This window comes from Lycium barbarum, chromosome 4 (assembly GCF_019175385.1).
Source record: "Lycium barbarum isolate Lr01 chromosome 4, ASM1917538v2, whole genome shotgun sequence".
Classification (NCBI taxonomy): Eukaryota; Viridiplantae; Streptophyta; class Magnoliopsida; order Solanales; family Solanaceae; genus Lycium; species Lycium barbarum.
Window position 1 is genome coordinate 122,579,740 of NC_083340.1, and position 72,089 is coordinate 122,651,828.

At 36.1% G+C, this 72,089-nt stretch overlaps 1 protein-coding gene, 2 long non-coding RNA genes and 1 other non-coding gene across 23 annotated transcripts; 1 reads left to right on the plus strand and 3 right to left on the minus strand.

Annotated features, from left to right (window-relative positions):
* Positions 1-2,659: 2,659 nt before the first annotated feature.
* LOC132636331 (uncharacterized) lies at positions 2,660-11,297 on the plus strand. 7 transcript variants are annotated; one of them, XR_009581186.1, is made up of 4 exons: positions 2,660-3,778; positions 4,451-4,498; positions 5,521-7,112; positions 10,004-11,297. It is a non-coding gene; the product is annotated as an uncharacterized LOC132636331 (long non-coding RNA). The 7 variants fall into 7 exon arrangements; XR_009581187.1 differs by having other exon boundaries at positions 2,716-3,889; positions 4,451-7,112; XR_009581184.1 differs by having other exon boundaries at positions 2,717-3,778; positions 4,451-7,112.
* A 3,463-nt stretch (positions 11,298-14,760) lies between these two features.
* LOC132636332 (uncharacterized) lies at positions 14,761-27,057 on the minus strand. 14 transcript variants are annotated; one of them, XR_009581203.1, is made up of 6 exons: positions 23,073-24,946; positions 19,898-19,980; positions 18,320-18,392; positions 16,337-17,618; positions 15,490-15,999; positions 14,761-15,386 (listed from the first exon to the last, which is right to left on the minus strand). It is a non-coding gene; the product is annotated as an uncharacterized LOC132636332 (long non-coding RNA). The 14 variants fall into 14 exon arrangements; XR_009581193.1 differs by lacking the exon at positions 19,898-19,980 and adding an exon at positions 26,601-27,057 and having other exon boundaries at positions 16,337-18,392; positions 23,073-23,225; XR_009581192.1 differs by lacking the exon at positions 19,898-19,980 and adding an exon at positions 26,601-27,057 and having other exon boundaries at positions 16,337-18,392; positions 23,073-23,231.
* TRNAT-AGU (transfer RNA threonine (anticodon AGU)) lies at positions 19,222-19,295 on the minus strand. Its single transcript has one exon. It is a non-coding gene; the product is annotated as a tRNA-Thr (tRNA).
* A 5,390-nt stretch (positions 27,058-32,447) lies between the features above and the next one.
* On the minus strand, positions 32,448-43,473 carry LOC132636333 (uncharacterized). The gene is made up of 9 exons (XM_060353149.1): positions 43,281-43,473; positions 38,113-38,184; positions 36,887-36,976; positions 36,313-36,355; positions 33,958-34,064; positions 33,545-33,640; positions 33,111-33,301; positions 32,933-33,002; positions 32,448-32,782 (listed from the first exon to the last, which is right to left on the minus strand). Exons 1-9 carry the CDS (start codon positions 43,356-43,358, stop codon positions 32,678-32,680), a joined length of 852 nt encoding a protein of 283 aa, XP_060209132.1. The 5' UTR covers positions 43,359-43,473; the 3' UTR covers positions 32,448-32,677.
* Positions 43,474-72,089: the final 28,616 nt, after the last annotated feature.

Here is a 72,089-nt window from a genome sequence, read left to right on the forward strand (position 1 = left end):
GGGGGCCATAATGGGTACCCGGAGCTAACTATCGAGCACCACTCATTATGCTAGTCATCGTACTCAACCTGAACATATATAATCTCTAAGGCAATATATGAATATACATAGGTCCTCTCGGCTGCAAAATGATATAAAAGAATATGCAATGTAGTCATCATGGGACATCTGCTACCCACACATACGTATCTATGAGCCTCTACCAGAGTACTAGACATAAGAACGGGACAGGACCCCGTCATGCCCATATGTATATACACAAAATAATGCATCAAAATGGCACCTCCGGAATAATGAAGTGCTCCTGTAAATCTGCTGATAAACTTCTATGAATCTGGGCCGCCTCCTTGTCTACCTGTGGGCATGAACACAGCGTCCAAAAAGAAAGGACGTTAGTACGAAAAGTGTACTGAGTATGTAAGACATGAATAGTAATAGCATATCAAAGGAAAAAGGGAACATCAATGGGGAAACAATCTGTAACTGAATGTCACTTAAGACTGAATAATGCATGCTAACTTACATTATAAGCATCATCATATCAAGTATGCATATATAAGCTGCCCGACCATATAGGTGCGGTGTGATCATTATAAGCCCGCGTCCAGGGTAAACATCTCATGCCGCCCATTAGTGGTGTCTGCCCGGCAATATAGGCACGGTGTAATCTCATCATCATATACTTATCATAAAGCATGCATGAAAACTCAAGGATAATCTATAACTCTATCGGGGTGACGTAAGGTCGAGAATCCCCGATTCCATTATGGAGTAATCATAATCATACTGCCTCACCTTGAAGGAACTAGCATTATAAGGTGAGTATAACAACAATGAATATCGTCAAGGAATCATTAACTTCATAAGAATATCACATCATAAGCTTTAGAATCTCTGGACTTAGACTCATCATCATCCTTATCATACTCGTAACATATCTCTTATCTTTATCTCACGAGAAGCTCTTTATAAACATAGACTCATAGTTTCCGAAATGTAAAAAAGTCATGGAAAGATAAAGGGAATCATGTCATAGGAATCATGTCTTAGAAAAGAAGGGACTAGCCTCACATACCTTTACGCCTTTCTAATTCGCCGACTATACGCTTCCTTCCAAGTTCATAACTCTACCTTCAAAGGAATTTGTACTAGAATTAGATAATCGAAAACATGCTCAAGCTAAAGCTAACGAAAATTGGGCAGCATTTCCTCTGTTTCTACGACTTCCCCCATATGATATAATAGCTTCCAAACATCAATAACAACATCACAATATCATAATCAACAATCTTCATCAACCATACATTATTCAATTCTCTGAACTCCATTTCAAATCGTCCATAATTAAAATTATCACACAACATCGTATTCGTTCTCTTATCATACTTCCTTAACGTCATTTGTATCGTTTACAACAAGATTTTACTCATAATACATCAAGAGTTATGATTCATGTCAACTACTATTCAAGAATACCACTATTTTCACATTTGAGCTCCATATTCTATTTTCTTCCATAATCCGAGTCTTTCAAACCCCTCAATATCCTAAATAACATGAAATGATCATAAAACTTACCTTTGATTATGTAGAAATGAGATTTAGATGGAAATGGTCCACTTGAAGAAAACCCTAGCTTTCATTCCGAAGAGATTCCTTGCTCTCATCAACTCTAGCTAGCATTCTTGCAATTGATTCTACTACTTTTTGGTGTTTGATCTTTTATTTCACCTTAGATTTGTCTTGGTATATTTGGAAGAAGGTTCTAGGACTTTTGAGAGTGTGGAAGAAGTGGGAAATGAGAAATAAGGAGAAGGGACGTGCATATATGGAAAAAGAAAATCTGACCCGACCCGAAATCTACGGCCTATTATACGGATCGTACAAATTATACGGTTCGTATAAAGGACCGTACATTTCCTCCAGAATCTCATCCTCATCTGGGAGAGTTCTACGGACTGATATACGGGCCGTATGAATTATACGGTCCGTATAAAGGACCGTACAATCCACAATTTCCCGAAACTTGTCCTCATCGTTTCGTTTGACCTCCGATTCTTATGGAACCTTCTTAGCACTTGTTTAACACTTCATTAAAAACCTAAGGGGCATCTTCACTCTTCTTCACAACATTATTAAATTGTCATTAGCTCGGTACTTCGCAAACCCTTTTCCAAAACACAACGTATACTTCGCCTTCCTTAACGAGCTTTCTTCTCTTGCTTCAAACGTCTTTGAAATCTTAATGGGAACCGTTAAGTACTACTTCTTGCTTATAGAAACGTCATATACTTCTCACCCTGCGTTAGTCTATCTACCATACGACGACATGAAGTTTTCCGAGGTGTAACATGCTATATGTGATTGGGACTTAATTTACTTTTGATGAGGAAAAGCTTAGGAAAATTCTTAATGTGCCTACTGATGGTCTGAAAACTATTAAGGGGAGTGTTGTTTCGCCTGAGTTCATGAACCTTTGTTACATCTCGCGTTTTCACAAGTTGGAAAGCGTCCGAGTTCAATGACATTAGTAACGGAATAAGTTTGATGAATTTTGAAACTGTTATATATGGTCTTGATATGATATTTTCTTTTAAGTAAACCCCTTTTAGTAAATATTTGACGAACATGATTTCTAGATGTATTAGTTTTTGTGAAATACGTGTATGTCTTAAGTTGATATGATATTTCATTAAAAAAAAAATTGGAAGCTTATGTATTTCAAAGAAATATTAAAATATTAGTGTATGAGATTATATCTTATGATTTTACTTTTTATATTAAAATAATTGGAGGGGTGGCATATTATCCACGTTACCACATGGATTTTGGACATGTATTAGACATTACCTATTCATTCTTTATAATTAAGAAATTTGGCCAGCAATAATCTTTTTCTGATGAGTTTCCATCTGACTCCATAACATTTCGTATTTTTGGATTAGGAAATTGAATCGTCCAATAGGAGAAAATTTACCCGAGCCGGAGAATTCGATCATATTCAAGGATAAAAATCGAGAGCTCGGTGTACAAAAAGTTTGAGGTCCCGAAATAATTTAGGTCTTAACAAGTGTGACCATGGGGATTGAGAATAATATTTTGTGTGTACCAAAAGGGACTATGGGCTAGTGCTAGATGTTATATCTCGTATTTTTGTACGATTGGATTATTCGTAAATAAGTTTAAGGACAAGATTAATCTTGAGATATGAGACGAGGATTTTTAATCCCGATTTATTATTGCTCGGCTTACTAATTAATTGCAAATAGTGTGGGAACATTAGCGAAGTGGGAAATTAACTAACCATGATTAGATTATTAAATGGGGATTAGAAATTAATTAAGATTAATTAAGTGTATTAAATGGACTCCATTATAACACGACCAAATCTGATTGGTCCATACCATAGTGAGACATGTGTCAGTTGGTGGCTTAAGTAGTAAGCTCTAGATATAATATAAATGAGAATGGTACATAAGAAATTCTTGAAGTGGGTTCTACCTAATTTTTGTCTTATATATATTTGGATAACTTTGGACTAGGGGCAGCCACGTTTTCCTCCTATTTAGCTTAGTTGTCCTACTAGCTAATATACCACTATAGGGATATATAACAATATTAGGCTTACAAAGTGTGCTATATATATCTGTAGGGTAGTTCTATATATCTACACGTAAAGATTAAAATACTATAATCTTAGGAAATTGGTAGGGAGTTCATAGATAGCTGCTGCTATGATTTTATGATCGTGGTTCTGTGCAAAACGATTGGATTCAAGGTATAGATTCCCAACACAACAAGTTCGTTGTTTTAACTTAGAGTTCGTTAAATCCGGGCTTTATTTAAAGGAAAGTAAAGTGGAAGAAGATTATTTTTTTTTCCATATTAGGTAAGAACTATTCTCTCCTCGGTATATTTTTTTTAGCAAATTTATTAAGGTAAGGTTTAATGTTCTCCTACATATTTTAGAAGATGATTAGTCTTTGTATGAACTAGTGGATGTGTAAGAGATTGCAAGAGTTGTGTATGTTGATATGGAAGTGGAGTTTGAGCCGTATGAGGCTAATTTAAACTAGCTATGGTAAATTAAGTTTAATTAGTGGTATGGTTGTTGTTATCATGGATTATATGGCGAAAGGATTAGAAAGTTAAAGTTGAAATTTTGTTGATATGAATATGTTGTTGTTTTCGTTGAATTGAAGGAATTGAAGATATGATTGTATCCATATGTTGTTGTTGGTATGTCTGTGTCAACAGGAGAGCAATTGGAAATTTGGGATAGGCGAATGTATAGGGGAAGTGCTGCCGGATTTTCGCTAGATTTTTAGATAATAGAAAACCCTAAACGAGGATATATAAAACTAAAATATAGGTTCAATAAGAAATGGGTTATAGAATTGTGGACTAGAAAATATAGTTACTAACTATAACGTTACTTTTATATAAATAGGCTAAAAGGGCGACGAGGCGAAAAGGATTCATGAATAGTCGCTGACAGGTATGTAAAGCCTACCTTTCTTTCTTTTGGCATGACCTTTATGAAACGAACAAATAACACATATGTATGCTTTTAAAGAAAATCCTATTCTTAAAGCCACTAGGATGACCAATATCTTTGACTTCCATAAGCCATTCCATATGGTTTGATACGTACTTATGATGTCCGAAGTTCTATTTGATATGTTTCCGAATGTTGTTCGAAAAATATTTGATATGGCTAAAGTCTTGGATATATATTTTGATACGTACATATGACTCTAAAGGCTCCATTCGATTTGATCCATAAGGATATTTGAAAGTTCCCTAATATGATTGTTACTTGAATTTCCAAAAAGAGCTTCTGAAACGTTTTTAGAACGTTCTGTACTTCAAAAGTTCGTAACTTTCGTATACTAATTCTGATTGACCCGAAACTGATTTCTGAGCCTTCGGATGCCGTAAATATATTGTCCATCGAGTTTTGGAATTTATTTAATTATATGCATTTAGTTTCTCACTACTCCACTCGTGGATGCCCTCAATGCTGCTTTCACTGAGCCCGGGCCAGGATATGTTATCACGCGTATTCCACTGCATTGTTCGCCGTGCCTCGATGTGAGGGGGCAGGTATACATGTACATGGGTTGTGGAGTATGTTGTGCCATGTACACACATTCTGATGTATGATAATATGATAAGATATGGCCATCGAATATGTTTGATATGTGCACATTCTGATATGATATGATATGTTACGGAGCTATTCCCTACTCTGGAGTATGCTGTGTTGTGGCGCCAGTGACGGGGTGGCGACCACGTTCTGTTCACCGAGTCCCATAATGGGGGTCGGATATGGCATATGCTCTGACATGTATTATCTCTGTTCTGTGAGTAAGCATTTTGACATTCCGGTTATTGTACTTATATTTTGTACCCTCTGTTCAGATTATGATTCTGTTTATTGTACTTTATGCTTTACATACTCGGTACATATTCCGTACTGACCCCCTTTCTTCGGGGGCTGCGTTTCATGCCACGCAGGTACAGACGACTGATTTACCGATCCGCTCGCTTAGGATTCTATTCTGCTGTCTTGGAGTGCTCGGTTGTTCGGAGCCTACGTCTTGGTACAGTCTTTTGCCATTGTACATATGTATGTGGTTCAGGGGTATGACGGGGCCCTGTCCCATCTTGTGATTCGGTTGCTATTTGTAGAGGTCTGTAGACATACATGTGGGTTGTGTATATGTTTTGGGTTGATATGATTTGTGATAGCCTTATCGGCTTCCACGCGCTAAATCTGCTTAGCTGTGATAATTAGTAACGCCAATCGACTCTTACATATATATATATATATATATATATATATATATATATATATATTCTGCTAATATGCTGGTTTGGGTTATTGGGTACGTTCGAGTGTCCAACACGGACACTAGTCGCGGCCTACGGGGTTGGGTCGTGACAAAAGTGGTATCAGAGCGGTTTGTCCTCGGAATATCTACAGGCCGTGTCTAGTAGAGTCTTGTTTATCGGTGTGTTGTGCACCACATCTATAAACAGGAGGCTACAGGACATTTAGGGTGTTATCTTTCTTTGGTTCTTAGATCGTGCGATAGAGCCCAGCCATAAGAAATGAAATTTCTTTCTACTAACCCTTAATTTCAGCTGGAGAACGGTATCGACAGAAGAAAGTGGCTGATGATATTGGAAGCTACACTGTACACAGGTAAGAAACGGTGCGAAAAGGGAATGTTGGATAAGGTAAGAATATTGAGATATGATTGAAATATAAGGTTGAAGAATGAAAGATAAGGTAGATAGGAAGGTATAACAGGACGGATCGTTAAGGGTAAGTTCTGACACCTTTATACTTTTTACTTGAAATTGGGAGCCCTGTGTGGCTATGATATGATACGATATATGCGTATATATGTTGGCCATGTGAGGCATTGTTGGTATTTCCTGCATGCAGGTTTTGAGATAGTAAGAAATACAGAGGAAACTCTGTCAAAATTTTTCTAGAAATTAATTAAGACTGTGAGATAAATATCATTTGGACAAATGCCCCGCAAGTTATCGACATGTGACAGCCAATATACATATACACGCGCATAAGTTAAAAAAAAAAAAAAAAAAAAAAGGGTACAAGAACATTTGTTCCTTAGCAATGTCCCGTGAAGAAGTAAAACATGGGTAGTTTTTATTTATTACAAATTGTGGGCCATCCCACATGGTCTTCATTGACCATTTCCGTACTTTAAATATTTAAAGGAAATTTTTTTTTGCCTTGGAAAGTTGAGAATGCTGCTGGGGACAACAAGGTTGGAAATTGATTACTAAAGCATGCCATGTTTCCACGTTTTGGTCTTATCACTGTGGAATTTTTATATTTTAAGTGGGTCCAAGATGAATAAGTCATTATTGGTGATTATATAAACCTTTTTCTTATCCTTTACATGGAAAATCTGCAAAAACAATCTGTGGCTTCTCACATTTGTTTTTTCCCGTTAAGAGCTCCAAGAACAAATTCTAATGCTATCAAAGAATACAAACCAAAATCTTCAAGTAAACCAGAGATCTGTTGGAAATGAATTAATATTGAAGCAGAATAATTCTTGGTATATGAGGTAAGAATTCTCCTTTACTAGATATATTTAAATTCATCCAAGTCATAGTTAAATTATGAGATAGGAACTACGAAATTAATTACGGGGGTGAATGATTATGATTGGATTATTATGGGAGAGAAAGGAATTAAATAAAAAAATTTAGTGGACAAATGGTATGTTAACATGCACACCACGTATCCATGATTAGGGATAGCAAATTAACACCTTTCATGACATTTTGTTGGTGGCATGTTGAAGACAAATGATATATGTATATATGTTAAAGTGAAGAGTGGGCTCACGGTCCCTAATTAAAAAGTTGTGCTTGAAATCATTCCTTTCAAAATGGATAATTCTCTTAAGAACGTATGGAGCAGCAAAATATATAAAAAGCAGCTATATACTTCATTTTTAAAGGCATGAAAAATGTACAAGTTACGTTGAAGCAACACAATACAGCAAGCGACCTCGATCCCTCGCTGACTACTTGATTTTGGCGTCGCTTTCCTCCGGTTGATAGAAAATCAGAGATTTCTTTGAAGTGAAGTTAGATGGAAGAAAGGAAGTGGGAAAACGTTGCAAACCATGTCAGACTTAATATCATTATTGAGAAAGAAAAAGGATAGACGAGTCCGAGTTTCAAGAAGGATCATATCAAGAAAGTGATTCACTTATATCTTTTGAAAGGATATTCCTAAGGAATCAAGGAAGTATTGCAACCAAAAGTCATTACTAAGAAAGAAACTCGTTTTCAACTATTCAAAAGGAATGTTATTAATAGATGTCAAGTGGAGAATGACATTAGGCTAAGTAAAGAGAGGCACACCATGATAGATAAGTTTGAGTTACAATTGATTTGTTATGAGATCACCATAACCAGTATGCTTATACACGACTAGTTTAACATTCGAGGACGAATGTTCTAAAGGGGGAAAGGATGTTACATCTCGCGTTTTCACAAGTTGGAAAGCGTCCGAGTTCAATGACATTAGTAACGGAATAAGTTTGATGAATTTTGAAACTGTTATATATGGTCTTGATATGATATTTTCTTTTAAGTAAACCCCTTTTAGTAAATATTTGACGAACATGATTTCTAGATGTATTAGTTTTTGTGAAATACGTGTATGTCTTAAGTTGATATGATATTTCATTAAAAAAAAAATTGGAAGCTTATGTATTTCAAAGAAATATTAAAATATTAGTGTATGAGATTATATCTTATGATTTTACTTTTTATATTAAAATAATTGGAGGGGTGGCATATTATCCACGTTACCACATGGATTTTGGACATGTATTAGACATTACCTATTCATTCTTTATAATTAAGAAATTTGGCCAGCAATAATCTTTTTCTGATGAGTTTCCATCTGACTCCATAACATTTCGTATTTTTGGATTAGGAAATTGAATCGTCCAATAGGAGAAAATTTACCCGAGCCGGAGAATTCGATCATATTCAAGGATAAAAATCGAGAGCTCGGTGTACAAAAAGTTTGAGGTCCCGAAATAATTTAGGTCTTAACAAGTGTGACCATGGGGATTGAGAATAATATTTTGTGTGTACCAAAAGGGACTATGGGCTAGTGCTAGATGTTATATCTCGTATTTTTGTACGATTGGATTATTCGTAAATAAGTTTAAGGACAAGATTAATCTTGAGATATGAGACGAGGATTTTTAATCCCGATTTATTATTGCTCGGCTTACTAATTAATTGCAAATAGTGTGGGAACATTAGCGAAGTGGGAAATTAACTAACCATGATTAGATTATTAAATGGGGATTAGAAATTAATTAAGATTAATTAAGTGTATTAAATGGACTCCATTATAACACGACCAAATCTGATTGGTCCATACCATAGTGAGACATGTGTCAGTTGGTGGCTTAAGTAGTAAGCTCTAGATATAATATAAATGAGAATGGTACATAAGAAATTCTTGAAGTGGGTTCTACCTAATTTTTGTCTTATATATATTTGGATAACTTTGGACTAGGGGCAGCCACGTTTTCCTCCTATTTAGCTTAGTTGTCCTACTAGCTAATATACCACTATAGGGATATATAACAATATTAGGCTTACAAAGTGTGCTATATATATCTGTAGGGTAGTTCTATATATCTACACGTAAAGATTAAAATACTATAATCTTAGGAAATTGGTAGGGAGTTCATAGATAGCTGCTGCTATGATTTTATGATCGTGGTTCTGTGCAAAACGATTGGATTCAAGGTATAGATCCCAACACAACAAGTTCGTTGTTTTAACTTAGAGTTCGTTAAATCCGGGCTTTATTTAAAGGAAAGTAAAGTGGAAGAAGATTATTTTTTTTTCCATATTAGGTAAGAACTATTCTCTCCTCGGTATATTTTTTTTAGCAAATTTATTAAGGTAAGGTTTAATGTTCTCCTACATATTTTAGAAGATGATTAGTCTTTGTATGAATTAGTGGATGTGTAAGAGATTGCAAGAGTTGTGTATGTTGATATGGAAGTGGAGTTTGAGCCGTATGAGGCTAATTTAAACTAGCTATGGTAAATTAAGTTTAATTAGTGGTATGGTTGTTGTTATCATGGATTATATGGCGAAAGGATTAGAAAGTTAAAGTTGAAATTTTGTTGATATGAATATGTTGTTGTTTTCGTTGAATTGAAGGAATTGAAGATATGATTGTATCCATATGTTGTTGTTGGTATGTCTGTGTCAACAGGAGAGCAATTGGAAATTTGGGATAGGCGAATGTATAGGGGAAGTGCTGCCGGATTTTCGCTAGATTTTTAGATAATAGAAAACCCTAAACGAGGATATATAAACTAAAATATAGGTTCAATAAGAAATGGGTTATAGAATTGTGGACTAGAAAATATAGTTACTAACTATAACGTTACTTTTATATAAATAGGCTAAAAGGGCGACGAGGCGAAAAGGATTCATGAATAGTCGCTGACAGGTATGTAAAGCCTACCTTTCTTTCTTTTGGCATGACCTTTATGAAACGAACAAATAACACATATGTATGCTTTTAAAGAAAATCCTATTCTTAAAGCCACTAGGATGACCAATATCTTTGACTTCCATAAGCCATTCCATATGGTTTGATACGTACTTATGATGTCCGAAGTTCTATTTGATATGTTTCCGAATGTTGTTCGAAAAATATTTGATATGGCTAAAGTCTTGGATATATATTTTGATACGTACATATGACTCTAAAGGCTCCATTCGATTTGATCCATAAGGATATTTGAAAGTTCCCTAATATGATTGTTACTTGAATTTCCAAAAAGAGCTTCTGAAACGTTTTTAGAACGTTCTGTACTTCAAAAGTTCGTAACTTTCGTATACTAATTCTGATTGACCCGAAACTGATTTCTGAGCCTTCGGATGCCGTAAATATATTGTCCATCGAGTTTTGGAATTTATTTAATTATATGCATTTAGTTTCTCACTACTCCACTCGTGGATGCCCTCAATGCTGCTTTCACTGAGCCCGGGCCAGGATATGTTATCACGCGTATTCCACTGCATTGTTCGCCGTGCCTCGATGTGAGGGGGCAGGTATACATGTACATGGGTTGTGGAGTATGTTGTGCCATGTACACACATTCTGATATATGATAATATGATAAGATATGGCCATCGAATATGTTTGATATGTGCACATTCTGATATGATATGATATGTTACGGAGCTATTCCCTACTCTGGAGTATGCTGTGTTGTGGCGCCAGTGACGGGGTGGCGACCACGTTCTGTTCACCGAGTCCCATAATGGGGGTCGGATATGGCATATGCTCTGACATGTATTATCTCTGTTCTGTGAGTAAGCATTTTGACATTCCGGTTATTGTACTTATATTTTGTACCCTCTGTTCAGATTATGATTCTGTTTATTGTACTTTATGCTTTACATACTCGGTACATATTCCGTACTGACCCCCTTTCTTCGGGGGCTGCGTTTCATGCCACGCAGGTACAGACGACTGATTTACCGATCCGCTCGCTTAGGATTCTATTCTGCTGTCTTGGAGTGCTCGGTTGTTCGGAGCCTACGTCTTGGTACAGTCTTTTGCCATTGTACATATGTATGTGGTTCAGGGGTATGACGGGGCCCTGTCCCGTCTTGTGATTCGGTTGCTATTTGTAGAGGTCTGTAGACATACATGTGGGTTGTGTATATGTTTTGGGTTGATATGATTTGTGATAGCCTTATCGGCTTCCACGCGCTAAATCTGCTTAGCTGTGATAATTAGTAACGCCAATCGACTCTTACATATATATATATATATATATATATATATATTCTGCTAATATGCTGGTTTGGGTTATTGGGTACGTTCGAGTGTCCAACACGGACACTAGTCGCGGCCTACGGGGTTGGGTCGTGACAACCTTATTTTAAATCAAGAACGCACTGTGTCTGGTGCAAGGATTTTTAAGAAGAAACTTAAGCCTAAATATCAGTTTTTGTTTGAGTTGGTCAACTAAGTGTTGCTTCAGTGAAAACATTCTTGATTTGGTCCTCATTGAGACCTTGGAAAATTTCACTCTGATCAGCTTGCCAGCTCTTATGATAGATCATATCCTAAAGGTTGTCACTATAAGGATGGTAGACATAGGCTGCCCTATGGTTTCTTCCTAACAAAAGTGGTTGCATACTTTGATGTCAAAGTGGGAAAAGTAGCAATGGGAACCAGAAAACAAATGTTTACCTTGAGTACTTTGGAGGACTGTGAGTCTGAGCCTAAGAAGGGAGGAATTGACAGCAACTCAACAATTTCGAGCTTAATTAAGGCCCAAGAAAAGGCAACTGCAAAGATTCACAGGTTGCAGGCCGAAAATGCCATTTTAAAATCTGAACTGAAGCAGCTTGCCGGGAGAGCAAGGGAACCAGGTTCCAGTGGTCCTTTGGAGGAGGCCAATTCTCAACTAAAGGCTGAAAATAACTAGCTGAAGCAAAAGGTAGAGGAACTGCGGGAGAAACTATTTCATGACTAGAGGACTGCAAATGAGAGGATGGACAAGCTCCTCAAAGCTCTGGCTTCTTAAGCTCTTCCCTATTAAGCCCTTCATCTATGTAGTCCCCATGTCCTTAAGTCTTCTCAATCCCTTTGAATTTCTGCCCTTTTGAATCCTGTCTCTTAATGACGTTGGTACTTTTAGTTGTTTGATTATTACATTATGTACTGTTAAAACTACTAAGTTATTTTCCTGTGATCAATATTAGGCATCTTCTCCGTTTTTGTGCACTGTTATTTAACTTGTTTGTTCCTATTATTGCTTATGTTATGTTTCCCCAGTGGCCATGAGTTAATGTTGTTGAACTTCTTTTTGTTTGTGCTACTCTTTAAACTATTTTCAATGATATCAAAAGGGGGAAGTTATTCAAGGGGTTAATTGATAGGGTCAGGTTCATTGATACATGTTGTTGTTGTTGTTAACATGTTGCTGTGTTGGAAGATAGGATTCTCAAGGGGAACAAGTAGGAATCTGGTTCTCGAGAGGGGATATCAATTGTGGGTTTGTCATCATCAAAAAAGCGGAAATTGATAAGTTATGCTATTTCGCGTTTTGATGATTTGCCAAACATACCCGAGGAACCAGATAGGGACCAGATACGATCAGGTCCCCTAGCCGTTGCAGGGTCAACTCTGCAGTTGTAAAGCTGCTGCACTATACCGACTGGCAGTAGTGCAGCAGCACAGCTGCAGTTTGCTAGAGGCCAAAACTACATGAAATATCTCTTTCATATAATCCCACATGCTCCCCTATATAAACAACATGTTACAAGTGTAACCCTAACACTTTGCAAATCTAAAAATCATATATTCCAAGTGCTAGCCGCTGCTGCTCTCTAGGTGCTCCTAAGAACAAAGCTTCGACAAACACAAGGACCAGATCCCAATCATTAAAGATGTCTTAAGTCCTTAGGTTTGTTGACTCTTGTATTTTGGTCTTTATTTGTATTCTACACTACTTTCAAGAAGTGTCATAGTAGGACGGATTGTCAACCTTTTCTCAGTTGTTTACTTGGCTAGAGTTAGTCAAAGTGTGTTCTTTGCAATGGAGATATTGTAAAGGTCTTACAATAAGGTTGATGTAAGGGGGAAGGGATTAAGAGTTTAATTCCTAGATTACAATTGGTTGTAATCTGAAGTTGCTTATTTATAGTGAAGCTTGGGAAATCCTACTCCGGTAGATCGTGGTTTTTAATTCCTTGAGCAAGGAGTTTCCACGTAAATATCTTGTGTTATTTACTTTTGTTTTTACTCAAGGGAACAGATAGAGAACCTGGTTCTCTATACTGTTCGGTGGACTCATACATTCTATCAGTATGTTATGGCCCTAGCAGAGAGCTTTGGGGCTGATTATGATGATCTAATGGATGAAATCAAAAGGGTGAAACAAACTGGTAGTGTGAAGGAATACCAGGCCATATTTTTAGAGAAATCTGACAAGAGTAACTCTATCTCAAGATTGCAAGAAGCTTATCAAATTGACAAGCTAAAGCTAACAGGCAGTTCACTCCTAGATATGTGAATCAAAAATTTCAAAACAAACCTATTTTGCAAGAAATAATGAGAAAAGGTTCAAGATTTGTGCTATTTCTGTAACGAAAAATATGTGCCAGGGCACAAATGCAAGAATCTGAAGCAACTGTACCTAGTGGAATTTGAGGAACCAAATCATATCAATCCAATCCAAGGAGGAGGAGTAAGAGAATGGTGAACAAGAAGTGCAAGGAGTGGAGCAAAACAAACCTTTGGAGCAGATCTTAAAGTGACTGATTATCACTCAAGGAAGCCTTTGAACATTCTAGTTGATACTGGCAACCTTCGTAATTTCATAGATCCTGATCTAGTGAAAGCTTTGGGATGCCCTACTAAGTCGACTGTACCTCAAATGGTTACTGCGGCAAATGGTAATATGATTAAGGTGTGCACTAGCACAATTCTACATGGTTGCTACAAGGAGCTGAATTTTCTGCAGGGTTCCTACTATTACCCTTAGGATCTTGTAGGGTGGTTTTGGGAGTACAATGGTTATTGACTTTGGGCAACATTAAGATGAACTTCAACAAGTTGACTATGGAGTTCTGATATAAAGGGAGAAAACATTTACTCAGAGGTGCAGGAAAACAAATTACCACTGCTGGTGCTGCAAAAATGGAGAAACGCTCAGGTAATCAATCTCACTTATGCATGATTCAAGTAATTCCTACCATGTGTACTGAGTTGCATGCTTTGGAGACCAAGGAACAGAACACTACAGATCCTAGAATACTGGAAATTATCCAAAGGGTTTTAAGAGTTGTTCACTGAACCAACTCAATCGGCACCATCTAGAGGCTCTTTATAGTAAAATACTCGGCTTGACCCGAAAATGCGCTGGCAACAACAGACAAAAAGGGAACCATGTAGTTGTTGTGTTCGCCCCCTTCTTAGTGTATAAAGCACAACAATGTTTTAGCTAATTTCTCTATGTGAATCAATTTATTAACCGAAATATCGCTAAATAAAAGAAAACAACCAGTCAGCTGCATACAACATAGAATTTGATTGCCCTTTCGTTATATTTGCAAGAAACAAATGAATTAAAACCCTCCCTTTGTTTCTAATCAAACGACAGAGTCAGCCGCTTTAGGCTAAACTTTGAACAATTAAAATTAAAAGAGATTCAATTGTTGACAAATTATAGGAAAATGCCGGCAGCACAGTTTGAATCACTGTGCTACAATGTGTCCACCACAAAGAATTATATGAACCTGCAGACTGGTGAATAAATTATATACATCTTGCTCGAAAAAAGTTTGCAAGTTGGGCATCCTCAAATCACACTATAAATGTCCAAAACAGATTCTAGCAATCGGATCAAAAGTGATATATTCTTAGCAAGCACCTTAAAACCCCTTCACCAAACTGCTTGTAGAGGACTCACAATGAAAGAGATGCATTCTTAGCAAGCACCTAAGACTGCCGGGACAACACAATCAAGATTTAATGATCGTCTCAACTTAGTTCATCAACATATGATCAAATCATCCTGCCTGTAGCCACCTCCTCGTTGTAGGGTCCTCCTGTTGAGCATAAGGAAAAAGAACCCATCCTGGATAGAAAAAACAAGGGTCTATAATAACCAGGAGGAATGCTTCATATTCTTGATTGGGAGAAAACTACAAGCTAAGAGAAAAAGATGGAGCACTTCTATTGAAAATGTACATATACGAAGACAACTACTGAAGGTGTAAGCATATCCAGGAGACCACTTCTTAGTGCATCATATGCCCTGACATTACACCATGCACATCACTACATCAGCATTAGCTCAATGAGACCTGATATTTTATACATAACAAAGCTGAAGGATATTTGAAGTTCAGAAGTCTCACCTTGGATTATCTGACAATCGAAGATAGCACCTAATTATGTGCTTCAGTAACCAAGATGAAGGCTGTTCAGCAAGTGCACCAACAATATTCCCCAAAACTCGGCCTACTGCAAAAAACCTTTCTGCTGTGGCACATTTGTAATCCAAACCCACGTCATCTAGAAGTATTTTTGGCACAATGAAAGCTGCAACCTGTCTGCATGACTCTTAACACACTAAGTGAGGAGTAACTGGAAATAATCAAACAGGACGTAGAATAAAAAAGGTATCTATCACGAAGAATTTATAATTGTGCTGCATAAGTTGTCTTTTCTTTTGGTATCTGAAGAATATGATGAATATTATGATCCTATGACCAACTTAAAATTCACTTACAACAAGAAGAAAAAAGAAGGGATTTGAGGAAGCACTCAACCGTTTTTGACAGTTCACTGCCCATCTCCATTGTGCGCAGGCACGGGGGAATTATTTCTGTTGGTAGTAGAAAACTGATAGCTTCCGTATCGTCTACCTGCAAAGAAATCGCAGTATCTTTTTTCCACAGTAAGTCATCGAAAATGGATAGCACAAATGCTACCAGATGCATATGATGAATATTGCACTTCAACACATGAAATTTCATTAAGCGGATCTATAAAATGTAATTGCCACGTGTTTATATTGCATATTTGGACAATATCTGTAGGTACCATAAATAGCATCTTCAGATTCTCGAATTGTACTTATCATGGTTTGCTTCTCATGCTTTCAGTGATTCCCAATACATATATTGTAATATGACATTAATGAATCTTGAAAAAAATACAGAAAGAAGAGAAGATATGTGCGAAATACAGTATAAATATTACCTTCACAAGGGCACCAATGAAACCTAAGCTGGTAAGCCTCAGATAATCAAAAGGTCTTGATTTGCTTGTTGTATTTAGAAAAGGGTACAAGTACAAAGAAATATGAGCTGCAGTTTAGAACATTTCATCAGATTAGAAGAAAGTAAAAACACACCCAAATCAGAAGTCCTACTTTATCATCATACTAAAGTTGTTGAAACATGCATCGTAGAGTAGAATTTTTTGTTGAAGTATTTTGTGAAATCAAGAGAAAGTAGAAATCATGATCTTTCACCAAAATAGTCCATTGAGTGTCACAATTCAACCAACATGCATCACCTTTCACAAGTATAATCCTCCAAGTATGTAAGAGTTCAGCACTTTGCGTCTCAAACCTGACGGATTAAGGAACTTAACAATCTGCAGCTTCATATACCCGCATGACTAACCTCATTAAATCCCGACAATCCTAACTTTCTCCAATCTGGGATCCCTAAATTGAGGAGAAATTACAAAACCTGACCAGCACGTAGTTGAAACTAAAAGATAAGAAATTGCAACAGAGGAGGTTCCTTTGCGCCACTGCTCCACCTGAGAAGTTCCAGTTTATACAGCTGTGTATATGCCTTATTTAATCTACTTCACTGAAATCACGAGTGTTCAACTCAGCCGAGAGAAGTGCAATCGATTCTTTGTTGGTTGTTGATTTGGCAGACGTTGATACATAAATTAATCATAATAACTTAAAACCACCATTAGTAAACGAGTCTAGTCCATGTTACCAATACTTTCATGTTCATATCCAATTTTCACTTTGCAGGAAAAAGATAAAGATAACGAAATTGAGCCTTGCTTCAAGCCTTCAAGGCTTCAATGTAGAGTTTGCTTATCCTCCGAGAGCACAGAGACAAAAGCAGATAGATGAGAACTAAGACTTTATCCAAATTTTATATTAGATGAATTTGATTTTCATTTCTAAGCAATTCAAGCAAAAGCAACTAAACCCCACTAAATATCAGTTTTAAAAAACTACACTTACTAAGAATACAGAGACCAAGATTAAGCCATTTCACCTCTAAAGCACCCTTCTGGCATTAATGGCAAACAAGTTGGTGACCCGCCAAGTATATCTCTGCAGCCTCGTGTGCCACCACAGAAGTGCTCTCGGATCTAACATCACCCTTGAAGCCCTGCACTACTTTTCTGACCAGCCTGTGTGTGGGAAGCTTCCAGATCAGAAGCTCAGTGTTATTCTAGTACTTACAGATCTCCCTGGGGCTACCATAGCGAAGCGACAGGTCTTCTTCACTCCTCCGGTGTAGGAAGAAATTACCCAAGTTAAGGTCACCAGTAGCGGCTATTTTTCCTCAATTATAAGTTTAACACAAGAAATGTAGGATTTCTTCCCTAAATAAAAACCCATTTGTTTAAGTAAATGCTCCAATGGACATGAGGCCACAAGCATATAAGTTGTCTTCTTCTTTTATGTATCATTCTGGATGTTGGGAGTGGCAAGAAAGAAAGGTGTCTATTGCTTGATCTCCGGTTAAAAGATCAACCGAAGTACAGAATGACAATGTTTTTGATTTGATGTTTGAACTACAAAATAGAAATTTTCCCATAAAGATATCTAGACAAAACTGACATCAAATTGATTCTATGTTAGGTGTTATGACATTTGTTCTGCATAAGAATTATAGTGATGACAATTCCAAAAGCACATGTATGAAAATATTTGGCAGTTGAAAGTAATCAAAGATACGCAACATGTTCCAAGTGATAATAGAAATCGAAAGAAATTTGGTCTTAACAAGAAATGCAAAAGCTACAATACATAGGATTTGAACAATATGCAACAGTCAACTGGATTAATGTGAGCCCACAAGCACACTGTTCCTTTCTCCCTCTTGATAGATAAAAACCCCAAATAGATGGAAGTATGCATGAGCATCTGGCAGATGGGATAAAATTTGAAGAATTAGAATGAAACACTTCAAAGATTACCTGTAAGAGGCGCAGCGGTAGTACCAAATGAGTTTCATAGTAGTGGGACTAAGTCCTGGAATAATTCCCTCTTCTGGAAAAGGAAAACAAAATTAACTATTCTATTTTTGGTGGGAGGGGGTAAATCAGACAGAAAAAAGCAAAAGACTATGCAGTACAAAACATAAAAAATTTCCACACATTGTACACAAATATATGTTGATGGGTGAAGAGAGGTGAGAAAATAAATAAGAGTCACTGGGAAGACACTAAAATAATCCGCTGTTAATATTGGAGGAAAGAGGAAATTAGTGATTATTCTCAACCATCATATCAGTTGCAGCCAAAGAAGACTGGAGTGTAAAGTCAAGCTCTAATGTGATTCAGTTTGCTTGACAAAGAAGAATGCTGTGGAGTTGGGAATGCTTGAACGTACATCTGCAGTCACTAACTACAAGTATGATGGAAGAAATCACATGGTGATTCCACGAAGAAACGGGTTCAACAACAACAATATACCCAGTGTAATCCCACAGGCCACAGGTGGAGTCAGGGGAGGGTAGAGTATACACAAACCTTACCCCTACCTCGTGGAGGTAGAGAGGCTGTTTTCAAAAGGACCTCGGTTCAAGTAACGCATATCAAAGCAGTTTAAACAAAAATACAGAAACAACAAATAATAGAGAAATCATTACATATCATTCAGAAAAAGAGACAGTAACAACAACAAAATAATGCGATAACCGAAGAAAAGAAACAACATGTAGTAACAGAAATCGAAGGACAAGAAAAGGATTCAGCAATCCAATATTCCCCAATTTGCTCATGGAAAACTGTAATATTTCCATGTCTGACGCAGGAAAACGTACAAAGGGAAGGTTTTAATTTATTTATTTTTTCATAAGGAAAATTAAGTTTAGAGATGCTCTTGTTGAGAGTCGAACTCAAGACCTCCCGCTTACTAAACGGGTGCTCTAACCAACGGAGCTACAAGAGCTTTTTGCAGGAAAGGTTTTAATTTATGTAGCTGGTGCTATCTATGCTAAGAAAATTCTAAAACTGTGAATCATTTATTCTTACATTGCAAATGTGTTCGGTATATTTGGTGCATGTTCCTGAACCTATATGGAATTCGGTGGGTAATGCCAGGCAACTTAAACCAAGCATTATGCAGCTGGCAGTGCCAGAAGATAAGGAAGAAACAGAAGCTGATATGGAAGACCGTCACTTTATGCATTCTGCGGACTGTTTGGTTAGAGAGAAACAGTAGATGCTTTGACGGAAAGGAGGAAAATGTTGCTTTTTGTAATATACAGATGTATCCAATATCTAAAAATATGGTGTAAGCCTTCTTCTATTAGTGATGTTGTATTTGTAAAACTCGGTACATCTTGGTATTGAAGTTTCTTCTAATAAAAAAATTACCATTTCTTACTAAAATGACTTATCAAAAAAAAAAATACCATTTCTTACTTGTCAACAAAAAATTCCAATTATTACCTTTCCTTTCTCGCTGAATCAACTCTCCTCAACGGATAGAAAATACAAGTAAGCTAACATGACAACTCATTGCTATTAAAGGCTCGCTAAGAACTTGACCTCGTGCATCTTAGGCACTTCATAGGAGGCATTTCCGTGTCGGCATCAAGGCGCTACAGCATGCATCTCATCGCCTATGCACCCTATATCATCGGAAGAGGCGCTAAATAATAAATATAGCTGGCAATACAATATATTAATTTTTAATGGAACTTTATGATCGGATTTGTCATTGTTTAGGAGTAGGAAATTAGAAATATAGTATAAGAAAAATAGACATGGTTTTTTACCTTGATTTACATGAATTTTCTTTCGCAATGTAGATTTTTCAATCCTTGTTCACATAATTTGTTGAAGAAATGGATCTTAGGCCTAACTCAACCCCAAAAGCTAGCTCATGAGGGAAGGATTGCCCAAGACCTTATAAGGAGACCACTAATCCCTTTTTCATCCAATGTGGGACTCTTCAACATCCCACCTCATGCCCAGGGCTAAACATTTAGAGCGTGGGCAATTAATATAGGGGCCCAACATCGGTAAGCAAAAATTAGGATAGGTCCTGCTCTGATGCCATGTTAAAGAAATGGATTTTGAGCTTAACTCAACTCTAATAGCTAGCTCATGAGAAAGAATTACCCAAGACCATATAAGGAGACAACCCATCCATTCTTTATCCAATGTGGGACTCTACAACATAATTAGCGTAGCTGTTAATTTTATTTTTTTTAATTGGTAACATGAATTATTGTATGTGTTTATAGTCATTTGTTTTTAGAGTACATATATAAAAAAAATTAATCTTTTCCTTATTTGTGCCTTTCAATACTAAAACTCATCATTTAATTGCTCTTTTCTCTTAAAGCCATGACATACCTTGGCACTTCCTATGCCCTTGACAAGAATGCAACTATTCTAATTGTTGCATGCTATAACTTCTATATTGCTTATGTATCACTTAAGAATGAGTACAATAAAGTAATTGCTAAATAATCATCCGTAGACTAAATTGATTATAACTTCAAACAGTTTCTCTTTTGCCTTTACCTTAGTTATCAGACAGTACCAAGTAAAAGTGACTTCCACTTTATAGATAGTTGTTCTCAATTCAGTATTCTCTAAAACATAGTATACTAGAAAACAAAATTCACATCTATAAGGAAAAATAATAATCAAATCATACCTTACAGACATGATCTCAAGAAGGTGTTTCCTATACAGGTTTTATATCTTTTTTTTCCATATGTGGGGATTGGAAGCTACGAATGATTGAAAAAGGAAGCTACAAAGAAGGTTTTTCCTATATATGTTTTGATATCATTTGTTTTCCATTTTTTGGGGATTGGAAACTACGAATGATTGGAAAAGGAAGCTAGCGAGGAAGGTGGCTGCCTCTCGCAAAGTTGGAAGGCAGTTCTTTAATAGTTCAATTATACAATAACCTATTATTTGGAAATAGACTAAAGACAAATTACCAATAACAATCTCATAAATGTACACATGCAAATTTCTTGATATACATAAAACAGGTAGCATACCTAACAATTAATATATGTTCCTATCACAAAAGCAACAGATAAACCCCAAAGATGATAATTCATCTAGGGAAGGTAGTTAAACACTAACGTGATCTAGAGTTTTGAACAACCAAAACAGGTAATTAGCTTTAGACTCCACGTGATTAAAAGAGTATGGCAAAGACGCAAAGTAGTTAACTGTATATCAAGCTAATGTTTCAATCAACCAATAGGAGATTTTTGGAACCCAATTTCGAGAGCATGGCTACAGTCGAAGGAGCTACAAGTGTTACCAAGGAATCCAAATTCTTCAAACATTCTACAAGATGATTAAGCATCTGTGCAGTTCAACTACAACATATACAGACAAAAAAAAAAAAAAAAAAACCTTAAACAGTCTTCTTCACTTACCACAAATGGATTGAATATTTCGCTTGAAGTAATGCCCAAGCCAATTTATTAACAAACCACTGTCAAGTTCTTCACAAATGATTCGAATTCTTTTTTCACAATATTTGAAATACTTTTGAGAATAAATTTTAGATAATTAACACTAAGTACAAAAGTATCTCTTCTACCACACAATTAAAACTTGTGTTTAACTTTTTATATTTCTACTCTCAAAAATCTCCTTTAATTTAAAGCACCGAGTTTGTTGAACAAGTGGAGGATGGAAAAACAACTTAGAAGAAGGTAAGGTCTGCTATTCAACAATTTCTAATACAAGTCACCTTTTATTTATTTACTTATTTATTGTTTCTTTTCCATCTTCCTTTCATAAATACTAAGATTTCTCCTAACTTCTCCATTTGATCAGAGTCGTACTTCTCAATTAGGGAACCCAGTTCGGACACTGGAGTGGCCCAAAAAAAGGTGGTAGAGCATGACGCTTTAAATACTTTTAGTATTATAGCAATCAATGAAACCGGTAGAGAAATTATTAGACTCGACAACATGAATTTAATGGTCAAACGGCTGTGTTGCAAGAGCTCTAAATAATGAAAAGTTTGATGAGTTTCAGCAAAGTAGTAATGAAATGGTAGAAAACAGGGCAGCATGAACACCACATTCAAAGGCAGAGATTTGGTTTTTTATCTTTGCCTTAACTGCGGTCAGTTATCCAGGGCAATGGGGAGATCGATGATGATGTCACACATCGTATTGGAGCAGGATGGATGAAGTGGAGACTCGCTTCTGGTGTTTTGTGTGATAAGAATGTGCCGGCAAGACTTAAAGGCAAGTTCTATAGAGTGGTGGTTAGACCGACTATGCTGTATGGGGTGGAGTGCAAAAATGATTTCTTCTTTTGGCATATATATGTATATCAATTGTTGAATCCCTTGACAAAAGAATTCATTTTTGAATCCCCTCATTTGAATTCCTGGCTCCGCCACTTAGGAAAATAGATGTCTAGAAGCACTTTTGGAGAAATATGTCGAAGACTGAAACTAACAAGATCGGTGACTACTAACACATAACCCCAATTTCATTGAAACTGGATTATTGTTCAAGTGAGTTTGTAATGAGCAAATATTATATTATATATGAATGAAAAAGGGATTTTATAAAGAACATTATATTAAGCCCTACACAATTCCTAGACTTCTAAATTCTGCACAATTACTTCTCTAGATACAGAAAAAATTCATGAAGAAAAAGATCAGAATTCAGCAAGCACAATCTACAATAAATCTAAACATCCAAAGGAGATAGCAACTAACCACCCAGAGAGCCTTCAGATCAAAGCCACAATCGACATATACAGCGGCTGCCACTGACTCCACAATGTCAGCAAGAACCTTTGGCGCCTTCATTGCTCCTCCATGGAACTCCACCTGCTCCTCCTGTCCTACCATTATCACAAATTCCTCCACCTATAGCTAAATTTTTTAAGTCCCTCAATTCACTATTCCCAAGGAATCACCATAATCAATTCAGGGTAAACTAATAATTGGTCGACAAAGTTGAAACTGATCTTGCCATAGACAAATACAAAAGTAAACTAACCCCACAAAGCATTTTCCCCAAATCAGCATCTTATATATAAACTTATATCACTTCTCCTCACTCTAATTAGTGTTCCTTAAGCTTAATTGTTTTTATTTGGTTCAAATAACTGGTAAGGTTAATTTGTTTTCAAGTACAAATACAGTCAAATCTCTCTATAACAATCATCCTCTATAACAATATTTCACTATAACGGTCAAGTTTGTTTGGAATAAATTTTTTCATATTAGGTTATGATATATGTTCTCTATAGCAGTCAAAAATTATCGGCGCCGTTATAGAGAGGTTTTATTGTACATGGTGCTGAATAAGGTGCCATTTGGACATGTGATTTCAGATCATAATTTCAAGCTTTGATACCACATCTGTGTCTGTTCATCACATTTTGAATAAAACTTCAACTTCAACTTGAAATTCTTATTTCAAATCCCAAATTCGCCTTAAAGGTAGAATATCAACTTCAAATTTGTGACTTCAAACTTAATAAAATTTTAAAATTTGCCCATAATGATAGATTTTGCAAAAAAAAGGACCTATCTGTAGTACAAAAAGTAATTACCCAACTCCTACATTGCCCAGCCACTTTCCCCTTACACCAAACACGCCCAAAAATTAGTTGGTGCTACTGCAAGGAATCCCTTGTTAATCGTTAATTTAAGCGTTTTTTTCATATTGCATAGGAGTTGGGAAAGTTTTAATACTTTTACAAATTATGAGTTTTCATGGTTATGAGGAAAATTAAAATTTGATTTCAAGTTTTGTTTGCAAAACTTATGACTAAACACAATTGCAACTTCAAATTAACCTTCACCTAAATAAATAATTTCAAATCATGATTTCAATTTGTCTACTAAATATTCTCAAAATGTTCCTTTTCATCGAGGGCAGTGGTATCGTGACGGGCATATTTATAAAGACAGTGCCAAACGACGATCCTAGCATGTTTCTCAGTGCTAGAGTTCCGTAAATATTTGACGGAAACTTAGGACCTGTTTGGCCATGGGAATTATTCACTTTTTTTCCGAAATAATTTTTCACTTTATTTCAAAATCAGTGGGGTCATGAAAATTTTAAATCCAACTTCAAGTTGAATTCTAAATATGAAAAATAGCTTATAACCTGTTCTCCAACTCCACCTTCATAATTCCAAACAAAGTGCTCGCTTTTCTCCTTTGCAACAGAATATAATCAAACGACACTCTATCTTCAACTCCGAATTCATAAATTCCAAAGAAACTTATAAATATTTGAAATTCATGGTCAAACCTACTAAAAGTGTTAACTTCAGACAATTAAAGGATCAAAATTGTTCAGTACAAACTCAAGGGACTACTTTGAACCTAGCGTCAAACATAAAGAACCATTTTTATCGTACCTTTTCATCAAAGGCGGAGGTATTGTGGCTAGTGGTGGCAATGGGTGGGTTTGGTTGGATTTGGACAGGTTGGAAATGGGTTTACCAAAAGCGAGTTAGGTTTCAACCCACTCATATTCCATGTGGGTAAAATATGGGTTTACCGATACTCCGTATTATATAAGTAATCAAGTTAATTTTTAAAACATATGAAGTAGAAAATGTGTGTGTGGTTGGTTTGGGTGGGGGGGGGGGGGGGGGGGGAAGAAAAATGTTTCCACTTTTAAAAAAAAAATTAAAAAATAAATAAAATAGAAAATTCAGGGTGGGTGGGTGGTGGGGGTAGGGTCAGGCTAGGAGGTAAGAAAAAATTTCTCAATTTTTTAATAACAGTAAAATAAAATATATGAAATAGAAAATTCGGGGGAGGGGGTGGGGGTTGGGAGGGGAAAGGGGGAGTAAGGGGTGGCGTAGAGGGGGGCGCAGGTGCTAGGGAGAATGAGCGGGGGTGGGGTGGGTAGGGGCAAGGGGGTGGGGGATAGGTGTAGGTGGTGGGATGGGTACGTTGGGGTTGGTGTGTTTTTTATCGATCCGGAAAATGTGTTTCCTCAAATTTTTACGGAAAACATTTTCTCCTATTTTGAGGAAAATGAATTGTTGTTGGGTCTAGTGAGTTCATGTATGGATGCTCATATTTTATCCATATATTTTTTTTTTTATGACAAGGTAACCCGTAGTTGTTACCCTTCGGGTGCGCACATGGTAAACCCCTATTTGCCCATATTTTTATGGGTTAAAAAGAGACTAAAGCTCATATTTACCCAAATGAAATATAAGTGATCCAAATTCTTCATCAAAAATGAAATATAAGTGATCCAAATCACTAAAACAAAGGTTAAGTGGGCTAATTTTCTAATATGGGCTGAAATTGCCAGCTCTAATTGTGGCTAACATATTTATAAAGATAGTGTTGAACGGAAACGCTAGCAAGTTTCTTATGCCTGAACAGTTTGGTTATTTAAGTTCGCCAAAAAAAATATTTCAGTCTCCTTTAAATATTTAACAATTCATATTCGGTAGATTTTCTAGAAAAAGTGGAAAAAAGATATAAACATAAACACCACGAAAGTCCCATCAAATCCTAAAAATATGCAACACAAAAAACAACACTGAACACTTAAAAAAAGATTAAACAAGCAGAAATTGCATCTCAGCAAGTTGCACCGGACTCCAGAAATAAATCAAAAATAGCAGGCACTACAAAAATTAACTTTTAAAGTGAGTTTGTGCTACTTTTTTTTCATAGTTCCATCAAATCTAACAAGACAGAGTTCCCCAAATATTTAACGGAGAAAAAGTGGTCGTTTGGCGATGAATATTTTTTACCTTTTTCCAGAGCTAAATTCCAGAAATCATGTTTGGCCGCAAGATTCCGGAAAATTCTGGAATTCAACTTTGAATTCTGAAACTTGAAAAACATCAAAAAGCTATTTTCACTTGTTATGCTCCCAATCACTCACAAAAATTCAAAAAACAACTCTAATTTGTATTCATCGCCAAACACGACTCCAATTTCCAAATACTAATTTACTTTGAAAACAAAAACTATTTTTTTTTCAAATTTCACCATTTTCATGACCAAACGGGCCCTAAAAGTGATAACTTTTAGCAAATTTAAAAGACCAAAATTGTTCAATGCATACTCAAGGACTAGTTTAAACCTAACCTCAAACATAAGGGACCATTATTATCTACCACTAATTTGCTTTTTCCATAGTTCACAGTAAATATTTAAGGGAAACTAAAAATGTTAACTTTTGACAATTTGAAGGATCAAAATTGTTAAGTGTAGACAACATTGAACCTAAGGGACCATTTTGTAATGTACCTTTTCACCAAGGCCACGGATATATTAATAAAAGATAGTGTTTCACGGCAACTCTAGCAGGTTTCTCAGTACCAATATTAGCAGCACGCTCACCAGGGTCAAGTTCCGGGTAAGCTAAATAAACGTAACTCGATATGGCTGAGCCCAGAACAGAATCGCCGAGGAACTCAAGGCGTTGGTATGAAGGAGAATCAATGCAAGAAGAATGAGTTAAGGCTTCTTCAAGGAGTTTCGGTTTCTTGAATTTGTATTTGAAGATTTTTTTTCAACTGCTCTAACGGATGTGGCCATGTCTGTGATGAGGACCGTTTATACAAATAAAAAAAAATGTGATTCTCCACACCATTTTTTGCACCAAAATGGTACAAATTAACTCCAACTCATTGCACTATTTTTTACATTAAAAAAGAATATTTCTTTTATATTCTTCTCTCTCTTTTATATAAATTTATTTTTTAATTTCATAAAACAAATATTTTCTTTTTGTCTTTTTACATATTCATCCCATGTAATTTATAATCCTTTGTTGTACAACCATTTAATATAAAATTATTTTATACCATAAATATTTAAATAATATAAATTGTAAGAAAATATTATACGTTATACATGTTAATGGATAATTCAAATAAAAGTGAAATCATTGATAAAATATAATTAAATAAATATTACATTAAGGTAGAATTTATTTTAATTTTTACATAAATATTCAACTTCCATGATTAGTGCGTTGCTCCCATAAATGCTCTATTAATGCATTACAAAGTGCAAAATGAGCATCTTTGTTCTTAATTTTATTTTTTTTATCGAGCTAAAAATTGTTCAAATCGGTAATTTTCATCTACTACCATTTCTACTGTTGGAGTTGGACCTTCCCAAGCATCTTGAATTGGAGCATTAAGATCACGCTCATCCTCGATTATCATGTTGTGCAGTATAATACATGTAGTTAATATATCATGTAGCACTTCTTTTCTCCAAAAACACGACGCCATATTATTAACAACATATTGTATTTTATATTTGCACTTTTCATTTTTGTGATGATTATATTTTTTTTATAATATTATAACTTATAATAAAATTAACTCACAATTTTATATAAAAATAATATATATGAAAATTAATTTATAAAACTTACACTCCAAAATTAAGATGTAAAATTAATATTATAAGATATTACATAAAAAATAATTAGGTATATTAGGAATCTAAATGTAAAAATTAAAATTTATAATATGGTAAATTAAAAGTGTTATATAATAAAAAAAAATATATTAATGAATAGTAATGGTGTAGATGAATAGGTATATTAGGAATCTAAATGTAAAAATTAAAATTTATAATATGTTAAATTAAAAGTGCTACAAAATAAATAAAAAATAAAAAAATATTAACGAATAGTAATGGTGTAGATGAATAGTGTTGCACCAAATTTGGTGCAACACTATTCATGCACCAAAATGGTGCAAAAAATAGTGCAAGATTGGAGCTCCAAAACACCATTTTTTGCACCAAAATAGCATTTGGTGTAAAAAATGGTGCAAAGTTGGAGATGACCTTAATATATGGGTTTTAGGACTTCATATTGGGGAAGACTATTAGGAGCCCGTTTGGATTGGCTTATAAGTTGCTGAAAACAGCTTATAAGCTGCTTTTAGCTTTTTTGAGTGTTTGGCTGGTCAGCTTATAAGTCATTTTTTGCTTAAAATAAGCCCAAAAAAATAATTGGACCCATTTGGCTTAGCTTATTTAAAGCAGCTTATAAGCTGAAAACAGCTTATAAGCCAAAAAAAAAAAAAAGGGTTATAACCCAAAAAAATGAAGTTGGGCTACCCCAATTTTTTTTTTTTTTTTTTTTTTGGCTTATAAGATACTTTTTTTAAGCTCATTCAACAGCCTCTAGGTTGTGAGAATCTTTGTGGAGAGAAAATGATCAAAATGGTCCTTAATATATGGGGATTGCACTATTTTGATCCTTCATGTATATAAAGCGTCATGAAAGGGTCCTTAACATATTGAAAAATTAATCATTTGAGTCTTTTATGTATATCACAGAACCGAAATAGTCCTTAATGTATAAAAATAATGATCTTTTGGTCCACGTAATCAAAGTAGTTCTCAATGTATGAAAAAAATGATCATTCTGGTCCTAAATTTTAAAAATTAATGGTACACTCAAAAGATCAGTTGAATTAACCAGTCACTCACGTGAGGCCAAAAACTGTCCTTTCCCTTCCGTCGCCACCATGTGCGTCTCCAACAATAGTGTACACGTTTTGCTGAATTTCCTTATAACATAGTTTTCGTTCTTGCAACAAGAGATACAATTGCATTATGGTATCAAAGGCAAAAACATACAGTGATTATTGGTACAAGAGTTTCCATTAAAAGTAGCAAAAGTTGATCTTTTCATCATATAAGATTTGGTTATGGTCCAAAGGTTTCACTCTCATTTCTTATGTTTTTATACAACTCATGTGAGTTGCTGTTTAGACTTAACATAACTTTTTATTTGCGCGATTACTTTTAAGGTTTAGGACTAGAATGATCGTTTTTTTCATACATTAAGGATTATTATGGTTACGTAGTGCACAAGAAGGACTAAAATGATCATCATATATTAATGACTATTTCCGTTACGTAGTGTATATGAAGGACAAAAATAATCACTCTTTTCATACATTAAAGACTATTTCGTTTATGTGATATATATGAAGGACTAAAATAATCCAACGCCCATACATCAAGGACAATTTTGATAATTTTCTCATCTAGTACAAAACTGTTATGTTACCTCTTCTAAATTTGTACTCTCTCTGTATATTTTTACTTGTCCATTTATTAAAAATAGATGTTCATTTGTACTTGTCCAATTTGAAAAATTAAGATAAAATTTATATTAAGATAGAATTTATCATTTTTTTCCTAATTTATCTTTAATATTAACTCTAATCATTTCCCAAAGCATTGAATTTATTACTCCCTATGTCCCAATTTATGTGACACACTTTTTTTTTTAGTCTGTCCCAAAAACAAAATCGCATCTTTTTATATTTAAAAACAATTTAATTTTATGAGATGATTTACAACCACACAAATACCTAAGGCTTGTTTTGGACCATAAATTTCAAAAGTCTCCCTTTCTTTCTTAAATTCCAGGCCTAGTCAAATGGTACCACATAAATTGGAACAAATGGAGTATGTTCAAAGGGTGATATAGTAAACTTATCATTTTATATATTCTCTCTTAAGGGGTATGTCAAGTCAAACATGGACAAGAAAAAATGGACAGAGGGCGTACTATAAAAAATTATTTATTGAACATAAAACTCATGGTATTCGGAATTGATAAAGTAATTTAAAAACTTGATTTGATATTTCCTTTTTCAAAGTAATTATTAATCATTATTGAAACATTTGTTTTACACTCTCAATTTGTCTTTAAAAAGTCAGATTCCTCCCTCAACTTTAAACAGTAGGCATTCTCCCTCTCATATGTCAATTAATTTTTTAAAATTATTTATTTTAATCTTATATAATTAATTTTTTTAAATTATTTATTTTAATCTTATATTGTCAACTTTTATCTTTTCTTTCTTCTTTCAAATCATGACATTATAAACATATTTCAATTTAGGTAAAAAAATAAAGAAATAAAATTTGATCCCAATGCGGCCATACAATTTCTTTTATTGCCACTATGTCTATCGTCAATCACCATAGAAAGGATGATTGGTTGCAGAGGTAGTGGCGGGTAGACAGAAAGAGGAACAAAAATAAAAAATAAAATAAAATAACTCAAATTATGGGGGAACTATGCGAAAGGGTCAATTTTTTCCTGAACTATGCGAAATGTTCAAATTTTATCCTCCGTGTAAACAAATTAATTCTTAATCACATGGCATAACCGGATACTAAGCTTCCACTACTTAGAAGTAAGGGCAGATTTATTTCACTCCGCATAGTTCAGGGGCAAATTTGACCCCGACTAGTAATGGCGAGGATATATTTAACCCCAAGTATTAATGAAGGACAAATTTGTTCAATTTCGCATAGTTCAGGGGCAAATTTGATCATTTATTCTTGAAAAAATAAGATGAGCTCTTGAGAAGATAAAAAATAAGTCCTAGGGAAACAAAAGGCCGATTTAAAATAAAAAAATACCAGCTACTAAAGTGGCGGATTTAAAAAAAAAAAGTTTGTTTTCTACGAACGTATACACAAGAACGTGAAAAGTCAAAAGTGAATAAGTAAAAGTGCACAGAGGAAATAAATATGTGTTGGAGAATTAAAATTGAAGTGCATACGTGTATACATGAAACAACTAAAAGTGCACGGAGGAAATAAATGTGTCGGAGAATTAAAATTGAAGTGCATACGTGTATACATGTGAAAAGAATAAATATTTAGTACTATGACATATGTCCACGTGGGATTTATTAATTCTTAAAGAACGTGAAAAGTCAAAAGTGAACAAGTAAAAGTACTCGGAGGAAATAAATTTGTGTAGGAGAATTAAAATTAAATTGCATACATCTATACATGAGAAAATAATAAATATTTAGCAAGAACGTGAAAAGTCAAAAGTGAACAAGTAAAAGTGCACGGAGAAAATAAATGTGTCGGAGAATTAAAATTGAAGTGCACATGTCTATACATGAGAAGGGAATAAATATTAAGTACTATGACATATGTAAATATTCAGCAAGAACGTGAAAAGTCAAAAGTGAACAAGTAAAAGTGTACGGAGGAAATAAATGTGTCGGAGAATTAAAATTGAAGTGCATACGTGTATACATGAGAAGAGAATAAATATTAAGCACTATGACATATGTCCACGTGAGATTTATTAATTCTTAAAGAACGTGAAAAGTCAAAAGTGAACAAGTAAAAGTGCATGGAGGAAATAAATTTGTGTAGGAGAATTAAAATTGAACCGCATACGTCTATATATGAGAAGGGAAGAAATATTCAGCGAGACGTCTATATATGAGAAGGGAATAAATATTCAACAAGAACGTGAAAAGTCAAAAGTGAACAAGTAAAAGTGCACGGAGGAAATAAATGTGTCGGAGAATTAAAATTGAAGTGCATACGTCTATACATGAGAAGAGAATAAATATTAAGCACTATGACATATGTCCACGTGGGATAAAAAAACAGTTGGTTAAAGTCTACAAACTATATAACTTTTGATACAAGCATTCATTGCGTGTATAATTTGTAAAACTTTGGGTACAAATAGGTATTGCGGTGTTGGTCACTCTCAGGCACTTATATATAATAGAAATAATGAATAAAAGTCAATCTTTTTCCATAAACCAGGAAACTCCCCGCTAGCCTGCTAGAGGACTAAAATGATTAAAATTTAGTGAGGCTCAACTAAGACTTCTTAGATATTGTGGACCTCTATTACCCATATGCCTGGACTCAGCTAGCTCTTTATAATAAAATACTCAGGCTTGACCCAAAAATGTGTTGGCAGCAACAGAAAAATGGAGTCATGTAGCTGTAGCGTTCGCCCCCACTTAGTGAATATAGTAAAACAATGTTTTAGTTAATTTCTCTGGGTGAATCAATTAATTAACCGAAATATCGCTAAATAAATAAAAAGAAAACAACCAGTCAGCTGCATACAGCATAGAATTTCATTGCCCTTACTTCACATTTGCAAGAAACGAATAAAATCCTCCCTTTATTTCTAATCAAATGATAGTTTCAGCCGCTTTAGGCCAAACTTTGAACAATACAGCTTAAACTAAAATTATAAGAGATTCACTTGTCGACTGATTATAGGAAAATGCCAGCAGCACAGTTTGAATCACTTTGCTACACGACAAAGAATTATATGAACCTGCAGACTAATGAATAAAATATATGAATCTTGGTCGAATAAAGTTTGTAAGTCGTTATATCCAAAACAGATTCTAGCAATCGGATCAAAAGTGCTATATTCCTAGCAAGCACCTAAAAGAACACTCCACCAAATTGCTTGCAGAGGACTCACAATGAAAGAGATGCATTTTTAGCAAGCAACTAAGACAACACAATTAAGATTTAATAATCGTCTCAACTTAGTTCATCAGCATATGATCAAATCCTCCTGCTTGTAGACCAACACGGGCGCCATTAACATTGTGAATCAATTGTTGTAGCCACCTCCTCGTTGTAGGGTCCTCCTGTTGAGCATAAGGAAAACGAATCCATCATCGATAGAAAGAAAACAAGGGTCTATAATAACCATAGGAAAAGTGCTTGATATTCTTCATTGAGAGAGAACTACAAGCTTAGCGAAAAAGATGAAGCACTTGAATTGAAAATGTACATACACGAAGACAACTACTGAAGGTGGCATCTCTAAGCATATCCGGGAGACCACTTCTTAGTGCATCACATGCCCTGACATAAACCGTGCACATCAGCATTTGGTCAAGGTGCATCGTACGAAGTGGCTGATCATTTGTACATCACAAAGCTGAAGGGATATTTGAAGTGAAGAAGTTTCACCTTTGATTATCTGACAACCGAAGATAGCACCTAATTATGTGCTTCAGTAATCTAGATGAAGGCTGTTCAGCAAGTGCACCAACCATATTCCCCAAAACTCGGCCTACAGCAAAAAACCTTTCTGCTGTAGTACATATGTAATCCAAACCCACATCATCTAGAAGTATTTTTTGCACAATGAAAGTTGCAACCTGCCAGCATGTCTCAAATTAGATGTATGGAAAAGCTGATACAAACTGAGGGAGGATGTATCTGGGAATAATCAAACAGGATGTAGAATAAAAAAGGGTATCAATCATAACTAGAATATAATTGTGCAGCATAAGTTGTCTTTTGTTTTGGTATCTCAAGAATATGATAACGATATTATGATTGTATGACCAAACATAAAATTCAGTTACAAGAGAAAAGAAGGGATATGAGGAAGCACTAACTGTTTTTGACAGTTCACTGCCCATCTCCATCGTGCGCAGGCACAGGGGAATTATTTCTGTTGATAATAGAAAACTGATAACTTCAGTATCATCTACCTGCAAAGAAATCGCAGTAAGTCAGCAAAAATGGAGAAGCACAAATGCCATGAGATGCATATGATGAATATTGCACTTTAACAAATGAATTCATTAAGCAGAGCTATAAAAAGTAATTGCCACATGTTTAATATATCGCATATTTGGACAATATCTCTAGGTATCATAAATAGCATCTTTAGACTCTCAAATTGTACTTACCATGGTTTGCTTCTCATGCTTTCAGTGATCCCCAGTACATATATTGTAATATGACATTAATCTTGAAAAAATACTAAAGAAGAGATGATATGTGCAAAATACAGTATGAATATTACCTTCACAAGGGCACCAATGACACCTAAGCTAGTAAGCCTCAGATATTCAAAAGGTCTTGATTTGCTTGTTGTATTTAGAAACGGGTACAAGTACAAAGGGATATGCGCTGCAGTTTGGAACATTTCGTCAGATTAGGTGACAGTAAAAGCACACCCAAATGACAACTCCAACTTATCATCACACTAATGTTGTTGCAGATCTTGAAACATGCATCACAAAGTAGAAAAAGGTTTAAGTATTTCGTGAAATCAAGAGAAAGTAGAAATCATGAGCTTTCACCAAAATAGTCCATTTAGTATCACACTTCAACCAACTTAATCCTCTCACAGATATAATCCTCCAAGTATGTAAGAGTTCAGCACTTTTCGTCTCAAACCTGACGGATTAAGGAATTTCGATTTGCAACATCACATGCCCACATGACTAACCTCAATAAATCCCTAACTGATGAGCCCTATCTGAAAAAACAATCCTATTTTGCTCCAATCTGGGAGCCGCAAATTGAGGAGAAATTACAGAACCTGAGACTGAAACTAAAAGAAAAGAAATTGCACCAGAAAAAGTTCCTTTGCGCGACTGCTCCACTTGAGAAGTTCCCGTTTATACTCTATACAGCTATATTTATGCTGTATTTCATCTACTAAAACCGAAATCACAAGTGTTCAACTCATCCGAGAGAAGTGCAATCAATTCTTTATTGGTTGTTGATTTGGAAGACGTTGATACATAAATTAATCATAATACCTTAAAACCGCCATTAGTAAACGAGCCTAGAGTCCATATTACCAATACTTTCATGTTCATATCCAATTTTCACTTTCTAGTAAAACGATAAAGATAACAAAAATGAGCCTTGCTTCAATGTGGAGTTTGCTGATCCTCCGAGGGCACAGAGACAAAAACAGATAGATGGAAACTGAGAATATCCAAATTTTATATCAGAGGAATTTGATTTTCACTTCTAAGCAATTCAAGCAAAAACAACTAAACCCCACTAAATATCTGTTTCAGCATGAATCTTACCACACTCACTAAGAAACAGATCAGTGAGATTAAGCCATTTCGCCACTAAAGCACCGGCTCAACTGAATATCACTAGACAAAATGGTAACCCTTCTGACATTAACGGCAAACAAGTTGGTGACCTCAAAGAGATCCACCAAGTAGGACTCAGCTGCCTCATGTGCCGCCACAGAAGTGCTCTGGGATCTAACATCACCATTGAAATCCTGAACTACTTTTCTGACCAGCCTCTGTGAGGGGAGCTTCCAGATCAGAAGCTCAGTGCGATTCTAGTACTTACAGATCTCCCTGGGGGTATCGCAGCAAAGCGGGAGGGCTTCTACACTCCTCCGGTGGAGGAAGAAATTAATCGAGTTAAGGTCATGAGGAGTGGCTATTTTCCCCTCAATTTAAGCAAAGAAACCTAGGATTTTTCCCCAATAGAATTATCAGGACTGGGCATTTATTAGGTTGATCATATGAGGTACATGTAAAGGAGCAAACCATTAAATTTCTTAAAGAGATATTTGAGGATCAAATTTTCCGTGTTATATATAGGACCCTTTCGGCAGCAAAAACTCTAGAAATCACACTCGAGTTGGATTCTCCTAATTATCATCACACGGAAGTTGTTGCATATCTTGGAAACGCATGAAGAGTTGAACGGACATGTAAGTGTGTTTCTTTAAGGGTTGCAGTATATGTACTCATGGATAATGGAAAGTTGGATAACACAGCTAATAAAACCCATTTGTTTAGGTGGATGCTCCAATGGACATGAGGCCACAAGCATATAAGTCGTCATCTTCTTTTATGTATCATTCTGGATGTTGGGAGTGGCAAGAAAGGTAGGTGTCTATTGCTTGATCTCCAGTTAAAAAAAAAATCAACAGAACAACAATGATTTTATGTTTGAAATATACAAAAAAGAAACTTTCCCATTAAGATTTATCTAGACAAAACTGACATCAAATTGATTCTAAAGGATTCCATGTCAGCATTGTTCGTGAAAGCAACAAGTACATCGAAGTGCAACTGCAAATGAAAGTAAAACCAATTTCTACCATTTATGCAACCTTCAAAAATAATGTAATAAGACAATTCAATATAGTCAAAGGAATTTCTCATTGCCGTAGTTTATGATCCATGATTCAACTGCAAAGATGTTCTGAATGATGCACTGTATGCATGACTACATAACTCAATATAATATGGATGTACAAGGATATTGCATTTTCTTTCCCTTAAATAAACCCAATCCACTTAAAAGTAAAGCCAAAGAGGCTTTGCATACAAAAAGGCCAAGATGATCACCATTGAGCAAAACCCATAAAAAAGGGGGAAAGGATTACCATTGAGGAACAACATTCTCGTGTTGGGGTGAGAGGCTACACACTGCAAAAAAAAAAAAAAAAAAAAAAAAAGAAAGACAGCATCATTAATTGGACATTTGACCTGCATAAGAATTAAATGAACAATTATAGTGATCACAATTCCAAAAGCATATGTATGATATTTTTTTTTATTTTTTGGATCAAGAGCATATGTATGATAATATTTGACACTTGAAAGTAATTTAAGATATGCAATATGTTCCACGTGTAATAGAAATTGAAAGAAATTTGCTCTCAACAGGAAATGCAAAAGCTACCATATATAGGATTTGAACAATATGCAACAGTCAACTGGGTTAATGTGAGCCCACCAGTAGGCTGTTCTCTTACCTCTATCCCCTCTTGATAGATAAAAAGCCCAAACAAATCCAATTTCTACATCCTGCTGCTGAACAAATACTCCTAAAGGAAAGCATTTTCCTTAACAGAAATCTATTACTTATTATGATGGAACATTACATGGCAATACTCATTACTTTACAAATTGTTGATGAGATGAGCAATGGAAACAGCACAAGGAATCAACTGATACCTGAAGAAGTGCTAAAGCATTACAAACTCTATTAGATTGTGCTGGAGTCAGGTTCGGCGGTGACAAAACAGGGTAGATGGAAACTATCTCCTGCAAGCATGTAATGGACGTAAACTTACAGCACATAGGAAAATCAATACAGAGAAGCATTCCAAGTAAAACTTTAAGAACTTGAAATCAAGCGATTGGGATCCATTTTCTATTATAAGCATCTCGTTTTCAATGTCGAGATAGAACAAATCTGTCAAGGTGGGAAATAGCCAGGTCGATACTTCCCTAAAGGACCTCTGAAAGGTCATTCTCCTGCAAGTTAGACTATGCTTCAATTAACCTTTCTCTTTGACATATCCTAGTTTGTGTTACTCAACAGATTTAAAGTATCTGCTTAGCTGGAGTTTTAGGATGTCGGAAGTGTTGGATGCTCAACAAAGATGAAGATTGTTTGCACATGAATTAAGCTCCTTTCTTGTCATTTATCTTGGACAAACAAGGAAAAAGCATCAAGATTATCATTTAGTACTTTCACTGTACACTCCGACCAGTTTTCACCATACCATCATTTTACATTTCTTTTTCTCACCCACCAACAAGAAAGTAATCCAATTCAGTATTCAACTAAACTGTCACTCATTATCCAGTTTCCTTCACTAAATAAGCAAAACGCCACTCGCTGAGTACAAATTACAGGAGCGAAAGAATCAGCAAAAGCAATCAGGGACCACAGCTCTGTCCGACCCCACACTCACCCTACACCCAAAACTTCACAAACCTCTTTTATCATCACCAAGACTTCACATAAATTTTTAGCTTTTACCATTTGTATTTCTCACTCGTCCCATGAAGTAAAAGTTACCATGCAAGTTCTTCTCCTGAATTTCAGCTTAAATTAATTGATAACAGCTTTCCAGAATGGCATTCTACATCACTCCGCTGCGATTTCACAATTTTCACCCCTTCATGCTTAGATTCTAGCTCATCCTTTTGTTCAAAAGTACCTAGCCAGGTTTCGGTCTGTACAAGAACATTGAGATGTTTCGCTGAGTCCTTCCTTTTAATGTCACAAAGTGTAAAGCACCACCAATTTAACAGTAGGGCACACGAAATTTGTTCAAACAGATGGAGGATATGGCAGTGTTACAGTCTAAGCTGGTATTGTTTCGAGCATGTGCATTACTGGCAGATGGGATAAAATCTGAAGAATTAGAATGAAACACTTCAAAGATTACCTGTAAGAGCGCAGCAGTAGTACCAAATGAGTTCCACAGTAATGGGGCTAAGTCCTGAAATAATTCCCTCTTCTGGAAAAGGAAAACAAGGTTAAAATTTTTGTTTTTGGTGGGATGGGGGATGAGGGAGGGGGCAAATTAGAATGGAAAAAGAAAAAAAGTTGAAAGACTATCTAGTACGAAACATTAAACATTTTCTCAAATTGTGCACAAATATCTGTAGATGGACGAAGAGAGGTTAGAGAATAAATAAGTCACTGGGGCAGACACTATATAATTCGCTGTTTAATATTGGAAGAAGAAGAAATCAGTGATTATTCTCCACAATCATATCAGTTGCAACCAAAAGGAGAAGACTGGAGTTTAAAGTCAAGCACTCAAGCTCTCATGTTGTTCAATTTGCTTGACAAAGAAGACTAATGAGTAGTTGGGTATGCTTGAACAGAAATTTTTCCAGTTTATATCACCAGTATTCATGGCAGGAAGAGTATTCTGTGCTTGTAAGCACATCTGCAGTCACTAATTACAAGTATGATGGAAGAAATCACATGGTGATTCCACCAAGAAAAGGGTTCAGCAATCCAAAATTCCCCAATTTGCTCAAGGAAAACTATAATTTTTCCACGTCTGACGCAGGGAAACCTACAAAGGAAAGGTTTTAATTTATGTTGCTGGTGCTATCTATGCTAAGAAAGTTCTGAAACTCCAAAAAAAAATTTCTTACATTGCAAATAAGTTGAGTATGTTTGGAGCATGCTCCTGAAACTATATGGAATTCAGTGGGTAATGCCAGGCAACTTAAACCAAGCATTGTGCAGCTGGCAAGGCCAGAGATACGGAAGAAACAGAAGCTGATATGTAAGAAATCCCATTATGCATTATGTGAACTGTTTGGTTAGAGAGAAACAGTAGATGCTTTGAGGGAAAGGAGCAAAATATTACTTTTGTAATACTATAAGATGTATCCAACATCTAAAACTATGGTGTAGGCCTTCTTTTATTAATGACGTTGATATCATGCTAAATTTCGTGGAATCATTAGAGTTATAAAGGGCACCACAAAACTTATGTATAACTCAGTATGTCTTGGTACTGAAGTTTTACTAATAAAAGAAATTACTATTTCTTACTTATCAAAAAATTCCATTTATTGCCTTTCCTTTCTCACTGAATCGAAACTCCTACAACAGATAGATAATATAAGTAAGCTAACATGACAATTCAATGTTGTTAAAGGCTCGCTAAGAACTTGATGTCCTGCATCTTAGGCACTTCATAGGAGGTGTTTCCATGTCGGCACTCTATCTCGAAGGAGTTGGCACAAAGTAATAAATATAGCTGGTAATGCAATATCTTAATTGTTAATGGAAGTTTGTGGTTGGATTTGTTAATGCTTAGGCATAGGAAATTAGAAACTTAGTATACGAAAAATAGATTTACATGAGTTTTCCTTTCATGGTGTAGGTTTTTCAATTCTTGTTCACATAATTACTGTAGGTGCTTATAGTTATTTGTTTTTAAGTGCGTATATAGATTTAAAATATTTTCCTTATTTGTGCCTTTCATTACTAAAACTCGTCACTTAGGGTCTGTTTGGAAAGCCACCTGGTAATTGGAATTGGTGTAATTACACAGCCTAGTAATTACACAGTATTGTAATTACAATGACCTGTTTGTTTATCATAATGTAATTACAAGCGTGCTGTTTGGTTGCACAAGTGTAATTATACAGTTAGTTTAATTTTAAAATAAAACTTCACTATAAAAAATTTAAAATTAATATTTAAAAAATATGGGCCTTTATACATGATATTAAATTAACTATTTAATAACACATTATTTCTTGAAAATATGTTAATTAATAATCATATATTTGTAACTAATATTGTGAAAAATAGTTGATATATAATTTCAAATTAATAATATTTTTATTTTAATTGATTATAAATACTTTTTTTGTGAGAACATCATGGGATTTGATGTTTGAGGAAAAAAAGAATATTTATAAATATAATGCCACAATATTATTCAAATGTTTAACAAAAATTCTATCAATTATAAGTGAAAAATAAACAACAAGCAATGTGAAATAACAAGTTAATAGTATTAAAACAAATAAATTAAAGTCAAAAATATAACCTAAATTCAAAATCCAAAAGAATTTTTTTTAACATAATACTCTTATGTCAAGTTCCAACGTAACATAAGTAAGTTCCAACGTAACATAAGTAAATACTCCTATAATTCAAAAGAAAGGGAAAATATAAGTCTATAACCACATTCACAACGAAATTATACTTTAATAACGTCACTCATTATATGCCAAGTTTGTTAATGACTCATTCTTTCTAATATTAAGAGATGTAGTTTCAAAAATTAGAATAATAATACTGTTATGCTAAATGAATAAAATAAAAAAAATAAAAAAATACAAGCAATTACATGGAACCACAAGAAGTAAAGGTTGGAAATGAGAAGAAAGGAAATGAAATATAAATAATATAAAAAGAAAAATATATTTTAAAAAATAAAAATAATTAAAAAGTAAAAATAAAAAATAAATTAGAAAAGCAAAGAAATTAAAATAAAATAAAATAAAAAAGAAATAAACTAAAAAGTAACTCTGTAATTACAGGACTTAATTCTCAGCCCCCCCTTGAGAATTGGAGAGTGTAATTACACCCTGTCAATTACACCCAATTCCCACCTAACTGTGTAATTACCTGGTCAAACATACAGGCCAAACTGTGTAATTACACCCAATTACATCCAATTCCAATTACCTGGGTGGCTTTCCAAACAGGCCCTTAATTGCTCTTTGCGCTTAAAGCTACAACAGACCTCAGCACTTCCCTATGCCCTTGACAAAACTGCAACTATTCTAATTGTTGCATGCTATAACCTCTTTATTGCTTATGTATCACTTAAAAAAGAGTAGAATAAAGTAATTGCTAAAAAATCATCTGTACACTAACTTGATTACAATTTCAAACAGTTTCTCTTTTTCTTTACTTTTTTTTATCTAACAGTACCAAGTAAAAGTAACTTCCACCTTATAGTTCGTAGTTGTTCTCAATCCAGGATTCTCTAAAACCTAGTATACTAGAAAATAAAATTCAAATCTATAAAGGAAAACAGAAGTAGATAATAATTAAATCATACCTTCCCAGACACGATCTCAAGAAGGTTTTGCCTATACATGTTTTTATATCTTTTTGTCCATTTTTGGGGACTGGAAGCTACAAATGATTGGGAAGAAAAAACAAAACCTAACAAGGAAGGTGACTGCCTCTTGCAAAGTTGGAAGGCAGTTCTTTATTAGTTCAAATACCCAATAGCCTATAATAATAGACAAATTACCAATAACAATTCCATAAATTGTACTCATGCATATTTGTTACTCCTTAATATACATAAAACAGGTAATAAACCTAACAATTAATGTATGTTCCTATCACAAAAGCAACACATATATCCCCAAAGATGACAATTCACTAGTCTATCTCCTTTTCATATTTGGTATGCTTTACTTGAGCCGAGGGTCCATCGGAAACAAACTCTCTACCTTCACAAGGTAGGGGTAAGGCTACGTACACACCACCCTCTCCTGACCCCACTTTTGGCTGGGTATGTTGTTGTTGGCTACAGTCAAAGGAGCTACAAGTATTAGCACAGGCTCGAATAGTGGTGCACATTCTTAAATCTTAACCAATTTTAAGGTCTCCCTCACTATAGAAAAGATTAGGGTTTCTCGAAACAAGATATAAAAGCTCACACACCCCACTGTAAATTGCTTTCATTAGCACCACTCCCCTTCCCAATGCTAGAACCCTAAAAAGAAAAATTCCTCATATTTCCAAAATTGAACTCTCTGACTAACAACCATCCTAAATAGTTTTCAGAAACCTACTATATCCATCCATTAAAGAGCCGAAATTGCCCCTATACTTTCCGCCAAGCAGCACTTTTGCCCTCCGTCAATAGTTGGGCTGTTTTTTGCCCCTGCCATTACCAAAAGGTGTCATTTTTGCCCTTTCAGCTAACAGAATCTTAAAAATGAAATGAAAAATTCTTCATATTTCCATAATTAAACTCACCATCCTGAACAAATTTCAAAAACATACTATATCCTATGTTGCTCGGACTCGGTGTCGAGTGTCGGATACGGGTACAGATCTAGAGGTCGGATTCGGCATAATCTAAATTTTAAGATTCCGGGGTATGGATCCAGGTGCAGATACGGGTGCGGGGATTCGGCTAAAATAATTCAAAATTATAAGAAAAATAACTAAATCTATGCCTAGAAATAAAAAACAAAAATATTTTTTTATAGTTATGTTTCATTTATAATTAAATATTAATTTTTAATTAACTTGAAACTCTTCTAGATACAATAAGTGTCCACTCTTCAAGAGCTCTCCGTTTCTTTCAATTTGGCCTCAAGTTTTTTCTCAGATTGGTCCATGGATTTGGTCAAAGTATCCAATGTCGTTTGACCAGATCCGACACGAATCCGGTGTCGGTGTCGGTGTCGTGTCGGACACGGGTCCGGCAGCAAAAGTGAAGGGTCCGAGCAACATAGACTATATCTGTTCATTCAATTCTTTATTTCTTAAAATAATGGTAGTGTTTGGATCAAGTTGATTAATCTACCAGGAAAAGCCTACTACAACAAACAAGAACTTGAGGAAATCTTAAGCTCATACTTTTATACATATATATATAGGCACTTTACCCAGAGTATCCCAACAACAAATATACCCAGTGTAATCTCACAAGTGGAGTCTGGGATGGGTACAATATACGCAGACCTTAAAGTATTCCGAAATTGGAAAAAAAAAATCTAAGCAAACATATGTGTGTGTGTGAGAGAGAATTCATTAAAATTGCCCATAATTTTAAAAATACAAATCTTTAAAGTTGAACTCATTGAGTTTAAATCCCGAATCCGCCTCTACGAGTACTTATATATATAGATACTTTACAGTATTCCAACAACAACATACCTAATCCCACGAGTGGGGTCAGGGATGTATGCAGTATTCCGAAATCGAAGGAAACATAACAATATTCCAACAACAACATACCCAGACCTTACAGTATTACATAAAGTACAAAAAATCGAAGGAAACATATATATATATATATATATTAAATTGAGGAAGGACCTTAGAGAGTTCAAGAAGGGCATTTTCACGAAGATCGGGATTGCTGAGTTCAAGCACAAGTTGCTCTGCTGATTGCATTTTGACAGAAACAGGTTTTTTTTTTTTTGACTTACACCATTATATACATACAGATATGTTTTCTATAAATTATATTTTGGTCAAGGATTATTTGAATTCGCAATGAATTGATAATATTAAAAGTATTAGTTATATCACAGGATATTTGTTAAAAAGGGCTTTTACAAAATGAACAAAAACCGTGCGGGGCGGGCCGATTGCGGGCCGACCCACGAACACTCCAACCCGCCCCACGTAGCATAATTTGTTGTTTTAAATTAGAGGTGGCAGATGGGCCGTTTGGGTTGAATTTATGGATGGGTTAATGTCTAATCCTGCTCAAAACTTGTTTGGGTTAAGATAGACGGGTCAAGATGGGTTAAATAATGGATCATAACTCAACCCGTCCAACTTGACCCATTACTTTTAGAAATTTCAAATTAATAGTCTATGGTGTTATTTTGTTTGTTTGAATTTGATTTCTACATATATTTATTATATAGATTATAATAGTAGTATTTGATATCTAGTTTTTTTGTAAATGTGAATAGGTGATAATTGTTTTCTCTTCCAGCTATGAGTTGTGAAAGATATTCAGAAAACAAAAGGGAAAAAGAAAGAGGTCGATACGTACCGTCAATATATATGTATATGTTTATTTAATTTTTCTGTTTTTTCCTTTTTAGTTTGTAATTTGTAATTTTATATTTATGTGAGAGATAAAAAATAAAAATAAAAAGAACTTTGATTAGACAGGGAATTCAATATAGTTTTAGTTTTCTGTTTTTTCTTATTCAAGTTAACATATAATAATATTAGTTAAGTTACTTTATATTGAACATACATATTTCTCACTCTTTTTGTCAAAATAATACATTTAGAATATTTTCACTCAAATAATAAAGATATTCACTATTAATATTTTCTGATAAGTTATTCATACATAAATTCTATTCGAAATTTTAAAAAGAAAATAAAATAATTATTTAATTTAAAAAAAATTAAGAAAATAAAAAAATAAGAATTAAAAATATTTAAAATTAAATTTTTCTTAAAAAAAATAATAAATAAAAAAGTTAATCAAGTTTTGTAGTTGTTACACTTCGGAACAGAGAATAGTTGATGCGTCAGTTTGGGCTCATTTGATGAGTCAGTTTGGGCTGATGATTTGTGATGGATCAACTTGAGCTGGCCTAAATCAACCCATCTTCAAAATTACTCTAACTCAAATCCACCAATGCTTGGGCGGGTTGGGCGGGTCAAATGGGTTTGGGCTAGTTTTGCCACCCCTACTTTAAACCTGCCCCGCATCAACCCGCCCCGCTTAAATGTTCTTAAATTTTTATTTTTTAAATGATTTTGATAGTAAAATATCCTATTCATAAAATTCTTTTTTCTTTTTGTGCTAAGTAATAGGAGTACTAATTAACTTACCTGTAATTGTAACCTTATAATAATAATAAAAAAAAAAGTTATTCATTCTCACATTTGTAAAATGTCTGTAGATAAATTACAAATTAGTTTCATCAAGTTAAAGTTCTTTAATATGGATGATAATGGAATAAATAAATCCGATTTGACAGCACTGGTATCGATCAGTTGAAACTAACTGTTTTGATAACTATTACACCCTCTTGTAAATCTTCCATTTATGAAAATTACGTTGATAAATTAAAATTGAATAAAAGAAAATACAGATGCATGTTTCAATTGATCAACCTGATTAAAGTAGTAAGTAATCATGTTACTAATATTTAGAAATGACAGTTTAAAAGGACGAACAGGGGCAAAAATATAATTTTAATGAACTTCAGTAATTTAAAATTTGGAGTCTTTTATAATCTGTACTAATTTCGTGAAAACAATGATCGTGTGATTCACCTATGGGTCTACATGTTTTAGTTAGTTTCCTAATTTGTAGGTTGTGAGCTAGTATTGACATAGCATTTTTCATTCCACTCAACACTCATAAAAGTCTTACGGAATTAGTGGTTGTTCTTCTGGCATACACAAAAGTGAAATAGAGGAACTATATGAGGGTCTATCCGTTAAAATTCCTCCTAGGTGAACTTATAAATTATCTCTATGTAATCTCTATTTATGCACTCTTCTCAATTTCGACTTCCTTAGTTGATAATTGGTGTTTATCTTTTTTTGAAGGTACTTCAAAATACTTTTGTGCTATGTGATTTTTGGAATAGCGAAGGTTGGCTACTAAGATGGGAATTGTAGCTCCGTTCTCATTTGAAATGATGAATGAAGATGTACTTGAAGATGTCTAGCTCCAGCTCATTTGAAATGATGAGTGAAAATATACTTGAAGATGTCTTTTATATATATTTTGGGTATTATGTAAAATATTTGAATATAGTTCTACTAGACAATGTACTTATCTTTTGTAATGATATCCAGTTTTCATATGTAACAAATCATAGCTTCCTGATAATGTCCATCGTACAAGTGTGAAGATTGTTGTTATCATTTTTGTTTTTTTCCCCAATTAATCATTGGTAATTTTCTACCTGTCGAGTCGATAAATGTTAAATCAAAGTTAGATTTTGATTGACAAGATCTTTCCATCTATTTATAGAATGTTCATATGCAAGACAATTATGGGGAAGATTGATGGATTGGATGCACGGCTATCAAATGCTACATTAGATAGTAATCAGTTGCACCAATGGATTATTCAGAAGACTAAATCATGCATAACTCCTCAAATTAACCTACGACAGTTCATGCATTCTGGACAGAGAGGAACAATCGATTTTTTTAGCAAAAGCAAAGAACCTGATAGTATGGCTAAGGAAATAGCTTGTGTCTGTAATGTAAAGAGCATCTCCAAAGCTTAGACTCATTCTGTGAGGTCATTTATTCTAAATCTAACTAGCTTTTGAAGGATTCACTGAGGGAGCAAGTTAGATTTATATTGATTTATATCTTGAACAGCAAGTTGGGTTGTAGCTTAGCTGTAGTACTTATTTGCCTACTGGCTCAAACTTCGGCACACGTTTAATTAAAAAATAATAATTAATTCACATGTGGCATCACTTGATTCGCCTAATTTTGAGCCCCACAATAAATTAAAATTAAAATAAAAAACTCTTCCCCCTCCTCTCTACACTCACCAACCCACGCAACCCCTCTTTGACCCACTTCTGCTCTCTCTTCCATTTTTAGTCTTCTTCCTCCCAATCAACCCCCACCCTCCTCCTTCACCTTGCATACAATCTTTTTGAAAAAATGTTTTTCACTGTTGTTTTAATAAGTGAAAATATATTCGAATAAAAATATATATTAAAAATAATATTAATAAATTAGAAAGTATTTCAATGAAAAATTTTTGTATAAAAAAGTAGAAATAATAATATAAAAGTGTTTCTATTACTGTTTACTATTACTGATGCTTTTTCATCTCCCTTGAGCCGGGATCTATCATAAACAGTATTGTACTAATATTTAAGTGTTAGTTAGATGAAAAACGTATTTTAATGTTTATTTTCCATAACTTCCATCTTACCAAACAAGCCCCTAATTTCTTCTTCGAATCTCCTTCTCACCTTGATTGGGAGGAAGAAAACTAAAAATAGAAGAGAGAGGAGAAGTGGCTCAAAGGGGGTTGGGTGGGTTGGTGAGTGTAGAGGGGGGAGGGTATTTTTAATTTATTATGGGACCCAAAATTAGGCCAATCAGGTGATTTCATGTGTTAATTAATTATTAATTTTTTTAATTAAATGTGGGTTGTATAAGGGCATTTTACACCCCATAGGTTAACAACAGGGGTATTTAGGGGCAAAAATGTGGACGAAGAGTATTTTTGTACTAATTCTAATAGTTTAAGGGTATTTTAGGCCTTTTTATGAATAAACTATTAAGAGATTAAAGAAAATAAAATTTCTATTATTTATTAAATTATTCATTATTTAATATTTTCGTCCACTGCTCTTTTTTTAATATAATCTCACGTAGATATGCAATTTTTTCTCCTGAAATTTTTTTCTTTAACTTTTATTCTACTGTTCACAAATCTTCAATTTTCTCTTTTTTTTCCTTGCTTACATTTATTGTGTTATACATATTAAAGGGGTTACGTTTTCTCTCGGCGTACGTTTAGCAGGTTTCGCAAACATACGCCAAAGATAAACATGGCCTGCCGACGACAACAACCTCCATCGGATCCAACCCCACAACAAGATCCTACACCACCACGGAACACTAGCCCAGAGTATAAAGCTACCCCTCCGACGGAACCCATTGATTCGCCAATTCCACTGGAGAGAGTACAACTGATTACCTTTTAGCTAGAAAAACATACACTACGATACTGATTCAGTTGAAGGAGCATGTATGTACAGTCACTCTAAAAAGTGGAATTCCCCAAACCTTAGCCCCAAGTCAACTAAGGCAATGGATGGTATGTTGAGGCAGTGCTCCAACTGTTTATCACAATCCACGGCTACCTAATATTGGTTCATGAAGAGGGATTCCCAACAACAGCAGTATGAGGCATGACGAAGCAGCATCCAGTGGTCCTATTGTTGTAACAAAGCCATTGGCCTCTCAGAAAACAAAGGAGAAGACCCCATCAGATACGGTAAGGAAACTACCCTACTTAGGGAATTCTAGTGTTGTTAAGGATGTCGAAGGGGAACAAGAACGTATTAAACGCCCATCCCCAGCAGAAATCCTAAAAGGTAATCATTCACTCCACCAAGTGAAGAAACTTGAGTATTTCCCACATGTGATTAAATATGGCTTACCCATTGTGAAGTTGAACCCTGCTGCAGTAGAAAAACAGAAATTGAAATGAGAATATGCTTTGATAGAGTTTGTGGTGGGAGGATGTCACGACCCGACTAGGGGCCATGACGGGTACCCGGAGCTGACCACCGAGCACCACTCATACTACTACCCACCATACTCATTTTGCGTTCATTCATTATTCTCATACTCCTAATCATAGGGAAAACTATTTTCACTTTGGAACATATTTACCTTTATAAACATAAGCCCTTCGGATTTCAAAATAATACATATATGATGAGGAAATCGTGAGACCATACTACCCACACATACGTATCTACGAGCCTCTACTAGAGTACTAAACATAAAGACGGGACAGGACCCCGTCGTGCCCAAATATATACACAAAATAATAAATCAACATGGCACCTCCGAAGTAATAGAGTACTTCTGTAAGCCTGCTGAATTGCTCCTAGGAATCTGAGTCACCTCCCTGTCTACCTATGGGCATGAACACAACGTCCAAAAATAAAAAGGACGTCAGTTTAAATATGTACTGAGTATGTAAGGCATAAGTAGTAACATAAGTAAAACGTGAAGGACAACATAAAATAAAATATCAAATACCTTTCGAGGTGTTCGTCACGCTTACTTTACCTTTTCTCAAGAATCGTGGAATGCACATACATATACATATCATAGTACCGTATCTGCTCATACACATTAAACATTATCCGTATTTAGCCACGTAGTGGCTCGACAGTATCCGTATTCGGCCACGTAGTGGCTCGACAGTATTCGTACTCGGCCACGTAGTGGCTCGACAAATTCACATACATGTTATCCGTACTCGGTCATCACAAGGCTCGGTATATCTTATTATCATCATTGCCATCACTACAGAAGTCTCTTATCAATATCATCTTAAGAGTCTTGGGGATCGCAAATTCAGGATTTTCTTGGGAGTAGGTCATTTCAGACATTTTAACTGAATTCATAATAAGAGAATTATGCTTCTATATCCCCTGGAAAGCACAATCATATTCGCTATTATGATCGTCGTTACTGTCATGTCTCACTTTTGAAAGAAACGATAACATAAGACAAGGCCAACTATCATGAATGTGACGGAGACTCGCACGGTAAGCTCAATCATCCCGTGGGGGCACATGGAACTTTAGTCTTTGGGTATTACTGGGTGGGGAATTACCATTGTAGTCTTTGTCATGAAGAACATTCCTCAACATTGTCATGGTGGCCTTAAGAATCATGGAACCCTAACATTTTAGAAGTAAGGACAATATGGAAAGCAAGCGTAGGGTCACAACATAGGGATTACCATTATAAGGATCACTATTACTTATATCGCAAGATTCATGAAAGTTGTGGGTCCCTAATATTGCTGGGTTTAGGAGCGTTGTGAGTGTCATATGTAGTTTGACCACTATGGAATCATCATCATTATCATAGAACATATCTCATCTCTAGCTCATAAGAAAACTCCTAATAATCATGGAATACATAGGAGATACAATACAGGGGTCATGCCTTAGGAAGGAAAGGGACTAGCATCATAAAGTGGGTCTAGCAACAATGAATAACATCAAAGAATCATATAAGGATCATTAGCTTCATACCAATATCATATCATGGGCCTTAGGATCTCTAGACTTGGACTCATCGTCATCATTATCATATTCATCATATGTCTCTTAACTTTATCTCAAGAGAATCTCTTTTTTTAACATGGACTCATAGTTTCCAGAACGTAGGAAGATCATGGAAGGTAAAGAAAATTACGTCATAGGATTCATGCCTTAGAAAAGAAGGGACTAGCCTTACATACCTCGTCTCCTTAGTATATGGATCCCTCGAATCCTCGTGCACTCTATGAATGATTATCTACATTAACGAAGTATCCGTATCAACAATGGGTTCATAACTTATAGGAGAACTCATTTAGACATTTTGTTGAACATTTTATGTGCATGAGATTCATGTAGCTTGTTTCCCTCAATTCTATACTAGTTCCCTTTCCATCTTCATAACTCACTTAGCAATCCAACAACTTCATATTACAACTTTATTTGTGCAAACCAGCCCAACAACATCACAACCATACGAAGTCTAGAACAATTCATACTCAAGCATAGCTAAGAACAAGTTCTAGCACAACATAAACCTTACTTTCACAATTTCTCCTTCACACAAGTTATGTAAATGCCACATAATACTATAAACATGAAGATGGAGTGATAATCTTACCCTCAATCACAAGGATCACTCTAAACTCGAAATTCCTCCACCTCCAAGAATTCTCCAAATTCAACACCACAAGAGGAAGAACAATCTAATGATGATCATGGAATTCTTCATGTTAGAATCACTTGGTTTGCCCTTGATTTTGGTCTTAGATCATAAGAGAACTTGTTGAGAGAGTTTCTAGAGATTTCTAGGTCCCAAAATGGTAAAATAATGAGTTAGGGTCGAATTTGGTCTATGTATAGTGGTCCAGAAAATTCTGGACCGACACAACATGCTGCGAGCTTTGCTAGACGCAAAGCGTGCTTTGCTAGCCGCATGTTGTGTCGCAGACCTCGTAACATCACCAAATTTCACTGTCACACTTTGCTAAGCAACTGCCTTACCGTAAAGCGTGCTTTGCTGCTAGCATGTTGCGCCACATATTGCGCCATAATGTGACACTTTGCCAAACTTTCGCCGAAACTTAACTCCGATGATACGACGAGTCTTAAACCTTCTCGAGGCTTACTAAACATGGTTTTACTCCATTACATACCCAAGATAGACATATCTATCCTCATGACCTTGAAAAATTTGTCCTACCTCCCAAGACTAGGATAACTAGCATTCGGCGAAACTCAACGTATGAAAATGCGAGGTGTAACAATTAACTTGGTACTTTGTAAATCCTTTCCGATACACAATGTATACCTCGCCTCTCTTGATGAACTTTCTTCTCTTACCTCAAATGTCTTTGAAATCTCAATTAAAACCATTAAATACTACTTCTTACTTATTGAAACCTCGTATACTTCGTGCCCTTCGTTAGTCTACTCACTGTGCATCAATGGAAAATTTTCCGAGGTGTAACAGAGGAAATCCATTGTTTAAAGACATGATGAGATTTGCCTATGAGGTGTACAATTTTGTCAATATACCCCGAGTCTTCTTGCACACATATGGTTACTTCATATATAGATTTGAGAGTGAAGAGGATATGGAGGTTGTACTTGAGCCACTAATATTGAAGCATTGGGAGGAGGATTTCCAAATAAGCGCAGACACTGCTCGATTGCTTCCAATATGGATAACATTTTCTAGTTTGCCCATTCAATACTGGGATCTTTAGTCTTATTATTGTATGAAAATAATATATTAAGTAATCTATATTTAAAAGAAAATAGTACTCTACAAAGTGAAAATTTCTTTCAATTGTACGAAAGTTACTAGAGAAAAATAAACTAAAGGTACCTTTCAAGTCTACAAATTAGAAAATGTGACAACTTTGATCAGCCAAGGTCAAAGCCCACTTAAAATCTGATTAAGTTAATTCGGGTCCGAAATGTAATTTTTAAAACTTATTAATATTTTACAAAATACAAAAACTCCCACATTATACAACCAACCCCACAACCCCACTTCTTTCATATTTCAAAATAAAAAAGGCAGTTCATCTCTCATCACACAAAACCGCCCAAACCCTCCGTCATCTTCACGTCTCATGTTCTTGCTCTTCAAAATCAAAACCAACTATTTGTTCTTCCTCTTCACTTGACCGTTCACTGTCTCTCGTTTCTCTCTGTCGTCGCTGCTGCTGCTTCTGCTTCTTTATAATTTTGAAGTTAAAGTTTTTTCTTTCACTTGGTTCAAAAGTTAGGGTTTTGAAATCAAAGTGTGAAAAATGATGATTTTGGTTAGAGAAGAAGAAGAAGAACATGGTTTTGTCTTCAATGTTATTTATTTTGTTGTTTCATGCTTGAGAAGCCTTTATTTGGGGTGTTTGTTTCACTTGTTGGGGTTTGTGTGTTTGTAAATAATATATGTGATTTTGAAATTATGGTTTTTTGTGCTGTTTTTGTTTGAATTTACCCGATAGTCCCCATTTTGAGAACGTCCCGTGCCAAAGTCACAAACCTCCCTTATTTTTTTTCTATTGCAATTTCTGGATAACTTTTTTGAGAATTTTTTTGAAAAGCACCCCTACCTCCTTTATCACTGAGCGGTCATTTAGGGGCCTTATTTGGTGATCCAGACTGTTTCCCTCTCGAGGATGAAGCTTATCCCCCATCGTCTCACTAGCCGACCTTGACTCCTAGAGAGTTACCAAAATATGAAGTTCTCTTCTCCTTTGTTTCTCTTCTTACTTTGTACTCCTTAGGGTTTCAAAAAGGGCTTGCAATTTTGTTGATTTTTTCCAACAGCTGAGTAAGTTGTTGCAACAACTTCAGCACTTGTTTGACAGTTGCAAACATCTGCTGAGGTAGCATGCTTAAAAAAACCCTATTTGTGTGTTTGTAATGAAATAGATGGTTTTGTTGTTGTTGGTATTGTTGTTGTCCTGGTATGGTATGGTTTAGGAAAATTTTAGATTTTATCCAACAACTGATGAACTTAGGGGCAACAGATTCCTTAGTTGTTGGATAAAATAAAAAAAGTTGTTGAACCCCTATTTGGTGTATTTAGTTTAACTTGTGATGGTTGTGTCTTTGTAGTGAAATAGATGGTTTTGTTGTTGTTGTCCTGGTATGGTATGGTTTAGGAAAACTTTGGATTTTATCCAACAGCAGATGAACTTGGGGGCAACAGATTCCTTAGCTATTGGATTAATCAAAACAGTTGCTGAGGTTTTTGCAGCAACTGAAGCAGTTCTTGCAACATATTCACAAGCTGTTGTAAAAAATCAAAATAGTTGATAAGGTGTTGCAATTATTTTATTTCTTTCAACAGCTTAAGCATCTGCTGCAACAACTGATTCAATTTCTGCAACAACTTATTCAACTGTTGCAACATCTTCATCATTTGTTGCAACAGATTGTTCAGTTGTTGGAAAATCCTATTACTTGTTGTATTTTGTTTGATCAGCTACTGCACTTCTTTTCCCTATTTACTTTGAATGATGCACTAATCAATTGAAACTGTTTTTTGTTTATCTTCTATATGTAGATAAAATGTCTCCAAGTAAAAGAAAAGGAGAGAAATCAATTGAGGGTCATAGAGATAGTAAAAATGCTAGGGTGAAAACATCATTAGAGGAGCTTGCTGTTTTAGGTAATACTATTTCAGAATTAGCAAATGTAGAGGAAAAAGATAGTCAAACTGACAAATAACACTTAGAAAGAGAGGAAACCTCTCAGGTAGAAGTTTCTGGAGTTGGGCATGATGAACAGACTGAAGATGACCAAGAAGCATGAGATAAAAATGAAGAAAGTGGAGAAGAACAAGAAGATGAAGAAAATGATGATGGAAATGAAGTACCTGAAGGAGATGAAGAAGATGAAGAAACTGAAGAAACAAAAAGGATAATGAAGAAGAAAATACAGATCACTTGTCGACGATCAGTGTTTTCAGAGGCGTTCTCGGGGGGAGTCTCCGGCCAGCCCAAGGGCGGGGCGTACCAAAAACGCTCCGCAAATGAAAGGCGCGGGTCCATAGGGCGTATGCCCTAAAATTTGGGGCGTATGTTCCGGGCGCAAAAGCATAAGTCCTGGGTGCAAAAACGTAAGCCCGGGCATAAAGGCATATCCCCGGAGCGTTAATTTAATTTTTATTTTTTTAAAAGAATTTTTTCTATAGATTATGATTTTTATTATTGTTGTAACAATATTTATACTTTATGTTATCATGTTTTCATGTTGCAGTGATTTTTCTTAAAATATATAAATAAATAAAGCAACTCTCATTGAAAATAACACTGCCATAAATAGTTTTTTTTTTAATGATTATGTCTAAAATCGATATGATTGAGATTTCATAGCACTATTTTCCTGAAACAACTTCATCAATTTTTTGTCATTGCTCTTACACTTTTTGCCTTCTCCTTCTTTGAATATATAAATAAAAGTTAGTGCAAATATTAGTTGAGGGTGGGAAGGACTATAGACTTGGAGATTGATGATGAAGTGAATGAAGATTTCATTTTAAAGATTATCTAGTCTATTACTCCCTCCATCCCATATAAGTGTCATCTTAGCCAAAAGATTTGTCTCATAATAAGTGTCACGTTAGAAAACCAAGACATAAATTGACTAGTTTTTTCGAAATCTAAACTTAGACAAAAACTGAAAAGTTAAATTAACATCTAAATGATGATTGGACAAGCCACATAGTAACTTGTTATTGTTGGATTCCCAATGTCAAAAGGATTACTACTCATGCATGCTCTAATCAAGAGGAAAAAGTAATTTATTTTCATTATGTAGAGGTAATTTAGTAAACTTCACATTGCATTATTGGTTTCTTAATATGCGTGTTTTTGGATAAGGTGACACTTATTATGGGACGAAGGGAGTATCATTTTTTGTATTGTGACCTTTGTCAAATAATAATTATAATAATTTTTTATTTATTTATTTGAATTTATTTGCGTAATTTTAATGGAAACTTTACACTTGCTTATTTTTTAGTAATAAAATTATAAAATTGAAGATACATGAGACATACGCCCCGTAGATCCATGGGACTTATGTCCCGTGTCTCGAGACTTACGCCTCACCCCGTGCTGCCTAAAACGCCTCGCCCCGCGCCCCGCCTTTTAAAATACTATCGACGACCTTAGCTGAAATAAGAAAAAAGAAGAAACATAATGTGGGTGCCAATGTTTTTTAGTCTTCTAGTAGTGACATAGATCCCAAAAAGACCTTCCATTGACGAGGTTGTCAAGAGTTTTAGTATTGACAACTACGGCGTGAGGATGCTGTTGAACGAAAATAATGATATTGTGGTCAAATCAAGCATGGGCAGGGGCTTCGACAATTTTAGGCACATACTTCAACAACAAGGGTTAGAGGATTTCTTTAGGGCTAGATGCTTTAGATTTTATTTATATTTTCCTAAATAAACCGGTGCACGGTTTTAAATGACCTTGGTGTACGGGATTTTAAACATAGGATTATTTTTACTAGAAAGGATGAGGTTTGGATAAACTTTTGTGGCATGGAGGACTTTACCATAGTTATCGGCTTGAGATGTCATCATTGTGAGCCTCTTCCTACTATTACATTAGCGAAGCCAGCCCTGACAGCCAAGCCAGCCAGGCAAGAAAAGGGTGAAAAAGCTAAGACTGATGTCTCTTTAGTGGATTTTGTGGGTAAGAGCGACAAAAAGAAGAATTTGATGGAAGATTTGTAGTCCAAAACTGTGTCAAAAAAGCACAAGGAGTCACTGTTCTTAGTTTGGTTTGTGCACAGTGTTCTTTGGGAAAAAGACACAAACAACAATATATCACTTGATTTGATTAAACTTGTGTAGGACCATGATGTATTCAAAAACTATGCATGGGGTTTGGAAAACTATAAGTCTACTGTTGAGTATTTGTTGAGAGATTCGAAGCCAAATGTGAAGACATATTATCATTTTATATTTCAATCATTATTTTGATTTTTGATGGCATCTCTTTTTCTAGGCTTGGGCATTTGAAGCCATCCTCACCTCCGGCATCAAGTGAAGGACTACTCCAAAGAAGTTAGTTTTCCAAGGATGCTTAGATGGCTGACTGCCAAGAACAAAACAAAATTGAGTGTTGATCTTTTTAACCCCACTAAGGAAGCGGTAAGCCTTAGAACACACTTTTGTAATATGCAACAACCTATGCATTTGTTGCAACAAGTTATTCATTTGCTAGACAATGTCCAACAAGTATGATAATCTGTTACAACAACCTCTGAATCTGCTGGACATTGTCCAAAAGATGAATAACTTGTTGCAACAGATTATCATACTTGTTGGACAATGTCCAACAAGTACGATAATCTATTGTAACAAGTTATTCATTTGTTGGACAATATCCAACAGGTATGATAATCTGTTGCAACAAGTTATTCATCTTTTGGACAATGTCTAACAAGTACAATAATCTATTGTAACAACCTCTGAGCTGATAACTTCTTTTAAGTAGGTTTTGTTTTTCATGATAAAGCACCATTTTAATATATCTACTTTCTTGTTGTAGGTTGTGTACCCATGGCTTGTCTCGACAATAAGAGTGTTGGAGATGCCATGCCTTGTTTCCTTTGTGCCATTAGAATCTGTGCCTGACAGATTAATTGATGGGTTCAAAGAGGAATTGGCTGGAGTGACAGCCATCACAAGGGAAGAAACTGAGGTTGATGCTGGTGGTGTTGGTGTTGTTTCTAGTGGTGATGATGTTGTTGGTATTGATCTTGTTGTTGGTATTGATGATGTTGTGGCAGGTATTGCCGGAGAAAAAATAAGAGATAATGATGCTGATGTTAGTGATATACTCCACTTGGTGGATTTGGTGATGATGTTGGTGGATTTGGTGGTGATGTTAGTGGTGGATTTTCCTCTGTTGGTGTCGCTACATCTAAGGTGCCTTCCTGTGCTTGTGAATGCAAAAATTGCAACGAGAAGATGGATTCCTTGATCAAGAAAGTGGAAGATTTGACGGCTGCTAAAAGAAATGAGGCTCTCAGCAAATTGATATCCAAAAGGGGTGTCAATCCTTCAAAGAAGCTTTTAGATCCATATACTCCTATTGAGATCGGTAAAAGGAGTAAAGCAATTTCGAAGGTACTTGCTGATTACAGATCAAGAAAATTCTCGACTCCATAGAAGCCGTCTAATACTCCAATTGCTAATGTTGGGCCAGTCACTGTGCTTAAAAAGGTAGATATTTACAAGCATACAAATGCCACAAAAAAAGAGAAAACTTGAAAGAATAATCAATGTCAAGAAGAGTCCCTTGGTTTTATACTCAATGCATCAATTTGATGGCAGTGACTTCAAGATGATGACAACCATGGATGAGTAGTGGTTGGACTGTAACACTCTGTAAATTGGGATTAGGTGGGGAGGTGTTAAACGAGTATTAATGTGACATTTTGGACATGTGAAATACTATCGGGATGAGTATGGGTGGAAATAGTTGTTTGGAATTAAGACGAATAATGAGGTGCTTAAGATTCAATAGAATCGGCTAAGTTTTCAATAGGTCATTCTTCCAACCATATTTCGTAAAAATCCGTTGGGAATTTGAGAAAACTTAAAAATGAAAGTTGTAGATCTTTGAAATACCTTTCCAACTATATATTATAAAGCCCAAATGGAGCTCTGTACTAGCAGTTATGCTTATTTTACCGGACACTGCCAGATTGGCCTGTCGCGCTAGGCTAAATTTTGAGGAAAACTCAAAACTTTTACACCATAAAAAAGTACACCGTGCGCGATGCTGGCCGCAGCGTCCCACGAGCCGCGCCAGTCCATTTTATGCGTGAAGCAATTTTTCCCGAATTTTATAAAAGTCTAACTTCGTAAAACTTTTCCCACTTCATTCTAAACTGTTTTTTTGGAGAGAAAACATCCTAGTGCTTCCTCAAATAATCCATGGTGAGTTCCTACTCAAACCCCATTGATTATTACATCATTCTAATAAAGATTAACGCTAGAATTCTCATATATTCCGTATATTATCGATTGAATCTTCGTCTTTGACAAAAGAACCCTAGAATCCGATTTCAAGAGACTTGAACGTTAAAAGGTAAGACTTTGATACTTCATTGATTTTTAACCTTGTATTGGTGATTATAGACTATAAGTTCATGAGATATGAGTTGATGAGTTTGATAGAAAAACATGAACAATTACCTATTTGGGTTGTTGATTGTTGACTAAGGGTGTTGTAATCATATGGGTGATGAAGAATGATGTTAATTACATCTAAATGAGATTGTAGGATCACCTAGAAGTAGTAGAATGGGAATTGAATGAAGAAACACTATTAATGAAGGTTGTGTAGCTTTATGCCCGCCAAGTGTTTGATAAAATGCGTAGATGACCAAAGCATGAGTATACTTGCTAATATTGAATCCCTTTGCCTTGTATTGTTATAGATTAAGGTTGAAAGGGTTGACGAACTTTGTATTACACTGAAAGGTATGTGAGGCTAACTATCTACGTTTGAGAATGTTAATGATTCTCCCTACTCCACGCTTGTTACGGTTCACTTTTACGCGAGACATAAAAGCTACTTCAAGGTTGAGGACTCTATTTGGATTTTTTGTATTTTTAGAGTCTCCGCCTAATTTATAAGGGAAATTAAGAAAACCAAGTTAAAGGTTTATCAAACAAGAGAAAAATCCTTTTTTTAAAACCAGAGTTCGAGGTAAGGGTTCTGTTGATCCCCTAGGGAAGGTTTTAAGCACCCTAGTATTAAGGATCCGTAGAATACGGTTGACCTTCGAGCTTTAATGTGTGATTATTATAATTATTTGCTTAAAAATGGCTAATATCATGTACAACTTGTCATGGCATATCACAAATCATTTTGGCAAAGTTTCATTTATTTGAAGATAAAAGAGTTGAATTTTCCTTGAAATAATGAATACAAAGTTTAAAGTCTTTTCATATTCGGACCAAAACACGCCTAAGAGTTCTCTTAAGTAGAGTTGAACTAATTTGGTCCAATGTTATGCTTTTAATACTTATATGTTTTATTAAAAAAAGAAGGGTTTGAGTCTATTTCCTTTATAAATATGTCATGGATTTATACAAGTATAAAGAACTTTTTTAGTTTTTCTGTTTCATTTGTCTGATTTTAGGCCAACCGTATTCTACTTTTAAACCTTTATCCCACACTGAAGTTCAAATGGATTTCCCCTTGTTTAAATGACTTAAGGCTTGGGCTTGTGTTATATCCCGTATTTTGTACATTCGGATATTTCAAGATAATTGCGAGAAGTTAAGGGCAAGGCTATATTTTTTATCTTGATTAACACACAAGTTGTTTGTGAAAATTATTGATGTGGAAATATTAAGAAAGGCTAGGGGTAAAAAGGAAAATTCACAAGGTGGCTCATGGAAATATTAAGGAAAATTTGGGGTTAAAAGTGATTTATGGAAAACTTGTAATTCTTGAAACAAAGGGCCAAGTGGCCGTGTAATGTGGTGTGGGCCTTGGCCCCCATGGATGCATAATATATGTGTAGACTAGATGACTTATTAGTAATATTCATCATCATCTTCACACTTAGAAAATTCAAGAACCTTGGAGGAAAAAAAAAAGAGCTATTCGGCCATGGCTAGCCGAACAACCACCTTGGAAAAATTGATCACAAAAAAATATTTTCTTCTAGTAATTCAACCAATTGGAAGGTCCTCTTTAACGTGAGCTAGTTGTTGGAGTCAACAAACCATCCGTTTTTACCGTTTACAACCCTAGTCGAATTGTGGAGTTAAGGGAAAAAGGTAAGGTTTAATCCTCTTTTTACATGTGTTATGGATGATTTGTACATGTTGTAGTATGTAGAAATGGATGAAATTCATAAAAGTATGTATGTTGTGTTGTAGCCGTGTAGGTGTAGGTGTTGGGTGGAAGGGATGAATTAATTTTACTTAGTATTTTAGTTGTTGTTGTTGTGGATTCTATGATGCAAATGAAGGTTTAATGGTTCAAGTTGGTATTGTAATTGTTTATGGGTTGTTGTAGGAGTTAATGTGATTTTAATATGATTTTTGTAATTATGAGAATGAAATTGCTAATGTGTAGATTGTCGGTGTAGTTCATGAACTTGGAAGAAAGGAATGTGTTGTTGTTGTTCTTATTGAGTTTGGAAGATTTCGGATTGTGACGTTGTGGTTAATTTGAACATAAATGAAATGCCGTCGAATTGTGTAGAAATGGTTACCAACGTTAGAATGCGTTCTGAATTAATCGTTGAAGTTGTTAGTGTGATTGTTGGTATTGTTGTTGATAATTTGGCCGAGTTGAATTCTCGGGGTTGGTTGTATTTACAGGGGAAATGCTGCCGTAATTTCTGTAAATGAAGTGTTAGTTTAGGATTGGACTCTTAAGTGTCTATAGCTAATGTTTGGTATTTACTAAAATTATTGTAGATCTCGCGGAAGCCGAGACTTAAATTCTGATTAGCTTAGGACGCGGGCAAGGTATGTAAGGCTTACCCTTTCTTTCTTTTGGCATGATCTTGGTGAAACAAACCGACAACGTATATATATATATATATATATGAATTCCAAGAAACTCCTATTCTTATGACCATTAGGATGGCTAATATTCTTGATTTCCATAAGCTATTTCATATGGTTTTGATACGTATCTATGATTTCCGAAGGTCTATCTGACATGTTTCCGAGCTTGTTTACGATTCTTATTCACTCCTTGACATGAGCACACTCGGTTTAGTTGAGTTTGTCGTAGAGGTTTCTGTACTAAGATGCCCATAACTTTTATATACTATCTCGGATCGACCCGAAACGTGCTTGTGATCCCTCAAGTGTCGGCTAGCGTACCTATCTATTGAGTCTTAAAAATTGATTTATGTGCATATAGTGTCTCACTACTCTGCTCGTGGATGCCTCAATATGTCCTTCACTGAGCCCGGGCCAGGATATGTTATCGTGCGCCTTCCACTGCATTGTTCACCGCGTCCCTCATTAGAGGGCCGGGATCTGTTATATGTATATATGTTCTGGAGTATGATGTGTTACGGAGCTATTCCTTACTCCGGAGTATGATGTGTTATGGCGCCAGCGACGGGGTGGCGACCATGTTTTGTCCACCGAGTCCCTAATGGGCCGGATGTGACATATTCGTTCGACATGCATGATTTGTGTTTTATAAGTAAGCCTTTCGGTATTCTGGATAGTGCACTTACTATTTGTATTCCTTGTTTTGGTATTCTGGATAGTGCACTTACCATTTGTATTCCTTGTTTTGGTATTCTGGATAGTGCACTTACCATTTGTATCCCTTGTTTTGGTATTCTGGATATTGCACTTACTATTTGCATTTCTTGCTCAGATTATGGTTTTGTTTACTATATTTCATGCCTTACATGCTCAGTACATTTTCCGTACTGACCCCCTTTCTTCGGGGGCTGCGTTTCATGCCCGCAGGTACAGACGCTCAGTGTGGTAATCCGCCAGCCTAGGATACCCATTCTGCTACTTTGGAGTGCTCCCTTGTTCCGAAGCCCATACTTTTGGTACAGATCTTTCTGTTGTAGATACATATGTATATATGACTATTTAGGGGTACGGCGGGGCCCTGTCCAGCCATATGACACTATTGTTGCTCTTAGAGGCCTGTAGACATGTATGTGGGTCATGGGTCGTACTTGTTCGTTATGTTAGTATGGTTCACGTTGGGCACTTCTCTACACTACGATAACCTAACCGGTTTGTGTGCGATATTATAAGTAGCGATTTTAATGATATATTGTCCTGTATGTATGCTAGTCCTTACTATGCTAAACGCAAGTAGACTTTGGGTCAGTAAATATGTACGAGTGTCCATCTCGGGCACTAGTCACGGCCTACGGGGTTGGGTCGTGACAAAAGTGGTATCAGAGTAGTTCGTCCTCGGAATGTCTATAGGCCGTGTCTAGTAGAGTCTTGTTTATCGGTGTGTGGTGCACCACATTTATAAACAGGAAGCTACAGGACATTTAGGATGTTACACTTCCTTCGATCTTAGATCGTGCGATAGAGATGTATTATTAGGATGGTTCCTCTCTAACGAATTGCTATGTTTACAGTGATGCCTCCGAAGAAAGCGACAGCTGCCCAGAAGGGCAAAGCAGTAGCAGGAGAGACCAGTCACACTCGGAGAGTTACTCGGGCCCGTGCCCAGACTATGCCCGAGATTATGCCCCAGTCAGTGGGCTCTGCTACGCCGCCGTCATCAGAGGAGCCTAGAGCGACCGCCCACTGCCGCTATGGATCAGGGGGCGGCTCCACCATTAGCTCCGGAGGCTCCAGCGCCCGAGCCCCCAGCTCCTCAGCCAGGGGCGGAGGATAGGGCGATGAGAGATGCAGTACAGTTGCTGACTAGATTAGTAGCAGGGCAGGCTCGCAGACAAGGGTTAGGAGCTGATTATGCGGATAAACATGACAACTTAAGGGTTCGTGACTTCTTGACTTGTAATCCCCCAGAGTTCTACGGGTCAAAGCCCGAGGAGGATCCCCAGGACTTTATTCGACAGATGCAGCGTGCGCTGAGTTTAGTCAGAGCTTCTGAGACTGAGTCTGTCGAGCTGGCTTCATATCGGTTGCGTGATGTAGCTGTTAATTGGTATGAGTCCTGGGAGCTATCTAGAGGCGAGGGCGCTCCTGCAGCGGTGTGGGATGAGTTTACAGCAGCCTTTCTTAGCCATTTTCTGCCTCCAGAGATGTGGCGAGCGAGGGTTGACAGATTTTTACAGCTGAGACAGAGGGGCAGAAGCGTTCGAGAGTACATCCTAGAGTTTGACTCTTTGGCTAGGTATGCACCCACTATTGTAGCTGATATGACTGATAGGATGCATCGATATGTGATGGGGTTGGATCGTTATTTGGTTGATAACTGCATGGCAGTAGCTTCCCAGCCAGGGATGGACATCGCTCGGGTGCAGGCGTACGCACAGGGGATGGAGGATCGACACAGAGGGCGCCTGTTATATCCCGTATTTTGCACATTCGGATATTTTAAGGTAATTGCGACAAGTTAAAGACAAGGCTATATTTTGATCTTGTTTAATACATAAGTTGTTTATGAAAAATTTTGATGTGGAAATATTAAGAATGGCTAGGGGTAAAAAGGGAAATTCGCAAGCTGACTCATAGAAATGTAGAGGAAGGCTAAGGGCAAATTTGGAATTTGGAAAATAATTTTTCATGAATTGCAAAAAAAAAAAAAAAAAAAAAGATTAGGCTTGAGAAAATGGACCATGTGGCCGGCCAAATGAAGTGGGCCAAGGCCCACATGGGAGCCCAATATTAATGAATAATAGATGATAAATATAGCACATGTTCCATTCTTCATTTAGAACTTAGAAGAAACTTGGAGAAAGAAGAACAACACAAAGGCCATTCGGCCAAGGAGAGAAAAATTGAAGCCTCCAATTTTGATCCAAAAAAATATTTTCTTCTAGTATTCCTACTAATTTGAAGGTCCTCTTTAACGTGGGATAATTGTTGGAACAAATAAACCACTATTTGTTGCAAGACCATAATTCTAGCCAAGTGGGAAATTAAGGGAAAAAGGTAAGAATTAATCTTCTTTTATATGTTATGGATGGTTGTGTATGTTGTAGTATGTAGAAATGGGTAAAATTCATGAAAATATAGATGTATGTTGTGGCCGTGCATATGTGTGTGTGTGTAGGAATAATGACTCAATTATTTTATCTAGTGTTTTGGGTTGTTGTTGTTGTGGATTCTATGTTGATAATGAAAGTTTGATGATTCTAGTTGAAGTTGTAAGTGTTGGAGAGTGGTTTTAGAAGAAAATGTGACTATAATATCATTTCTTGTATTTATGGAAATAATGTTGCTAGCATGTGAATTGTTGGTATAGTTCATGAATTTGAAAGAAGGAAATGTATTGTTGTTGTTTTTGTTGCATTTGTTTCGAGTGGAATGGAGTTTTGGTTAGATGGTTTGAATATTGTGCGGATTGTTTGAAATGTTCTTGAATCTTGTTTAAATGACTTTGGATTAGTATTTGAGTATGCGAGCATTGGCGTTGGTTTGATTGTATGTAGTTGAAGTGAATGTAAACGGAATGTCGTTGAATTATGTTAAAGCGGGTTACTAATGTTAGAATATGTTTCAAATTGATTGTTGGTATTGTTGGAATAATTGTTGGTATGGTTGTTGATAAATTTGGCCGAGTTGAATTCTCGGGGTGGTTGCATTTACAGGGGAGATGCTGCCGAAATTTCTGTAGACAAGTGCTAGCTTAGGATTGAATTCCTAAGAACTTGTAGCTAACGTTTGGTATTTAATGACGTTATTGTAGATCTTGGGGAGCCCGAGACTTGAGTTGGGATTAGCTTAGGGAGCGAGCAAGGTATGTAAAGCCTAACCTTTCTTTCTTTTGGCATATCCTAGTTGCAAGTAAGCTATGATACGAGCCTCGGGGTAACTCCATTCTTAAGATCCGAGCTTGCCGACGATTTTTATTCACTTCTTGATGTTAGTATTCCTAATATGGTCGAGCTATGATTTTTGTGTCTTTTGTATGATTGGATAATAAATATGTGTAAAGAATTTTATTCCTAAAAGCTTTATGTCGAATAATGTCTCTAACTTTCTTAGACGAGCTCGGATCGCTCCGAAACATCCTTAGGGAGTTCTAAGAGCGTATTACAGTTGTAACTTTCGTAGGCGGGCTCGGATTGGGTTGCTACTCATCCGTGGTCCCCGAGACTTACCTTTGTATAACTCTAACGACTTTTGAAAGGATTTCGCATGATTATCGTCTTAACCTCGAGCGTCGGTTAGTTTACTTATTTGTTGAGTCTAAAATAATAATGTTTTTAAATTGCACATAGTTGCTCACTACTCTACTCGTGCATACTGTATTTACATCTTTCGCCGAGTCTCGGGCCGGTTTTGTCGTCGTGCGCACTATGTTAAATTCGGCAGTATGATGTGTTACGGTTCACCTAGCCACTCACTAGAGGGTCGGGTACCGCTTATATACGGCGTTATGATATGCTATGATGTTATGATGTGTTTCGGAGATGTACGGAGATATGAAATCTTCTGGAGTATGATGTGTTGTGGCGCCAGCGTCGGAGTGGCGACCACGTTCCTGAGCCTTATGCATGATTTTATTTTTATATGTACTATTTGTGTTTCATAAATGAGCTTTTGGTATACTGATTTCTGTACTCATTTTCCATACTTCTTATTTCCGTTATGATCTTGATTATTGTATTTCATACTTTATATACTCAGTACATATTTCGTACTGACCCCCTTTTCTTCGGGGGCTGCGTTTCATGCCCGCAGGTACAGACGCTCATTGTGGTAATTCGCCAGCCTAGGATACCTATTCTGCTACTTTGGAGTGCTCCTTTGATCCGGAGCCCATACTTTTGGTATAGATCTTTTGTTGCACACATTTATGTATATATATGACTATTTGGGGGTACGGCGGGGCCCTGTCCCGTCATATGTTTCTGTTGTTATTCGTAGAGGCCTGTAGACATGTATGTGGGTCATGGGTCGTTATTGTTCAGTTATGTATGTGTGATTTGCGTCTTAAGAGGTTCCATTTGCTGTGACAGCCTTAACGGCTTGTATGTATGTATACGTATGTATATGTTTTTGGGCGATGTGTTTTACGACAGCCTTGCCGGCTTCTGTGTGATATATTTGTTATATGTGACCGCTTAAAACGACATCTGACCTTTGTATCTGTATAAGTCAGTGTACGCCGAATATAGATAAGCTATTGGTATGCCGATTTTGGTAAATGAGTGTGTACGGGTGTCCAGCTCGGGCACTAGTCACGGCCTACAGGGTTGGGTCGTGACAGCGCCAGCCAGACAGAGATTATGACCGGGGCCAGCCCAAGAGGGCTAAATCAACTGGTTATTCTGGGGAGTTTCGAGGCGGGCAGCCTGAACAGCATGCTAGGCATTCTTCTCAGCCAGCACGGAGTGCACCTCCACAGTCTACTGGTGAGAGACTTGATAGCGCAGGATATTCAGAAGCTGGTCAAAGTTCCAGGGCTTCGGGTTTACAGGTGGGCAGAGGTTCCAGTTGGACAAGGCCACCCATGCCTCGGTGTTCGCACTGTGGGAAGCCTCACCCAGGGGCGTGCTATCGTGCTACGGGTGCCTATTTTTTTTGTGGCCGTCAGGACCATGTTTTGAGGGAGTGCCCGTTTAGGGGTGGTCCAGGTGGTTCAGCCCAGCCTTTTGGGTCAGTTGCTGGTTCATCTTCCCCTTCTGTAGCTATGCGCTCTACAAAGCAGGGTATGCCGACACCGGCGGGCCGCGGTAAAGGTCGTGGAGGAGCTTCCGGTTCTAGCGGTCCTTCGAACCGCATATATGCCTTGGACGACCGACAGGACCAGGAGGCGTCACCAAATGTGATTACAGGTATACTATTAATCTACTCCCGAGATGTATATGCTTTGATAGATCCAGGTTTTATCATATATTTTCCCCCCGGTTGCTAGTAGAACTGGGATAAAACCCGAATTGATAGAACCGTTCGAGGTAGTCATACATACAGATGAAAAGTGAATGTTGAGGATTTAAAAGGTTAACACGGTAATTGTATAGTCAGAAGAGTAAAAGACCCTCTCTAATCGGAGGGAGACATATTACGAGAATATTTCGGAAGTTGTTGAGACACCGACTTGCTCCGGATTACGTGATAAAGGTCGTGCGGTAAAGTGGATGCGATCATACCAACATCAATGCACTGAATTTCATCAGAGTTTCGAGGTTAAGCGTGCTAGGGCGAGAGAAATTTTAGGATGGGTGACCCCCTGGGAAGTATACCAAAAGTTCCATAAATGTAGATATAAGAGACAAATAGGAAGTTAGAGTAACCTAAAGAAAACTAGAGTATGCGGAGTGGTTAGAAACCTTAAAGAGGTCGCGTAGGCTGAGGCGGACTAGACTGGTGAATAGGAAGAAAGTGCAACACAGCTCTGGAATTAGGGTGAGTTTGAATAGCGCTTGAAAGTACTTTGTAAGCGAGAGGGTGGTGAATATATATGTATGCATATGATACCTCACTTATGACTCTATCGATCGATAGGTGAATCCTAGCACCCGGTGCTGCGATGTATGGAAGACATTAATTGAACGGAGTTCAAGAGACGGAACGAAAGATATGGTACAGATATTACAAGGTAAACTGATACTGGTTCCACTACTGGTTAAGGCTGGAAAGTCCTAACACAACGATACTCGGGAACAGAAAGAAAGTGAGTACGTGGAGGGTAAGGAGCTCCGAAGTGTCAAAAATGTCAAAGGAAAGGGAGTATGGGCGTGTAAAGCCTCTAAGAGAGAGACGACAGGAAAAGCATGAAACTATTTGAGTAGAAATTCGAAGGACAGGTCTGTAAAAGAATTAGAGTGTGGTAGTATGGGACAAAAGGAGGAATAGACCCATGGAAGATTAAGGGTGAAAATAGGAAGAGCATATGGGAGTACGAAGGATACTCTAACAAGTCGATGATAGGAAACCGATTACTCGCCAAGGGAAGGACAAGGATAATGAGTTGGCGCAGTTGATTATAAAACCCATGACGTGGAATGAGGATTCATGTGAAGACCGAGGAGTTCGATTATAAAGAAGATAGGGTGAAAGATAAGGAATGAACATGAAGAAAAGGACAACTATAAGAGAGACCCTCCCGAAGTATTATAACACCCCATGAGGCCAGTTGAACATTCGAGGACGAATGTTCTAAAGGGGGGGAGGATGTTATATCCCGTATTTTGTACATTCGGATATTTCAAGATAATTGCGAGAAGTTAAGGGCAAGGCTATATTTTTTATCTTGATTAACACACAAGTTGTTTGTGAAAATTATTGATGTGGAAATATTAAGAAAGGCTAGGGGTAAAAAGGAAAATTCACAAGGTGGCTCATGGAAATATTAAGGAAAATTTGGGGTTAAAAGTGATTTATGGAAAACTTGTAATTCTTGACACAAAGGGCCAAGTGGCCGTGTAATGTGGTGTGGGCCTTGGCCCACATGGATGTATAATATATGTGTATACTAGATGACTTATTAGTAATATTCATCATCATCTTCACACTTAGAAAATTCAAGAACCTTGGAGAAAAAAAAAGAGCTATTCGGCCATGGCTAGCCGAACAACCACCTTGGGAAAATTGATCACAAAAAAATATTTTCTTCTAGCAATTCAACCAATTGGAAGGTCCTCTTTAACGTGAGCTAGTTGTTGGAGTCAACAAACCATCCGTTTTTACCGTTTACAGCCCTAGTCGAATTGTGGAGTTAAGGGAAAAAGGTAAGGTTTAATCTTCTTTTTACATGTGTTATGGATGATTTGTACATGTTGTAGTATGTAGAAATGGATGGAATTCATAAAAGTATGTATGTTGTGTTGTAGCCGTGTAGGTATAGGTGTTGGGTGGAAGGGATGAATTAATTTTACTTAGTATTTTAGTTGTTGTTGTTGTGGATTCTATGATGCAAATGAAGGTTTAATGGTTCAAGTTGGTATTGTAATTGTTTATGGGTTGTTGTAGGAGTTAATGTGATTTTAATATGATTTTTGTAATTATGAGAATGAAATTGCTAATGTGTAGATTGTCGGTGTAGTTCATGAACTTGGAAGAAAGGAATGTGTTGTTGTTGTTCTTATTGAGTTTGGAAGATTTCGGATTGTGACGTTGTGGTTAATTTGAACATAAATGAAATGCCGTCGAATTGTGTAGAAATGGTTACCAACGTTAGAATGCGTTCTGAATTAATCGTTGAAGTTGTTAGTGTGGTTGTTGGTATTGTTGTTGATAATTTGGCCGAGTTTAATTCTCGGGGTTGGTTGTATTTACAGGGGAAATGCTGCCGAAATTTCTGTAAATGAAGTGTTAGTTTAGGATTGGACTCTTAAGTGTTTATAGCTAATGTTTGGTATTTACTAAAATTATTGTAGATCTCGCGGAAGCCGAGACTTAAATTTGGATTAGCTTAGGACGCGGGCAAGGTATGTAAGGCTTACCATTTCTTTCTTTTGGCATGATCTTGGTGAAACAAACCGACAACGTATATATATATATATATATATATGAATTCGAAGAAACTCCTATTCTTATGACCATTAGGATGGCTAATATTCTTGATTTCCATAAGCTATTTCATATGGTTTTGATACGTATCTATGATTTCCGAAGGTCTATCTGACATGTTTCCGAGCTTGTTTACGATTCTTATTCACTCCTTGACATGAGCACACTCGGTGTAGTTGAGTTTGTCGTATGATTGAATAACGAGTAAAGCATAAAGAGTTTCTGTTCCTAAAAAGTTCTGTAAGTATTAATGTCCCTAACTTTCGTAGACGGACTCGGATTGCTTTGGAACGTTCGTAGAGGTTTTTGTACTAAGATGCCCATAACTTTCATATACTAACTCGGATCGACCCGAAACGTGCTTGTGATCCCTCGAGTGTCGGCTAGCGTACCTATCTATCGAGTCTTAAAAATTGATTTATGTGCATATAGTTTCTCACTACTCTGCTCGTGGATGCCTCAATATGTCCTTCACTGAGCCCGGGCTAGGATATGTTATCGTGCGCCTTCCACTGCATTGTTCACCGCGTCCCTCATTAGAGGGCTGGAATCTGTTATATGTATATATGTTCTGGAGTATGATGTGTTACGGAGCTATTCCTTACTCTGGAGTATGATGTGTTATGGCGCCAGCGACGGGGTGGCGACCATGTTTTGTCCACCGAGTCCCTAATGGGCCGGATGTGACATATTCGTTCGACATGCATGATTTGTGTTTTATAAGTAAGCCTTTCGGTATTCTGGATAGTGCACTTACTATTTGTATTCCTTGTTTTGGTATTCTGGATAGTGCACTTACTATTTGTATTCCTTGTTTTGGTATTCTGGATAGTGCACTTACCATTTGTATTCCTTGTTTTGGTATTCTGGATAGTGCACTTACCATTTGTATCCCTTGTTTTGGTATTCTGGATATTGCACTTACTATTTGCATTTCTTGCTCAGATTATGGTTTTGTTTACTATATTTCATGCCTTACATGCTCAGTACATTTTCCGTACTGACCCCCTTTCTTCGGGGGCTGCGTTTCATGCCCGCAGGTACAGACGCTCAGTGTGGTAATCCGCCAGCCTAGGATACCCATTCTGCTACTTTGGAGTGCTCCCTTGTTCCGAAGCCCATACTTTTGGTACAGATCTTTCTGTTGTAGATACATATGTATATATGACTATTTAGGGGTACGGCGGGGCCCTGTCCATCCATATGACACTATTGTTGCTCTTAGAGGCCTGTAGACATGTATGTGGGTCATGGGTCGTACTTGTTCGATATGTTAGTATGGTTCAAGTTGGGCACTTCTCTACACTACGATAACCTAACCGGTTTGTGTGCGATATTATAAGTAACGATTTTAATGATATATTGTCCTGTATGTATGCTAATCCTTACTATGCTAAACGCAAGTAGACTTTGGGTCAGTAAATATGTTCGAGTGTCCATCTCGGGCACTAGTCACGGCCTACGGGGTTGGGTCGTGACAGCTTGGGCCCAAAAAGTTTGAAATAACCTTAAGTTTGAATGTTTTGGAAATCATTTTTTGTAACACTTCACATTTCTTGGAAATTAGTTTCTGTTTTTCTCTATTTCAAGTCGGCCCCATATCCGTTTTCAACAAATACAAGCCCAAAACAGTTTTTCTCTTCTTCTATACTCGGAATCTACAACCTCTATACATATAAGCTATATCATTTCTGATTTTTTTTTTCAAAAGACATTGTCAAATTTATTTACCAATTTCATGCGTCATTTATCTTTTGTTAATGTCAAGTTCAAAAGTCATTTGAAAGTCTTCCTAAGTAACTCTACATGATTTAACCGATTCTAACCTTTCGGGTTTCAATATTTACGTAGAATTCATTTACATAGATGTAGATACATACAAAAAAAATGAAAGAGGGAGAGTAAGGCTGGTGGGCCTACCGAGCCCATCAGTTGCCATTTTCACCAATGGTTGGGCCTTCAAGCAGTTCAGACTCGATGAAGGAATGAAAGAGCTATTGGGTCTTGGCCTAACAACTTGGCTGATGCAGTTTGGCCCAAATGGCCTCGACGGTGTATACCATGCGAAGAGGGGGGGGGGGGGGGGGGAGGAAGAAAATGGCGGTTAGAAAATATCTATACTTAGCAAATTATGCAAGAAAGAAAATAAATTATCCACACATAATCACACACGCAAAGTCATAATTTCAGTTAATATATCTATGTGTATCACAATGTATATTACTAAAACAGGCCCAAATAAATTCAATGGAAACAAGAAGGTATGATAAAAAGTCCATAAAGCTTAAAGAAACGAATAAAGGCCCATGTGAGGGAGATAGGCAAGGCAAGGCCCAAGTCAATTATTATTCATAAGTGCAACATGATTGTTACACCCCGTACCTCAGAGAAGCACTGGTTAAATTGGAATGTAGGTATGTCGAGCTATGGCTAGGTAAAACAACTTTGGATTGTGAGGAACGAAGCATTATTAAGTATATTGTTTAAGTAAAGGATGGATTATGATCTTGTAAGTCGTAACCGGGAAGGACAACCTTGGAACCAAAGGACATGAACATTATCAAGTATGATTAATGATAAATATAATTTAAGGAGAGTTTCAAAAGATTCCAGGATCAAGCAAATCGAAGAAAATAAGTTTGACGAAAATTTGGGAAAAAGGTTGGCAGGATTTTGGGCAGATTTTTAGTCAACTTTGGAGGGGTATATCTCCTAGTATATTAGGATTTTTAAGGCATTTAAAAAGCCTAAAATGAAGTTTTTCGAGTCTAGTTTCCAACGGAACAAACCGCTTGTCGATACGACATCGGAGTAGAGAATTATGGACATTACAAGTTAGGCTGACAGAGCAGAAACGCGTGCTATAGTAACTGCTACAGTAACCGACTTGCTACAGTGACCCGGACTGAATTTAGAACCTTATAAAAGGGAAAAAACCGCATTTTTTCCCATCAAAAATCAGATGAAGAAGCTCACAAAAGTTCTAGAAAAAACTATGAACTTCCAAGAGCTCCAAACAAAGTTTCCATAACCAAATTAATTAAGTATCTTAGTTGAAGATTTAGAAAGGTATATCAATGGAACCAACTCATGGTTCTTGAAGATGTATTGATCTTGTGGGCATAGACCATGCTTGGATTTTGTGTATTCTCCATACTAAGGTAAGACCCTATACTTCATTTATTGTTTTGGAATTGTTTTGGAAGGCTTTAGTGTAGAAAGATGGAAGATATTATGGTT

Coding starts and splice junctions, on each gene's coding strand:
- LOC132636333 (XM_060353149.1), bottom strand. CDS start 43,358: ATGCAATCAGCAGAGCAACTTGTGCTTGAACTCAGCAATCCCGATCTT. Junction 34,065..36,312: donor GAGAATGTTGTTCCTCAATG/GTAATCCTTTCC, acceptor TCCAAACTGCAG/CGCATATCCCTTTGTACTTG. Junction 32,783..32,932: donor CCTTCAGTAGTTGTCTTCGT/GTATGTACATTT, acceptor TATGCTCAACAG/GAGGACCCTACAACGAGGAG.